Source organism: Gossypium arboreum, chromosome 11 (assembly GCF_025698485.1).
Source record: "Gossypium arboreum isolate Shixiya-1 chromosome 11, ASM2569848v2, whole genome shotgun sequence".
Lineage (NCBI taxonomy): Eukaryota > Viridiplantae > Streptophyta > Magnoliopsida > Malvales > Malvaceae > Gossypium > Gossypium arboreum.
In genome coordinates, this window is record NC_069080.1 from 12,392,005 (window position 1) to 12,462,700 (window position 70,696).

General features: G+C 32.6%; 7 protein-coding genes and 1 non-coding gene across 9 annotated transcripts; 4 read left to right on the forward strand and 4 right to left on the reverse strand.

Moving 5' to 3' along the window:
- The first annotated feature begins 445 nt into the window (after positions 1–445).
- On the forward strand, positions 446–6,256 carry LOC108471003 (poly [ADP-ribose] polymerase 2). The gene is made up of 18 exons (XM_017772552.2): positions 446–682; positions 764–1,046; positions 1,139–1,311; positions 1,445–1,526; positions 1,709–1,944; positions 2,176–2,302; positions 2,470–2,525; positions 2,989–3,062; positions 3,202–3,248; positions 3,327–3,376; positions 3,541–3,603; positions 4,156–4,236; positions 4,430–4,540; positions 4,639–4,714; positions 4,925–5,067; positions 5,445–5,518; positions 5,746–5,848; positions 5,946–6,256. The coding sequence occupies exons 1-18, from the start codon at positions 533–535 to the stop codon at positions 6,036–6,038; spliced, it is 2,022 nt and encodes a 673-aa protein (XP_017628041.2). The 5' UTR covers positions 446–532; the 3' UTR covers positions 6,039–6,256.
- Positions 6,257–10,923: 4,667 nt separating this feature from the next.
- On the forward strand, positions 10,924–17,340 carry LOC108474093 (gamma-tubulin complex component 4-like). The gene is made up of 16 exons (XM_017775995.2): positions 10,924–11,303; positions 11,406–11,697; positions 11,789–11,925; positions 12,339–12,437; positions 12,594–12,714; positions 13,222–13,494; positions 13,583–13,663; positions 13,735–13,818; positions 13,958–14,044; positions 14,193–14,248; positions 14,335–14,505; positions 14,673–14,898; positions 15,715–15,803; positions 16,142–16,295; positions 16,591–16,713; positions 16,796–17,340. Exons 1-16 carry the CDS (start codon positions 11,134–11,136, stop codon positions 16,862–16,864), a joined length of 2,232 nt encoding a protein of 743 aa, XP_017631484.1. The 5' UTR covers positions 10,924–11,133; the 3' UTR covers positions 16,865–17,340.
- A 1,459-nt stretch (positions 17,341–18,799) lies between these two features.
- On the forward strand, positions 18,800–21,387 carry LOC108473388 (blue-light photoreceptor PHR2). Its single transcript, XM_017774916.2, has 4 exons — positions 18,800–20,111; positions 20,412–20,641; positions 20,832–20,933; positions 21,043–21,387. Exons 1-4 carry the CDS (start codon positions 19,131–19,133, stop codon positions 21,116–21,118), a joined length of 1,389 nt encoding a protein of 462 aa, XP_017630405.1. The 5' UTR covers positions 18,800–19,130; the 3' UTR covers positions 21,119–21,387.
- On the reverse strand, positions 21,052–24,317 carry LOC108473389 (magnesium/proton exchanger). The gene is made up of 5 exons (XM_017774917.2): positions 23,953–24,317; positions 23,256–23,390; positions 22,613–22,829; positions 22,382–22,511; positions 21,052–22,183 (listed from the first exon to the last, which is right to left on the reverse strand). Exons 1-5 carry the CDS (start codon positions 24,046–24,048, stop codon positions 21,886–21,888), a joined length of 876 nt encoding a protein of 291 aa, XP_017630406.1. The 5' UTR covers positions 24,049–24,317; the 3' UTR covers positions 21,052–21,885.
- A 724-nt stretch (positions 24,318–25,041) lies between these two features.
- On the reverse strand, positions 25,042–26,342 carry LOC108473390 (60S ribosomal protein L22-2-like). Its single transcript, XM_017774918.2, has 3 exons — positions 26,193–26,342; positions 25,868–26,112; positions 25,042–25,347 (listed from the first exon to the last, which is right to left on the reverse strand). Exons 2-3 carry the CDS (start codon positions 26,095–26,097, stop codon positions 25,203–25,205), a joined length of 375 nt encoding a protein of 124 aa, XP_017630407.1. The 5' UTR covers positions 26,098–26,112; positions 26,193–26,342; the 3' UTR covers positions 25,042–25,202.
- LOC128284868 (small nucleolar RNA SNORD14) lies at positions 25,456–25,581 on the reverse strand. The gene has a single exon (XR_008275288.1). It is a non-coding gene; the product is annotated as a small nucleolar RNA SNORD14 (small nucleolar RNA).
- An 11,521-nt stretch (positions 26,343–37,863) lies between the features above and the next one.
- On the forward strand, positions 37,864–41,672 carry LOC108474265 (caffeoylshikimate esterase). Of its 2 annotated transcripts, none has more exons than XM_053022262.1 (8): positions 37,864–38,656; positions 38,766–38,966; positions 39,083–39,115; positions 40,233–40,379; positions 40,461–40,591; positions 40,681–40,818; positions 40,905–41,003; positions 41,071–41,672. In XM_053022262.1, exons 3-8 carry the CDS (start codon positions 39,091–39,093, stop codon positions 41,443–41,445), a joined length of 915 nt encoding a protein of 304 aa, XP_052878222.1. In that variant the 5' UTR covers positions 37,864–38,656; positions 38,766–38,966; positions 39,083–39,090; the 3' UTR covers positions 41,446–41,672. The 2 variants fall into 2 exon arrangements, with proteins under 2 accessions (XP_052878222.1, XP_052878221.1); XM_053022261.1 differs by having other exon boundaries at positions 38,766–38,856.
- Positions 41,673–43,442: 1,770 nt separating this feature from the next.
- LOC108473777 (UDP-glucuronic acid decarboxylase 2-like) lies at positions 43,443–47,190 on the reverse strand. The gene is made up of 7 exons (XM_053021649.1): positions 46,431–47,190; positions 46,158–46,304; positions 45,527–45,606; positions 45,279–45,362; positions 45,121–45,195; positions 44,108–44,200; positions 43,443–43,942 (listed from the first exon to the last, which is right to left on the reverse strand). Exons 1-7 carry the CDS (start codon positions 47,044–47,046, stop codon positions 43,709–43,711), a joined length of 1,329 nt encoding a protein of 442 aa, XP_052877609.1. The 5' UTR covers positions 47,047–47,190; the 3' UTR covers positions 43,443–43,708.
- Between the last annotated feature and the right edge of the window lie 23,506 nt (positions 47,191–70,696).

The window sequence follows — 70,696 nt, forward strand, 5'->3', positions numbered from 1 at the left end:
ATATTATTTAAAATTATTATTTTAAAATTTATTATTAAAATAAAATTGAAATATTAAACAATTTATTAAAATAATAAATTATATTTATTATATTAATAATTTATTATATGACTAAATATAAATAATTAAATACGAATGTTTAATAATATTAAAAAACATAATATTTTAAATATTTTTAAAAATAAAATAAAAATTATTATTAATATAATAATATTAAGCTTGATTTAAATTAATTTTTATATAAAAATAAAATTATATATAGATAAATTCTATTCCTGAAAATGACTTGCACTTTTTAAAAGAGTAAGTCATTTTAATCTTAACCTATAAGTTATTTTCTATTGATTAAACTATTTTTTATGAAACAAATATAAAAAATATAAAAAATATTTTCTGTAAAATATTTTTCATAAAACTTTATAGATAAATGGACCTAAGCGAAACAATTCCGGAAGAGGCTGCAATGGCAATATCGTGCTGGGAAAGCTACTAAAACGACAGCGTTTTGAAGCACATTTGTCACCGTATAAAAATGTATCCCTCCATTTCCTTCTTACATTCTCAAACGATTTCTCCCGCACTTTGCTCATCGAAGAACATGGCAAGTAAGCTGAAAGTAGGCCAGCTCCGAGACGAACTCGCCCAGCGTGGGCTTGACACAATCGGGACCAAGCCCTTACTGGTTGCCCAATCTGCTTTTTACTCTTTTTATCTGCCCCTTTGTTCTTTGTTCATTTTTATTGATATGAGTTGTTTATAACAGGTGCTGAGACTGGAGGATGCTTTGCTCAAGGAGAGGAAGAAAGAAGAGGAAAATGGAGGCAAGGCTAACAATGCAATCGGAAATAACAAGAGAAAAAGAGGGAGGGAGTCCGATGTCTGTAGTAACGAGGATTCGGACAAAGTCAATGCCGTTGAGGAGTTTCGACAAATGAATGTCAAGCAATTACGCGAACAAGCTACTCTTCGAGGCCTTTCCACTGTTGGCACCAAAAAGGAACTTCTCGAGCGGCTTTGTGAAGATGCCGACAAGAATCCTCTTCGTGGTAAGATGATTTTCAGTTTTATTGGTTCATTTTGTTGGTTAGTTCCATTTGTGAAAGACTGAAAGGGGTTTCTTTATTTGTTGCGTGGGTAGTTAAAGTAGAAGAAGAAGAAGAAGAAGAAGAAGAAGAAGAAGAAGAAGAAGAAGAAGAAGAGAAGGAAAGTAGGAAGGAGGAGAAAATCGTTACGGCCACAAAGAAAGGGGTGGCTGTTCTGGATCAAGGGATCCCAGATGAGATAAAGGCTCATTATCATGTTCTACAAAAGGCTAGTCTTTGTTGTTTGAATTCCATTTTTTGAGCCTGTCATTTTGAAAAATATTTTGCCTGCCTGCTTTATTCTTTGTTACAATATACATTTACAGAACAGAAGAATTAATATTTTAAGTTCTGTGATTCAGGGTGATCATATCTATGATGCCATGTTAAATCAGACGAATGTTGGGCAAAACAATAACAAGTTCTTTGTGATCCAGCTTCTAGGTTAGTTCTTCGTTATAATGTTATGCGTTTTCTCCCCACTGGTTTTCAAATTTATTGCTTTAAGTATCTTTCTCTTCCAATTTCATTTGTATGGACCTATGCACTTCCTTTTTGGGGAGTTTTTAGGGTGGGATATTTGCTAGTTCTACTTTGATAATGATTTCCTTATTATTTTCTCACAGAATCTGATGACTCAAAGACATACATGGTTCATAATAGATGGGGTAGAGTTGGTGTGAAGGGTCAAATTAAGTTACATGGCCCCTTTACTTCACGACAAGCTGCAATTGATGTGTTTCAAACCAAGTTCTTTAACAAGACCAAAAACTATTGGTACAACAGAAAAGACTTTGTTTGTCACCCAAAGTGCTACACCTTGCTGGAGATGGACTATGATGAAAAAGAAAAGGATTCTGATGTGAGTTATTTTAACACATAAACAGATGACTTACTGACTCCTCTACCTTCTCCCACTGCCCTCCTCTTTCTGATTTGCCTTAATGTTTATGAAGCACAATATTTGCTTGCCTAAAATCATGTTTAAGAAAATGAGAAGAATGGGAGAGAAGGAGCATCATATAATCTATGCTAGTCTTGGAGCTTTAATTGCCTGTTGAATTTCTTCTGACTTCTTAATTATTATATTCAGGTCAAAAGAAAGGCTAACTCTTCCATTGGTGCTCAATTGCGGGAGACAAAGCTTGAACAACGTGTTGCTAAGTTTATCTCTGTTATATGCAATATCAGCATGATGAAGCAACAAATGATGGAAATAGGTTAGTTAGCTTACAATTGTTACCTGAACTATTTATATACATGAGAGATGTCTGGTTCAATTTTTAAGCCATGTTTGCTTCATTTGGTTTTCTAAAGCCTTGTAAAATCCTTTTTATTTATATTCTTGCCTGCTAATATTTCCTATAAATGTTGTGGTTGTCTTTAGGATACAATGCTGACAAGTTGCCTCTTGGTAAGCTAAGCAAATCCACAATTTTAAAGGTGATTTTTCAAGACATGCACAAAACATTTCTTTTTGAAATCTTTTGTGGTTAGAAAATATAAGAGACTACAGAAGGTAAAAAAGTATTCCACTTTGGTGATTATTTACATGCTAGGTATACCTTTCTAAACTAATTTTAAATATTGAAGGTCTAGTCCGGTCATTGTGTCAGTGAGTGTAAGCAGCTTTGAACTTTTTGAGCGTTCAGATTACTTCTTTAATCTGCCCCTTAATCTACGTTTGGAGTTGAGTACCCCTTTTCCATCCATTATGGTCCCGAACTTCCTGCTATGCTTTGTCTTATGATGGTTTCTTGATATCGATCTTATTGCGGATGTCTTTGTTTCACAGTGCTTCTGCATGCTTGTTTTCTCAAGCCTGCAGTAACATTGGCATTACATTTGTTAGTTAGTATCTTTTTTTATTGAAAATAAAATATTAATTATGCTTGGATATGTTCAGGGGTATGATATCTTAAAGAAAATTGCTGATGTGATTGACCAGTCAAACAGGAGCAAGCTTGAGCAATTAAGTTCGTAAGAACTTTAAGTTTTTTCCAACTTTTGTTAGATATGCATAATAGTAAATGCTTTATGATATTGGGTTTATGTTTATTTTCCGTGAACTCTTCATGTTGAAATGTGAATATCATTCGTTTTATCTTTTCAATTACAGGGAATTTTACACCGTGATTCCACATGATTTTGGATTTAGAAAAATGCGTGAGTCTTCTTCTTCATCTCCTCCTCTAACCATACCCAATAACAATATTACAACTGACGCAGAACTATATGTGGCAGGTGATTTTGTCATCGACACACCTCAGAAGTTGAAAAAGAAGTTGGAAATGGTGATTTATACCTAACTACCCTCTATTGTTTTAACTATCTGCCCTTGCAGCTTTTAGTAACATCAAGTATTATTTTCATGCCTGAGCATTTTACAAGTTTGTGCCAACTTTTTTAGTTGTTTCCTTCAATAAGGGCAATCTCAGTTCCTCTTATGTAATTGAAGGTTGAAGCCCTGGGAGAAATAGAGGTCGCATCAAAATTATTAATGGATGACATTACGATGGAGGTATTTTACTCCTGTTCGGTGATGCTCTTTTCTACATTCTTCCCCCTTTTTAAATCTCCCATTTCAGTGAACCCTTTAAATAAGCTGAACCGTAAGTTGAGTTTTAAACTACTAAAAGTTTTTGCATGCCTAACAAGCATTGCATGCAGTTTTCTTCATATGCATCATACATAAATATTGTGGATAAAGTTGAGTTTGTTGTAGAGCTTATTTTTCATTTATGAGTGCTGTATTTGTATGACTTGTAAACCATATGGCCTGCAGGCTACAACTATGTTCTATCAACATTTGAACTGTTATAGTTCTTTCTTTTTTTAGTCAACTGCTAAAAAAATTATACAATCGTCGTATTATAGTGAGCTTAATTTGAGCATTAGTTAATTTTAGCACCCAAATTTCTTCTATCTCTAATTTCTTTTGTTATACTGATGTGTCCATATATGCATACATACACAAATATTGTTGAGATGTTTTTGTTTTTCCTGTTCTTTCTCATTAGGTTATGTATGCTCTAAAATTTTCCTCTAACTTAATTTTGTGCGGAATGTTTAGGAAGATCCTTTATATTATCGGTACCAGCAGCTTCACTGTGAACTGTTTCCTCTTGACAATGATACTGAGGAGTTCGCTATGGTATTTGTTCATCTTTGTAGCACTAGAAATTTGAATTTAACATAAAACTTAAGCAATTTGTAACTATCTGCTTTCTTTTTGGGGCCCTCTTCCAAATTTGAAAAAAAAATAAAATTTGCAGAATAGTTTAGCAATGCATTTTGGAAACTAGCTTGTTTACATTTTCTCTGTTCTTTTTTCTTCCCCGGATCAGATTGTAAAGTATATTCAGAATACTCATGCTCAGACACATTCAAATTATACAGTTGATGTTGTTCAAATATTCAAGGTGACAAGAGACGGTGAAAGTGAACGCTTTAAAAAGGTGCCTCTCATGAAATATTATTTCCATGTTAACTGTAGAATGTCCATTCTACCAAGTGATTAGTATTGGTCTAACTTTATGGCTTCTTACCTGAGCAGTTTTCTGGAACAAAAAATAGAATGCTGTTGTGGCATGGTTCTCGGCTTACTAACTGGACTGGCATTCTGTCCCAAGGTCTATCCTTTTCTCTTTTGTTTCTAAATGTTGTTATGTATGGAGATTTGTTTCCTATTTTCTCCCGTTTCTGGATCTTGCGATTGGCATTCTGTATCAAGGTCCTTCCTTTTCTCTGTTGTTTTGCATGTTGTCCAGGATGTTTGAGTGGGATGTGGAATGTGTTTGTCAATAACCACATCTAACTGTATCGTACTTATCATCCATCAGGTTTGCGCATTGCTCCACCTGAAGCGCCTGCCACGGGTTATATGTTTGGGAAGGGGGTTTACTTTGCTGATATGTTCTCCAAAAGTGCAAATTATTGCTATACTAATTCTGCCTTCACAACTGGGGTGTTGCTTCTATGTGAGGTAGTTCTTCAATCAGTTCAAATTATATTTTGGTAATAACCTGGAATATAATGATGGTTCCACCATAAACTGTGTTAAATTATTGTGTGAAGTTTATGCATTTTTATCAGAAATTACAATCCGAGAATTTCCTTATCACAGCGACTAGTTAACCAGATACTCTTTGTATCAGTGGTTCAAACTGATTCATTTTCACTCAGCGAAAATTAGTTTCCTATCATGATCTCATTATTTTGATGCTGTGCATTTGAATTTTCTTGGAATTCAGAAATTGACTGCTTGCTACCTGTTTCTGCACGTCTGCTTTCCCTTGTCCTTCTGTGTATTATAATCATTCCTTTGGCTTAGTATCTCATAAGACATATATCTCTTTTTAGGTTGCCCTGGGTGACATGGCTGAGCTTCTACAAGCTAAAAGCGATGCTGATAAGCTGCCGGATGGGAAGTTGAGGTTTGTAAATTTTAACTAAACAGATTGCTTATAAATAACTGGCATATATGTGTTTCTAATAACTTAGGACTTTCCAAATGCACAACTAAAAACCGTGAGGAGCTTTTTCCTGCGTTATGCGATTTAGAGTCTCCTGTTTATATTGTACCATTTGTGAGCAACATCAACATTAGTTCTGTCCTTCTCTTTTTAAAACATGTGAATATGACATTGATTATGTGTTGCAGCACAAAAGGTGTTGGTGCAACTGCACCGGATCCTTCTGAAGCCCAGTCACTTGATGATGGTGTTGTAGTTCCCCTAGGAAAACCGAAGGAGCAAAACCGGGAGGTAAGATTAAGAAATTTATTCATGGAAATCAATCATTTTTTCTGAAACTAATAAAATATCTTATGTTTGTTATATGCATTTGAAATTTCCTTTGCAGGGTGCTTTATTATACAATGAATATATAGTCTACAATGTCGACCAGATAAGGATGCGCTACTTGATTCAAGTTAGTTTCAAATATACAAAGTAGTTGTCCGCACATTTGTTGATTTACTGCCTGGTTTTGATAGAATTTTGATCTGTAATCTATATGTTGTAAATGTATGAAACATATTTGCATTTGCTCTGTAGCCCGTGTATGATACCAGGCAGGGGACTTGTTTCATACGTTTTAGACAAAATGAACCCCATTCCTTTTTCTTCTCTGAAATTCGAAATCCTATAGGCGTAGTCTTAGATTTGAATAAATTTGCTATTATCATTATCTTAGATTTAAATTATTTTGAAATAGTATTTTTAAATTAGTAACTCGTTTTATTTCTATAAATAGAGGTTCCTATCAACAATAAATTAAAGGCTTCCTTTGACTTCAATATAAACAACATTCTGTTTTGGTTTCACACTGTTATTAGATTGTTCAAATTCCATTCTTGGTGTGTTTTGGTTATATCGGTTGGTATAAGATTATAGTTTTAAATCAACATTTTCTTTTTATTTTTATTTAATTAATATATATAAAATAGAAAACATTTATGAGTACCAATTTCAAAACAAAACGACATAAAACATTTATGAGTACCAATTTCAAAACAAAACCACATACTCATTAGATTATTTATTAAGTTCTGATTTTTTTTCCAATGCTTTCAAAATATGTTTATATTTCATTTTAGGTGATGGCATAGCATGACCGATAGTCAAACTGAAATGATAGGGCTATACATACGTCGGCCGTTAGGTTTAATAGCTGTTTCTTTGTTGTTGGAAGCGAAGTCAAATATATGCATCAATCAAAGCATGGAGAACTTTTACTCATAGCTTGTTGGAAATTTTTTGAGTGTATGACCAATTAAGGCATTTACTACAATACCCACGACACAACACGCTAGCTAGCATTTATGTCTCTAAATTAGATTTTGATGATGGCTTCTGCTCAGAATCTATGTTCTTCCACTACACAAATTTGGTGTTATTAATGGGTGACACCACTGTCTGCAATTTATTTTAGATGGACTTTCAACTATGCTTGTGTGTACATATAGTTTTCTTAGATAAACAGAGCTTTTGAGCTTCAGTTTTAACTACTTTGTCTACTGAAAGTCGATTTTAAGTTAATTCAGGATATCGTATTAGTGATAAATTTTATTTATTTATTAAAAGGAAGGGGATGAAATAAGAGGTTTTTGAGAAGACATGCGACTTGGTGTTTTACTTGTTCAATATGCCATCAGTCTTACAACTCTGAGTATTTGGACACTTTTTGCTCCATTCTTTTGATGTTAGCACGATTTGGTAAATGATTATGATTTTCTTTCTCTTCTTTTTCAAACCTTGCGACCATAGCTTTGGTTTGCTTACATGCACTAAATCCCTGTCATGTATGACATAAGGCCATCAAAATTGCAGGGAATCCGGATTTAGTTTAAATGGTTGGTCGATATATATATATAAAAAAAGCTGGTGCCTACATTCACACAACAGTGAATCATATCAACCTAGGGAGGCCCCCTTCCTCACATGCTCATTGATACAAAACACTCGAAAGCTTGCACGTTTGAACCCAACACGCAAAGCCTACGTCTACTTCCACTGTTACGTTATTCTCTTCTGCTTCTTCCACCAACACAACACAACTGGTTGAGGTTCTTCAGCCTCAAGCAAGCACACATCATATAAAATAAATAAATAAATGGGCCCATACCTTATATGGCGGTGGGACCTGATTCGTGGCACGAGATTCTTGATCCAATGGTAGCCAGCCATTGAGGCAAAGCCTTGGTCTTCCTTAGATATCTCTACTTTTAATTTCTTCGCTTTGCGTACAACTACTATATATGATTGCATCGCATGCCTTTTGGCTTTTGGCTTTATTTTGTCAGAGATTTTTTTTCCTTTTTATTTTCTCACACATTGCTCCCCTTCTTTACCCGTTGCCCAATGGCCATTGCCTTTGGGCTCGTTACAAAATAAAAAAACTATAATTTAAAAAAGAAAAGGGACCGGCTCTGTCCCTCACCTCCATTTCATTCTCTCTTTGCACTTATATAAGTACTTGAGCTGCTTCAATTCATGCATCTCTTTCACAGCTTCTCAACGTATCTTTCCAACTCAATATGAGTGATGGATGTTGTGGCGGGTGCGAAGCTCCTTGTTGGAGAAGCAGGGCACGTGCAGAAAGTGCTTGAATTGGTGCCACATATATCATATGTATATATATCACCTTCTGCACGTGCTCCCTTTCTCCAACATGGGTTCCACACCTATTACTCTCTCTTTTGCAATTGCAAGCTCCTATTATTCATGAATTATTTGTAAGTAATGCAGTAGCAAATAAACATATTACCACTCCCCAATCCCCATTTACTCATCATATTTTTTCTACTAATTTCTTTTTTTAATTCGGTTAGTATATGTTGGAGACTTGGGACTTCATTCACTATTCTAAACGGTTGCTACATATGTAATGTGTATACACATAATCTTCTGGGCCATGCAGCGCATTGGATATACAGGAGGGAGATCAGCAATGTTGGTGCCCTGGGGTTTTAAGTCAAGTGTAACACTGGCCTTCTGATTTGTGCAGCATGCAATGCACGCATGGTACCGTTTGTGGGTGGAGATTATATATACATATGTGTGTGTCCATATCCATCCAAGTCCAGGAAACTCCATTACTATTATTTTAAAAATTGAGCGTACTTATAATAAATATCTACCTATTTTCGACTCCCACTCTCAGTCCAATTCAGGTAATGCAGAATATATTACCATAATTGATAATTTGATATATCAACAAACAAACTGTTGCTTTTTATTAACAAATGGATACTTATAAGTCAGATTAAGTTTGAGAATTTCAGTAACCAAAAGAAAAGTTGTTGTCTTGAATTCTTTTATCAAAATAAATGCTCCTCTCCTTAGACATCAATCAAGCAAAAGCGGTAAAACATATGCCTTACGTTGTAATAATTTAGAAGAGGTGCGCTCCAACGCATTTAAGTAGGCGATTGGCCCGTTTTAAGCCCAAATAGTATTTCCAGCTATTCGCCCTTATTTCAGCCGACTTAAGCGGTAGTTAGTTTGACCCATTAATTTTATAAAGGGCCTAGCTAACCCTCGTCGGATTCTCAGTTCACTCGCACCAATCCATTTCGTCGGCCTCAAATCCTGGTAAACCCACTTTCTCTTTCACTGTATTGCCCGTTAACAAATCTCATCTGACAGCAATCACGAGATTGAGTGTGGGTTTGGATAGGCGATACGATGGGTTTAGTTTACTTTTTGTCTCACGCTATACTATCATGACAATATTTAATCTCAATGCCATCATTGTCTTTACACTAACCATAAGTAAATGTACCACCATTCAAACCCACCCTAATTCGAATATTGGAAATAATATTTATGAGTACAAAGAAGTAGCACCCAAAGAAGAGCTCTGGAACAATTTTTATTTGGAATAATGACGTTTTTAGGAATAGTTATTCCTAGAACAACCATTGTTTAGAACAATTGTATTTTTTCAAAAGGGTCATTAATCGAAAGTTCTATCAAGAAAAATATCACCACAAAAATTCATGTTCAAAACAACTTCTAAATTGATAACAATTATATATAGAATAACTCAAGTTTGGAACAAGTTAAAATAATGATTATTTAGGAACTACTCTAGTTAAAAACAACCATGTCTTGTGTTTTAAGATATATTCCGTGAAAAATATTTCACATAGTACTCCTTCTTCATCAAATTAAAAGAAGTGAAAGTAACCTTAAAATGATATTGAATTAGCAAATGAAATATGAAAGATGGTTAAATATTTTTCTCTCATTTCAAAAATAAAGTGAATTCTTGCACATAATCAACAAAACTTTTCGCCATTCTTCTTAATCATTAATAGAATTGTAGCTAAAAATTAATTTTATTATTCGTGCTAATTACCTAGCTTTGTATTTCCTATTTTTAAAGATCCATAAATATAAACCCTTAACAATTAGTGATACCGAATTTGCTTCAATTTTTCCTTTTGCTTTTTCTAGGTACATCTCGTTTATTTGTTTGCTAACACTTCCTCATTCCATTAAAGACCTTTCTACACCGGTAAATATTTTGATAACTTTAGCAGTTATCACAAATCTCACAATCTCCTAACCTTTTGCAGGAAACCATCTTAGCTTGCACACTGTATCCTTGTTTACTTTTATTTGTTGTATGTTTAGTAGTAATTTTTTTCATCATGGAGAATGATTTTAATGTTGGTGGAAATAAGGGGAGTTGAAATGAAGATGTTGAAGGGAATGATGGGTTGAGGAGGTCGATGGTGAAAAGAAAAAAATATTCTAGGAAACATTCATGTGGGCACTGGGGAGTTACCTTTACGCTATTTAGTTGATGTAGTTATTTCTGTTGTTCTCCATCTGTTCTCTCTTCTCGATCAATTCTCCTTACCTCCCTTGTGTATTCGTTGCGCACACAATGACTCTTCTCATGTTTGAAATACCTGCTTGTGTTGGTGTAATCATAAAACTAATCAACATGAAAAAACCAGACGATCTTAAACAATGTGGACAAATAAAGGAGTCGCTGCTGGCAAGATGAAGGAGCAAAACGACACAGGGCAACTATTACTCATGCTATGTGCATTTTGTTTTGTCTTTGTAAACATCCGCTCCTCAAAGAAAAAAAAATGAGGAGTTCGATGCTGTTATTTGTAATTGCGGAGCTTAATGAGTGCATTAGAAGAAGTCATAAACTTGTTATATTTCATCCTCATTTGTTTATTGAATCAATGCTTGAAAGTTTGAAACTTGAAACCTTCCATCAATCTGTAATTAGTAGAATGACCGACACTAACCGGAATGGTACTATAATGGTGGTGTGCAGCATTTGGGCTCTTTATTAAGCAAGGCCCAATCCATTAATGTTGTCTAGTGCAGTAGTGGAGTGAGCCGGCAAGGTTATGACGACACCCGGCAATCGGCATTTTGGAGACTAGCTTTTAATTCAAAATTTTATATACTGCTACTAAAGTTTAATCAGCGGTTATTGGAGAGAATAGAACAGATAAGCCATGAATTCTCTCTGATTGTCTTTCATTTCACAAAAACGACTATAAAGAAGGGGGGAAATGTTGCACGAGCTTTTACTAGCACTTGTTGGTTACACAGGAGATCTAATAATCGACGAGCGAGAACATCATAAATCTCTCGGCATTTACTTATCCCCCAACGCTCCCATCTCCGAACAACGTTCCTTCAAGCTTGCTTCCGACATTTCCTTCATCGACCCCAGTGAAAGGTCTTAAGAAAGAAAATTTTAATTTTCATAAACATCCAAAAACCTCTCTCTCTCTCTCTCTCTCTCTTTCCTTAGGGTTTCATACGAATAATTTTCTCCCAGGGATCTTATCGAGAAGCTAATTACGTTAGGGTTTTACTACCGAGAGCTCGATCGCTTTGCCACGAAATCCCGGAATCTAAGCTGGATAAGAGCGGCTGATGTTTCTCCTTTGGACAGAGCCTCTGAGTTGTCAAATCCTAAAAGCGGGAAGCCAAGCGTTTATCGAAGAGCCATTGCTAATGGCCTGGTGGAGATACTCTCTGTCTACAAGTCTGCTGTTCTTCAACTCGAGCAGAAATTGTTGTCGGAAACCATGCCAATTTTGGCAAATGTCACTCAGGCCCTCAATAAGGTTTCTTGTTATTTTAAGCACGTCGTATCGCTGATTTAAATTTCCTAGTTGCTCTTTACTCTCGTTCTATAAGTTTATCATTTCGTTGCAGTTCTTTGTTATATTGCCGCCTTTGTACGAGCTTATTCTAGAGATTGAGCGTGATGATATACGTGGAGGACAGCTTCTTAACCTTTTACACAAACGCTGCCACTGTGGGGTGCCTGAATTGCAGGCCTGCATTCAAAGGTATTGAGTTTCCTTTTTTTTTTTGCTTTGCTTTTCTAATGCAAAAAATGCGACAAGTAGTCTCCATTTCTCCTATAAAAATGCCAGTTTGTTTTCTTAATAATAATACCACCCTTTTCTTATGCCTCTCTAGTGAAAATTTATACTGCAATTAAAATTCATATTTATTGCATTCTTCAATCTGCTATGATAATTAATTAAGATTAAATCAATGATTACAATCCAAACTTCTATATGCCTAATTTCAGTGTTCATGTAATTGCTTGTGAATGGCTGGGGAGCCTGAGACTATGTTTATGCTTGGTTATGAGTTAACTGTCTTCAAATGTAGTTTTAGGTTATAGCCATATGTTCATTGCTTAAAAATGTTAAGATTTTAATGATCAGCTTGTAGACTAATTCTTGAACCATAGGCTTCTTTGGCATGGTCATCAAGTGTTGTATAACCAACTTTCATCGTGGATGATTTATGGAATTCTACAAGACCAGCATGGAGAATTTTTCATTAGAAGGTAAGGATTAAAACAGTATGTATTTTCCCTTTTTAATTCATACAAGGATTTTTTTTTTTGGAACTTTAATGTCTTTTATTTCATAAGTCGCATGGACTTTCTCTTTGGTTTGTATCCTTACACATTGAACTAGTTTAATGATTCTATTATTTCCAGGCAAGAAGATCGGGATGTGGAATATGGCTCATCTATCTCGGATACATCAGAAAAATTGGCTCACTTGTCAACTGTGGATACATCTTTAACTGATTGGCACTTGGGCTTTCATATATTTCTGGTATTTTTGGAGCCATCTCCTAATTGTTTTAGTTTCTTTTTTTTTTTTTCATGACATTGTTGCAAACCTCTGTTCCTTGTTTTAGCTAAAATTAATTATTACATATAAACTTGTTGGAATGGGGAAACACTATTCTAAGGTTTGTGGTCAATTCCCATACTTCCAGTCACATTTGAGCATTTATTTAGCAAATTGTTATTAGGATAGCAGACATCACTCACTTCATCTGATTTATTGCTGTAGGCATTAGTTTCTATAGATGAATAAAATCGTCACTGTTTTCTTCATTAGCAGCAATTAAGAAACAAGGATTTGTGTGTGGGAATTGTTAGGTTAAATCTGCAAGTCAACAAACCAGTAATCTATGTTCTGCTACTGTGAACCTATAAGTTAAATGGAAAGAAACCTGGAAATGAATCTCAGATAAAAAGGATTTTGTGCATACTTCTTTCTGTGTTCTTAGTTTTGTTGTCGCGAGCTATTTATTCTTCGGCTGTTGTTTTGTAGGATATGCTCCCTGAGTATATCCATATGCGTGTAGCAGAGTCTATTCTTTTTGCTGGTAAAGCCATCAGGGTTCTCCGGAACCCAAGCCCTGCAATCCAATTTCAGGATGCTCTGTCTAATCAGCAGACAAAAAAAGGCTCTCAAAAGTTTCATGGATCAGCTGTGGGTGTTCCTTTCCAGAAGGAGGCTTTCCTGGATGTAAAAACAATTGGAGAAGAATTGCTCCCACAATCAGTGGCTGATAAGATTGAAACTATGCTTCTAGATCTAAAGGTTTTCTTCCACAGTTACATAGTATCATATCTACTTATGCCCTTAAATGGAATAAAGCTTTTGTTAATTGTGCATTTATTGTTTGTAGGAATCATCAGAATTTCACAAAAGATCATTTGAATGCTCAGTTGACTCTATCCGGGCTATCGCAGCTAGTCATCTTTGGCAGGTGCTTTGTGCGGAACTTGCTTCATGATGTATTTGAAGTCCGTATTTATTGAATTTGCTCTGATTCTGCAGCTTGTGGTTGTGCGTGCTGACTTGAATGGCCACTTAAAAGCTCTAAAGGACTATTTTCTTTTGGCAAAGGGAGACTTTTTCCAGGTAAAGAATGCACTGCATGTGAAAAGTTGCTTTAGGTTATGTGTTCTAGTCTTCTGACTTGATCAACCAGGTAAAATAATTTTAGTTATTTCCTTCTTGAAAATACGTAACATGTTAATAGATATTCATTATTCTCTAGTGCTTCCTGGAGGAGAGCCGGCAGTTAATGCGCCTACCGCCTCGCCAGTCAACTGCTGAAGCTGATCTTATGGTTCCATTTCAGTTGGTATGAGATTATTTCTATTAACTTGTTTGAGGCCAATATATATGAAAAATTTAGTTGTACTCGAATATGTACAAAGATAAGGGCTTCTTTTTCAGGTTTCAGATTGAAATAACTGTTTGTATGAATTCCTCGGCTCCTTGCTTTGCAGGCAGCCATAAAGACCATTGGGGAGGAAGACAAGTACTTTTCTAGAGTATCTTTGCTGTAAGAATCTAGTCGTTTTTCACTCAGTTATGCCGTATCTGGAAACTATAAGGAATGTGATCTTAATTGCCTTTCTCATCAATCAGGATGCCTTCATTTGGGATCACAGTGAAATCCTCTCAAAGAGATTTACCGAAGACAAAAACATACACTGATGGAAGTTCAGAGACCTCAGTTGGTGGTTGGGATGGTATTGCACTTGAATATTCTGTTGATTGGCCCTTACAGCTTTTCTTTACCCAAGAAGTGCTCTCCAAGTAAGATTCAATTGCTTTATAGGTCCCTTGAATCTTTCTTATTGCTAAATTTCCTTTGGGCAAGAAGCAGCCTTTGAAATAAGAAACGATAACTGTATAAACAATTGATAGGCTTAGCCTATATGATTAAAAGACTTCAAATATTTTTAATCAGTATTGTGTTCCAGGTATCGTAGAATTTTCCAATACCTGCTGAGGCTTAAACGAACACAAATGGAATTGGAAAAATCCTGGGCCTCTGTTATGCATCAGGAGCACACATATTTTGCCAAACACCGCAAGGACCAGATGAACTGCTCAATATCTCAGCCACCGCAGCAGTGTTTTAGACCAATGTGGCGTGTTAGAGAGCATATGGCATTTTTAATCAGAAATCTTCAATTTTATATTCAGGTCCTTTATACTATACAGTTCAAATAATGTGTCTGCAATGTTGGTCCCCCCCCCCCATCCCAACCCCCAAAAGAAACGAAGGGTTTTCATATCAGTTGTAGGCATTATTAATGAGTTTGTCCATTTATAGGCTTGGGTTAAACTATATCTTTGATACTTTGACTATTATCTGGGCTATGGTTACACTGGTAGCTGAAATAGTTTGATCATTTTGCATAGGTGTTAAATGGGCTGTGAATCATCCAAAGGGGTGCTCACCACTTGAAGTTTCTAGCTAGCAACAATTCTTGCAGTTATTTCAAATATTATGACAAAATACTGGCATAATCATGAAAGTCCCTTTAGGATCTATACGGTTAGTTCTTCGATGCATAATGATTGGCCGGTACTTTGGTGCAAGTTTGTGGCCTAGATTCAAATTGAACAGTTGGGAAGAGTATCATCTGATGCAAAGTCTTTTAATGACATCTTCTGTGTTGCATCATAGGTGGATGATTAACTTCTACTCTGATCAATTACTTAAAAACCCAACACCATGGATCCTGGTGGAAACAAGTCAAGAGAATAGTACTGGCAGCTGAAATCAGATATAGATTCCTATGTAGTTTAATAGACAAATTCTGATATAGATTCCTTTAGAATTAAGACGCTCTAAGATAAAATGACATTGAGAATTAAATAACCAAAATTCTTAAATTGTTATACCATTTTTGGTTTTTCTTGTTTGTTCAATGTAGATGTGTTCTTCCCTTTATGAATTTATATTTTGCTCATTTCATGAATCTTCATAATAGAGATTTTAACTTTTCTGTTTAGGTTGATGTGATAGAATCTCAATGGAATGTTTTGCAATCTCATATTCAAGATTCTCATGACTTCACTGAACTTGTGGGTTTCCATCAAGAGTAAGATGAGTTCCTTCTCAACTTTTGGATACCATGTCAGCCTAGTATCTGCTAACTTAAACGAAAAGGCAAACAACCTAAACATTGAATCATTTTTTCTTGTTACTATTAGTAAGGACTTGATTTAGGTGAATTTCTTACAAATAATCTTGAAGTATATTTTTGGCCTTCTGGGTCACTATTGTATATTTCGTAGAAGTCATTCCATAATCCATATATAATTTAAGTAGAAAGAATAATCCATATAAATTGATGTTTTCTCTTTTTATTCTTTTTGTTTGTCTTGCCAAACATTGATGATGTGGCTGAATGCTTACATGTTCTTAGCATCATTACAGGTATTTGTCAGCTTTAATCTCTCAGTCCTTCTTGGACATTGGCTCTGTGTCAAGGATATTGGACAGCATCATGACTCTTTGCCTGCAGTTTTGCTGGAACATTGAGCACCAAGAAAGTAGTCAAAATACATCTGAACTAGAGCGTATAACTGAGGTACCCATATCTAGCATCTTTTATTTGCTTATGCAGTTAACATGGCAAGAATAAGTATTTTGAGTTAGTGAATATGATGGATATGTGCCTTGAATTTCCAACATCATTTACAACTTGGCATTAGTTGGTTGTGACAATTTGCCTACCTTTTTAACGCTTGAGATAGATCAAATTTCCACAAAGGAAATAACAGATATCTGTTGTTTGATTAACTTGTTGTCAGGACTTTATTATTCATGTTACTATTTGCATGGTTGTGTATTTAAAAGATATTGATCCGAACATTTTTTTCCAGGAATTTAACAAGAAATCAAACTCCTTATACACTATATTGCGCAGTAGCAGGCTTGCTGGGAGTCAGCGAGCTCCATTTCTTAGACGTTTCCTTTTGCGAATGAATTTTAATTCATTCTTTGAGGTAGGGATAAATGCAGTCTTACATATACTAAAGAACTTAGATCCTGTACCATTCTTACACGCTGTTTTGTTTCTATGAACAGGCAACTGCAAGGGGTGTGCTGAATGTTGTTAGGCCACGTCCATCTCTTCCTGTGTTAAATCAGCAATAGCAAATTGAAGGTATGAAATCTCTGATGTAGCTTGTCCTGGTTCAGTGTTCACGTGCATTTGGTTGACTGGAGAAAATAGTGCTTTACTATACCCACTCTGGTTTCAACTTTCTGAATTCCCATTGACCGTCTCAATCAGTTGTTGCTTATAAGGTATGTGCCCACTACCTGTTGACAATTGAGTAACCATCTCTTGAGATTGAAAATTGAGATAATATTGTTGTGGGGTAGTTGCTCGAGGTTGAGGGTGAAGTTAATTGTATACTATTATTATCATCGGTGAGTAATAGGCCCGTAGAAAGCTAGAGTGTTGGTGAGTCGACTGGACTTCTCTTCTGTATGACATTTGGCATTGGCAGTTAGTTTCTTTTCTTTTGCATGTCATTCAGCAGCCATGACGCTGGCGTACATACAAATGAATCACGGTGCTTAAACTAAAAAAAATCAATTTTGATTTTTCTTTCAAGTATAGAAAACTTTTAATGGTGGATTATAGTTTTTTGTTACTTTTAATGCATGTACCCTTACAAGGTATAAAAAATTACCTCATTTGGAATTGGTGTTGATCTGATCCTTGTTACACAACCTTTTAAGAATGGGAGGTTGAAGGAGCATTTGTTTATTATGATTAACTTTACTTAATTACTTTAAATTTGCCTTTGGGTTTATAAATATGAATTAAAATTTTAGATTCTGAGCGTGCATAAACAAAAGTAATATTCATTATTTTGAGAGTGTCTTTTACATCTTTTGTATATAAAAAAAAAGTTAATGCATCTATCATCCCCAAACTGTGTCCTTTATTTTAAATTAGTCTCCAAATTTTAAAACATTTTAATTATATCTTTAAAATATCGATGTTATATTAATAAGGTCTTTTTATTATTAAAATCGTTAGTTCAACAATTAAATTAGACACATATTTCATGTGGCATAATTAAAATGAAAATTAAAAAAAATGAATATTGTGAAAATGGATGTTGTAAAAATCTCATTTTAAGGTTTTCAAAACTTTTACTGAAGGTAATGTCACGTCGTAGTAAACCTTTAAATTGCCTTAGGGGTGGGGAAAAAAGAGGATTGAGGATTTTTGATGGGAAAGTTTGAAAATCCTTCAAAAGCATCATTTCAAGCTTGAATCAGATCTATCTTTTCTCCTTTGAAAATGGCGGTGTTTTGAGCTTTCCGTATCTCCCAACAAATGTAATCAATGAGCTCGGGATCGAGCGAAGAATCTGAGGTAAGTATTCTTTGCACCAAAATTCAACATTGTGCAAAGGAATGAAATCCTACCGAATTTGAGTCGTAATGAAAGAGCGAAGTGTTCCATGTGGCTCAGGCAAGGGGCAAAAGAACATGATGTGCTTTAAGAATTTCGAATGATAATTGCATCTAAGACAAGAGGTAGTGCAGTTTTGATGTCTTCTGACGAGAGGGAAGATGAGGGAGAGGGAGAGATATTTGGATTTGACAATAAATAAGTCATTCTTGGTATGATGTCAAACAAATAAAGAGTCAATAAGGATTTTTATGATTGCTTCAATTTTATATTGGTAGAAAAGAAAAGGAAAAGTATCATAATTCCATTATTCTTTCCAGACGTTGGGAAGATGCTTTACCAAATGAAAACCATAGCCCAAGAGCCTGGAAAAGGTTACTTGAAAATTTGAAAGTGTCCCAACTGAAATAAGGTTTCCATTCCCCATATTCCAGCTTGAATGAGATCCCTTTTTTAAGGCTATTGCATGCCCAAGAGGGGTTACGAGTGATTGGAGCATTAAAAGAGGAGTATGAGTGGAAGTCAAGATTCTTGCCATCAAAGCTTGTTTCGCCAAGAGAGCTAATTTGCAATTTCGAAAGTATTTAAATTCCATATATTTTTTTCTCTTTTCGTGTTAATTTGAGCCAACTCATTCAAGAAGTCCATTTAGTGAACCTAATGTTTTTATTCTACCAACCCAACCCTAAACCCAAAAGGTCTGGTAAGGCTACAAAGTCCAAACTAGTGAGTGGTGTGGAACTTGAAAGGTTGGTGGAAAAAGGTTAGGTGTAGTGGGTGGTGGGAGGAGTGAAGCACAAATATAGAATCACCCAACAAAAACAAATTTGAAGACTAAATGCAAAGGGCAAAGGGCAAAGGGCAAAGGGCAAAGGGAAAAGGCGACAAGGAGTAGACTTGTTAGATATAACAAGATAACAAAACCTTCGAGTCACCACTCACCACCCCCCAGGCCCAGCTTTCTTATCTTTACCGGAAAACATCATCATGGATTCCAATCCCCAATCTTGTGAAAACCCTGAAATCAAATCGACCGAGGAGCAAACCCAAAACCAAAATCAAGTTTCTCAATCCCCATTTGCTACTGCATCTCTTTCTTTATCTTCCTTGCCCCCAACCCTACCTACTCAGTTCTTCATCCAACGCAAAATCTTATCTTTATTCTCTGCTCAATGTCCCTCCAAAGTTAAAGTTCCAACTCAAGCTTCCTCTCTTTCTCATCTCTCCCTTTCTTCAACTTCCCCTTCCCCTTCCAAACTTTCCTTCAAATCCACCTTTGCCAATAACCCTCTCCAGTCCCCTCTCTCCTTAGGTCCGGGCCGCCATCTCGACCCCTCCAATGGCGCCGCAATTCGTCGAGCTTCCATCGTTTGGTTCCGCAACGATTTACGGGTCCACGACAACGAGTGTCTCAACACCGCCAACAATGAGTCCATGTCGGTTTTGCCGGTTTACTGTTTTGACCCTCGAGATTACGGGAAATCCTCATCTGGGTTCGACAAAACCGGTCCTTACAGAGCCACATTCTTGATTGAATCGGTTTCGGATCTCCGGAAGAATCTGCAAGCACGAGGGTCGGATCTTGTAGTTCGGATTGGGAAGCCGGAGAGTGTTTTGGTTGAGTTAGCTAAAGCTATCGGGGCTGACGCTGTCTATGCTCATAGAGAAGTTTCTCATGATGAGGTTAAGGCTGAGGAAAAGATTGAGTCGGCCATGAAAGAAGAGGGTGTTGAAGTTAAGTACTTTTGGGGAAGTACTTTGTTCCATGTTGATGATTTGCCGTTTAAATTGGAAGATATGCCTTCCAATTATGGTGGATTTAGGGATAAAGTTAAGGGTTTGGAGATAAGGAAGACGATTGAATCATTGGACCAAATGAAAGGGATGCCTTCTAGAGGTGATGTGGAGACTGGAGATATTCCTTCATTGACGGATCTGGGACTTAACCCTGCTGCCACAATGGCTCAGGTTTGAGATTTAAACTTCTATATTTTCCGTAAGAATATTGGTTCACTTATCTTTGTATCTTGCTTCAAACTAGTAGTAGAAATATTAGGGTACTCACATCTAAAGTACTACTGGTTTGGATTGTGTAGTTTAATTATCAGCATCAGGGTTGTTTCAATTAGCAGTGCTGGCTATGTCTTAGGGTTGTTTCAATGAATGATTGATTGGGGGAGTCTACTTTTGGAAGCTTTACTTGGACTTATTTTCTTTTGATTTATGGTTTTTAAAGGCGTTGAGAAAGTATTGGTTGTTTACATGTAGGATGGCAGGCCATCTGTTAGTGCTTCTATGGCTGGTGGCGAGAATGAAGCATTGCAAAGGCTTAAAAAGTTTGCAGCTGAGTGTAAAGCACAGCCATACAAGGGGAGCAAGGATGGTAGCCAAGAAACCATATATGGTGCTAACTTTTCTTGCAAAATATCACCATGGCTAGCTATGGGATGCCTATCTCCCCGGTTCATGTTTGATGAACTAAAGAAAACTGCAAATAGGTATGGTGTCAAGTACCAGTTTTTTCCCTTGTACAAATAATGTCTAAATATGGAGCTTTATTTTTGGATATGTTTGAAAAACAAAGAGTAAAATGGTGCAATATGATCCTTATTACGAAACCCAATGTAGTGGGAGAAGGCTTGGTTATCAGATGTTTACTTATATTGAAGGCATTTATGTGATTGGCAGGACCGTTTCTGCTACCTCAAAGAAAAATGATGGGGGCAGTGGCTCACCTGATACTCAAATGAACTGGCTGATGTTCGAGTTGTTGTGGAGGGATTTCTTCAGGTAAATATGGCCTTGATTTACATTGACAGCAACAATTTTCTTTTCCTCCAAACCGATTAAGGGCTAAACATTTCATCACGCACGATCGTTTTTTTTTTTTTTTTGGTAGATTCATCACCAAGAAATACAGCAGTGCAAAAGTTGGAACTGCTCCTGCCACAGGTTGTACAGGTGCCCTTGCTTAAGCAAAGAATATGTGGTGGTTTTGAGGTTTGAGGATTGTTGTCAGTTCTTAAAAGAATGGAGTTTCAATTTGCATTGAGTAGCTGTTTGATGGTAGAATAGGTTGCTCAAAAGGCACTCACTCACTCCTTGTTGAGCTCTTGTTCTTGACGCCTAATAAATTTCTTTAATATCCTAAATTTGTCTTGGTTTTCCAGCTTTGTAACCGTTATGGCCGTTTCTCCATTGTTTAATGGAAATTAGCCAAGTTCGGGTTGGTTCTAGAAAAGAACTTGTAGAATTTTTATAGGTTCCATCCATTTTGGTTCATCGATTTTCAAGAATAATTCTTATATCCTATTTTTTTACTAGTTTAAACATAAAACATTTATACTATAAAAATTAAATAGAAAAACTAAAACTAAGTTTGATTCGGATATCCTTAAAAAGGGAAACAGAGAGGCTAGAAATTACAAGTACAATAATACTAGTAAGTGCTGGTTTAAAAATGAAGAAACTATTATAGGGTCTGAGTTCATTCTGGAGATAATATTATAGAGAAAGCACCCATGGATCTCCATGAAATGGACATGGGAATACAATACAAATAGCGGTATGAGTAGGGGCAAAACCAGTTTATAAAAATGCAAATAATTGGGGCCAAAACCCAAAAAAATCATGCTAAAAGGACCTAAGTAGAGGGGAAAAACATGCAAATTTCCAATAGGGCCCCATTTGGATTCGCCGGTGGATAGAGGGAAAAATTAAATCAAGTATGTATAAATAAATGTCATATTATATGATGCCAGAAACTGGAAGATAGCACCACAAATATAAGCCAAAGCAACATAAAGAAAACACTAGTAACCCAGGCCCAAAACCTAGGACCTCCAAGCTCTGCGCCCAGTATTAGACGCCTAACCACCAAAACCGAAATGCAACCCACAGAAGTTGAGAAGAACACCATCAAAGTGAACCCCAGTCCCTCCGCATTTTCTATCCTCAATGGTTCTCCATATGTAATGAAATTGTATGCAGTATTTATCAGCCATGGGATGCCAATGCCTACGTAAATGTTCACCGAGTTACTGCAACCACAACAAATTTCAGAAAATCAGCAGCAAGGCAACCTTCTTGCTCTTAAATTGAGGACTCCTATGGTACCAGCTTCATAGGATTTGGCCATTTGGTGTTTATACTAAATCAACTAATCTCTGTTACTATACGATACTCCTCTTTGAAAGATTATGAAGTATGGTTAAAAGATGAGATTCCATGAGATATACCTGCAAGTAATATTTGCAATAGCAGAGTCAGCCGTTAACTGACGTTCAGCAGCAATCTTACTTGCCACTAAATCCGGCCATGATGTTCCAGCAGCTAATGCTGTAAATGCTATGACATAAGCATTTATCACTGTAATAAAATATCAATGAGAAAAGGGATAATTTCACTTGATAAGCAATAGCAATAGCTATAATACTAGTAAAAATCAATTTTTGGCAAGGAGGGAAGACCTGTGACGCAGCTTATAATATCAGTCAGCTCTGTAACAGTGTAAGCTATCCCACTGATGAAAAGTAGAGAGCAAATGAAGGTAATCCATCCATGGGAAATTTGATAAGGAGGCACAAAGGCAAACAGTAGTCTCCATGGTACAATTAGTGACTGCCAAAGTATTCTTGCTATCCGAAGATGCGCATTGTTTAATTTCCTAGATTCAGGGCTTTCCAACTGTTTAAGAAATAAAGAATTATTCACAACCATCATTTATTGGATTATTGCTAATAAGCTTAGATCAAAGAAGTACAACGTCCAAATCTAATATGCATAAGCTCCAAGAAACTTAAAGTACTAATTCAAAGTTTCAAACTAAGCAAGATTTACTTAAAAAGGGAAACAATCAAGGGAGCTTCATGTAGAAATGTTACATTCCAACTTCTATAGAGAGAAGAGAGGCTGAAGTAGTCACTACAATAATGGATCGTTTCCTCTTCTTTTCTTTTTTTTCTTTTGAACTTTGCATTATCGTTTCCTCTTCTTTTCTTTTTTTTCTTTTGAACTTTGCATTTTGCAATGATTGATTGAAAAATAATTTACCATAAATTATAAGAGCAGAAGTTATAAAGGATTTTTATGTTACAGTGTAAAGATACATACTGTAAGTGCATCCACGAACTGTTTTTTCCAGAGTTGAAGCACATGAAGATCTTCTAAATTGATCTCCTTCTGAAAAGGGTCTGTTAGAGGATTCAAGTGAATCTTCCGCTGCAGGCACCTTTCGATAAATAGAGTCTGCAAGTAGTTGAATTTTTAAGAAAGTTCTGATCAATCCATCATCAGCATAAGCTACTGAAAATTAAAAGTAGTTATAGGCAACCTCTTAACCAAGTTACTTAGGACATAAGTGGGAACTAATTAGATCATCTAAAATAACTTATTTACATAAACTACAATTGAGCCCACAAAATACAACATTGAAGCATTTAACAATCATGACCTTTTCCGGCATTCTTATCCATGAATCATTGCTTACTAGGACCTCTCTTCATTTAGGTTTACCCAACCTACAGCTGAAAACTTTAATTTCCATGTCTTCCCTATGACTTCATCATTATTTCATTCTATTATGAACAGATATAGCATAAAGAAGAAAGCAAGTATGTATTGAATTATAGTTTTGATGAACTAATCTGTTTAAGCGTGTCCGAGTTCCATCATATGTAACATTAATTTTGTCGATTCAGTTTCACATCATATTAACTTTCCAAGGGAAAGACTGCTAGGATCATAGTCAATGATAACATGTGACCTCAAACAAAACAATGTCAACAAGAGTCGGACAGAGTGTTATTACCTTCTCGTTTTTCTGAATGAAAGGACAAAACATCAACAATTTCCTCATTTTTGTCTTCTTCAACTGCAAGTATCTCAGTGTACCCACCATAGACATCGTCCTCACAGCTAACTGAGATAAAAATAAATTTTTTATTAAAAATTTTAAACTAATTACACCTTAAACTAGAAAAAAAAATTATTCGACTGCAAGGTGACTATTTCATAACAAAACGATAATATAAGTAACTAAAGCGTAACATTTTAAACATAAATAATTTGAGGTAAATAAAATAATTATTTTATAAGTATAATAAAGATAAAATACAGAGCTTGACCCTAAACTGTGCTCATTTATAACGTGATACGTATAACGACAATATATTAGTCATCATTTCAGACCAATTTTCACTTTCTTAATTAATTTTAAGTCAAATATCTTTGTATTATTTAGTAAAACTTATTGCGGATATCTTCTAATAATTCTCCATTTTAAGAAATGATTAATTATTTAATCATTCTTTTTGAAGGAAATAATGTAATAAATGTCAAAGCCGAAATTTAACATTACGCACCCCAACTTTTCTTTCCTTCAAAAGAGCAGCATTTTTCTCTAGATTACAAATTTCAAATGATTTACTTTAAATTAAAAAGGTCAGAATTAGCCGCAATGTATAAAAAATATCTTATTTGGTATAAAAACATTTAAACACTTTTTTTCCACAAAAATTATATTCAAAATCCAAAAGATCAGATATTTTCTTTGTACAATTACCCCACTGCACAAACTTAAAATGGCTAACCATGACATCAACCTAAAAAAAAAAATAATTGAAGGGAATAAGACAGGCTAAGCTTAAACAAAACACACCATCTCCAATCTCTTCATAATCCCTCTCTGCCCTCTCAATCATCTTTCTCATCAATGATTAGTTTACATATCACTAGTACTCCTGATTTTACTACAATTCCATTTATCAATATCACACTTAAGACCTCACCCAAATTTTGTAAGAGAAAAACAAATTGCAATTAGGAAAAGAAAAACACATTCCCTCTTATTGATTCCATTAAGAGGGTCTTCCAAATCAACGCCTTTGAAAACATAATGTTTTACTATGAGCAACCAAAATTTCATTGAAAACAGACTAGGGTTCAAAAAACAACCAAATCAAGTCCAAAGATTCGACACCTGAAATTGATAAACTAGGTTCCTCATAACAAATAAACCAAACAAAGGGGTGATGAATAGAGAAAAAGCTGAACCGGTCTTCACTCTTCCTCCTCACCCTCATTCTCCGCAATGTTGAAGTATCGGAGCTCGTAAACGGTCCGATCCTTGTTGGAAGAAATCACTCGAAGCCAATCCCGAACATTGTGCTTCTTCAAGTACTTCTTAGTCAAGTACTTAAGATACCTGAAGCAAGCAGAAAGTGGATGAAACAGTCAACGAAAAACTCAATATTTTAAAATCTATGGTTTTTGCCCTTTTAAGAAACAACCTATAACTAGATTGAACTTGAAAGGTCTCAGACATCCAAGGAAGGATTAAAGCAGCATAAGCTCTCAAGCCCGGCGAAAGGCGAAAGCTCTCAAGCGGCCACTGCGAATGTTTTGAGAAACAAGCCTTAAGAGTTGTTCATCATTGACCTTATAATTAAAAAGTTACAATGGTTCTACCCATAACACTAAGCATATAAAGTGTTAAGTTAATTAACGTAATAAACAAAACCCATTGCCGAAAAGGATTCAATTCAAGTAATATACCAAGCAAAAAGCCATTTCTTCAAAAGATTCAGTTCCATTGGGGACAATAAAATGAAAAAGTTCAACCCTCCCAGCTTAATATTCAATACATTGTAAAGCTAAAAGTTCAGAGAAGTAATGCATACGGTTTCATAATGCAGTAAAAGATCAAAAGCCAAAAGGAAAAGTACCGCTTAGAGAAGTTGGAGTCGGAGGAGACAGTGATTTTGCTCTTGTCGCGGGTGACAGTGACGGAATCGCCGAGAGCACCGGCTTTGCCACCGACCTTGATCCTTTCCTGGAGGAACTTTTCTAGAGAGGCTATGTCCATGATCTTATCTTCAACCGGCTTAGAACAGTCGATGGTAAAGGAGGCCCCTTTCTTCTTCCCCTTGGGTCCCGCTGCTGCCCCACGACTCATCTTCGCACCAACTCACTGAGTTTTCACTGAGCCAAATCAACAAGAAAGAAAAGAAGGAGGAAAGACAACGAGGAACGCAGAGAGAGATGGGTTACCTTAGCTGCCTCTGTGTTGTGGAAGATATAGAACGGCCAAGTTACAAATAGCTTTGCCCTTCAGTAGAATGCCAGAGTGTTTAACAAATATATTGCTTGCTAGGGTTTTCAGAGATTGGGCTTTGATTGTCTATGTTTTGGGCGAAAAAGCCTTTGAATCTAAATCCACATCCAAACATTACGGATGGAAATGTATTTGATTAAAATACTAGAAAATTATATTTACATATTTTGCTTCACTAACCATTTTACTAAAATTTGTTAAGAAAAGTTAATTATAAATTAAGGTGAGGATGGTATTGCATCAAATCCAACTTAAACTCTCCTAGATTAAATTATTGCTCACTAATATTAATTTATATATTCTAAATGAAAATTAAACAACTTGTAACATCCCTAATCCGTATCCGCTGCCAGAACAGGGTTTCGAAGCATTACTACCATTTGCAGATCACTTAAAAAAATTAAAATACTTACCGATTCAATGCATCATATAAAATAAATATATTACCATTCAATCAACAGTTTGGCACTTGTATAAGCATTAAACAACAACATTGTTAGTATACTTGCACATATCTCATATAAATTCAACATTGATATATCTATTTTCTCGACATGTCGCACTTGAGTTTAATAATAGTCTCAATTACATAATTTTCTTGTATCAACATATCAAAGATAATCATATATGTGCATGTCATAAAACATATCATGCTCTTACCGCTTTCTTCACAAGCATATATCATTTATTTCATTATATCAATATTTTATGCTTCATCATTTCCATATATTTTATGTATATTTATTCGGTAATAGCTTATATCAAACTTAACATAAATTATATTCCATGTACTTATACTTATTTCGTTTATCCATTTTCATAATTATTTCATACAACGCTTTTGTACATATATTTCCATATGACCAGTTATTGTAAACATTTCACACAACCATTTCATATAACCATTCGTCATCTGATACATTTTACTTGAATATCAATTGTTCAACAGATATTATAGCGTCTCCCATCCACGGTCTTATTTATCTTTGACGTGATGCCATAGTGTCTTTCAACTATGGTCTTACTCATTTTCTTCATGTTGCCATGGTATCTTTCAACCATGGTCTTACACATCTCATATCAAGGTTGCCATGGTATCTTTCAACCATGATCTTACACATTTCATATCAGTTGCCATGGTATCTTTCAACCATGATCTTACACATTTCATATCAGTTGCCATGGTATCTTTCAACCATGGTCTTACACAAAGTTGCCATGGTATCTTTCAACCATGGTCTTACACATTTCATATCAGTTGCCATGGTATCTTTCAACCATGGTCTTACACTGAGGTTATCATGGTATCTTTCAACCATGGTCTTACACATTTCATATCGAGAGCACACTCCCTGAACCTCATCCTTACGGTGGGATTACCAAGACAAAGCTAAATCCTCAGAATATAAACTCATAGAGTATTGTCGGGATTACCACCAAAGCTAAATCCTCGCAACGACAATTACTCTAATGAGCTTGGATCTGAATTACCACCCAAAGCTAAATTCGACCCTAATTCAATTACCGTCCAAGCTAAATGCTTTTACACATATTCTTCGGAGGGCTATATCAGATAGGATCACCCGTCCAGGCTAGATCCTTTTTACCGTCAATTCCTTTTCAGAGATCCATCGAATTTTCCTTTCATTCAACCGGGATTTCTTCTCCTTTTGTAATGACCCAAAATTCACGGGCATCGGAAAAGTACATTAACAGGCTTCCGTCTTAGTAAATCGAGTTCGAAATAATTACTAGAAATATTTATGAGTTTAGCGATGTGTTTAATTAGGTTTAAATTAGGTGAATTTTAGCTTAATTAAGAGTAATTAGGAAAAATGACTAAATTGAATAAAGGATGAAAGTTAAATTGTAGATTTAAAGAAAATGAAGAGGACCAAAATGGCAATTATGCCATTTGTCCTAAGTGAGGCGGCATAAACATAAAAATCTGAGATTTTTATGTGTTAAAATATATATTAAATTATTATTATTAAAAGTAAAGTAAATAAAAAGGAAATAAAGGAAAGAAACAAAAGAATAAAAAGAAGGAAGGAATCAGAATAGCAGGAAACGAAACAGAGAAGAAAAAGGGGAGAAAGAAAGAAAGAAAAGAAAAAGGGAAAATAGGGTTTTTGAAGCTTGGAGTTTAATTGGTAAGTTAAATCATGTCCTTTTCTCTTAATTTTGATGTTCTAAAAGTATTAAAACAAGGTTTTGATAGAATTAAGTTAGTAGTTTAGAAGTTTTTAAGTTTTTAAACAAAGTTCATGTTGAACAAAATGATGAAATAGGGGTTTAATTGAATGAAATTAAGTTAGAATAGAGATTGAAATGTAAAGTAAACTATAAGTTATGTGTTTTAGGATTAAATGGAAATAAATTCGAAATTATGAAAATATGCTGGAAATTTAATAGTTAAGTATGAGTTTGGAAAAATTTGAATAGAAATAAAGTATGAATTAAGATAGAAAAGTAAGTGAATTTAGTTAGGATTAAATTGAAATTAAAGTAAATCAACATTTTGTACTAAGACTATTTTGGACAGCAGCAGTAGTCTAAGTTTGAAAAATCACCAAAATTTTAGAAATTAAATTATAGGATGAATAAAATATGGAATTAAATCTTATTGAGTCTAGTTTTTATAGAAGAAACGATATAAGCAATTGAATTGTAAATTAAGATATATAATGAATTTTGTGAGACAAGGTCAGAATAAATTCGGGTTCCCCTGTTCTAACTTTGAAAAATCATTAAAAATTGTATAAAACTAATTATAGGTTGGAATTTATATGTTTAAAATCGTTATTGAACCTATTTTCAAGATAATTAAACGGGAACATCGTTCGAATCTTTTACAAGGAGATAATAAATTTTTAGTGAAAAATGGTCAGAACTGTTTGACAGCAGAACAGGGGCAACTTTAAAGAATAAACTGTACTTATTGGCTTAACCAAAAATTCTAAAAATTTTATGGTAAGAAGATATGTGAGTCTAGTTTCAGGGAAAATTAGTGGATCTTAATTTGGAGTTTCCTAGCTCAAGATATAAATGATTTAGTATCAATGACTCAAGTAGACAGCTTTGAATGAACATATAAGTAAATAGTGGAATTATGTGTATAAAAATGGTTAAATTTGCATGTTTAGGCTCATGGGTTAAATTGAATTGTGTTATATTGATGATTATAAATTATTATTATTTTCGTAGTTAACAAAGAACCCAAGACATCGGCGCACAAAGGAAAGGAGAAAGCTATCGAGGATTAAAACGAGAAATTTACGGTTTGTATTACTATAATTCAAATTACTTTTTTTTAAATGTTTTATATCAATTCTATATTTAATAAGTGAATTATAAGGTAAGTATTGATATTTGAGTTGAATGAGAATTGAATTGAATGGTGATTGTGTATGTATAATTGAATTGTAAATTGAATTGAATGTGAAAATTTTAATTGAAAAGTAATCTTGGAATGGAAATGAAAGTGAATTGAGAATTGAAATACCCTATTAACTAGTCGGGCTAAGTCGGATATAATTGGCATGCCATAGGATCTGGAAGTGTACGGAATTTGCCACTTTCTCGATCGGGCACTTTATGTGTCGATTTCGTGCACCTCGTGTGTCGATCAGCACCTCGTGCCGCTTTTAGGCACTTTATGTGTCGATATCGATCAGTACTATGTACCGCTTTTAGGCACAATGTGCCGTCTGGTGTGTTGGGTTGGAACGTGTATCCGTCAAAGTCCGAATTTGTTAATAGGGTGAATATCTAAAATGAGAAATTAAAATAAATTGATTGATTATATTATTGAAATATTGAAAAAACGAAAAAGTTGAATAGTGGATTGAAATTGAGATTGAAAATGAAAGGCATGAACTTAATGTTCATGTAGTGATTGAAATTGTTACATGTAATATGTGATGGAAATCAAGAATAGATAAAAATTGTATTGTTATTATTAATTAATGAAAGTTTAAGAATGAATTGATATTTGTGAAATTAGATAGTTACATGTTTGGTAATTAAAATTCTTTATTGCTATTATAATTTGAATTATGGTAATACCACTGAGTACGGAATACTCAAATATGCGGTTGTTTCCGTGCATGCAGTTAATAGGAGTCTAGTACCCGGTCCAAAGATCCGAACGATCCCGACTCCAGCAAATTTTGGGTGATGTTTTCTTTCTTAATTGAAAGTGGCATGTACTAGGTGTTGTATAAGTTATATAGTTATACTTGTAAAGTTGGTTATAAGAATGGTATACCATATTTTGTTATTCGCTTGATAAAATGGTAAATATTATACTATATAATTTGGTATAAGTTGGAATGAAAATGAATGAAGTTATTAGTTAATTTGGATTAATATTATGAATGTTTAGTTATTAAATGACTATGTTAATGAATTGGTTTTGATTTAGATATATTTAGGTTTAAATTGTTTTGATTGTGCCATTGGTTTTGGATTAGTTGGTTTTGGTTTGAATTTGCGGGATTTTATGTAAAATTAAGAAGAAATGTGTCGAAATTTTTGTAAAAATAAAAAATAAAAAATAAAAAAATCTCGAATACTTGAACAAGTCCCGTTCCATTCCACTTTAATACTTGTGTTGGGCTTCGAAAGTCCATTATAGGGACATAATTCTTCAATTATACTATGAATGTTATAATAATTGTAAAATATCCATAAGTTGTCTGATATATCCGGTAATGCCTCGTAGCCCTGTTCCGGCGACGGTTTGGGGTTAGGGGGTGTTGCACCTTTTATCAAATTTATCAATGTTTCATAAATTTTCATACAATAAACATTCAAATCATATTCACATAAATAACATACAATCTCAAGCATTTAAGAATATAATTCAAGTTACACGAACTTACCTCATTGCTTGTTTGTGTTTATAATTTCATTAATCTGATATATTTTCTTTTCCACGATCAAGTCTCATATTTGAGTCGTCTGGATCTTTATAAATAAATTTGATCATCATTTTCATTCATTTCATATTCTAATGCATTTAATTAATGCTCTAGGCAAAATTACCATTTTGCCCCTAAACTTTAATTAATGACGATTTCATCCTTAGGGTCGGAAAATAAAATTCTTACAATTTAATCCTTATTTCCAGCTATTATTCTCATATATATTGATAACAATCCATGAATTCTATAAAATATCGAATTTTCATAATTTCAACACTTTTCAATTTAATCCCTAAAACATGTTTTTCCCCGATCTTGAACTAAATTAATAATTTCATTCAATTTTGTAATTTAAATAATAAAATAATCCATTTCATGCAATTTTGTCATTTCTGACATGTTTGCAAAATTGCCCATAAAATTTTACTTTTATTCAATTTAGTCCCTGAGCCTAAAATATGCAAATTAGCCATGCTAGATGAATATTCATACATATTTTTCCTCCTCCTCCTCCTCCTCCTCTCTATTCCACATCCTTAATGTAGATAACACACTTGTAAGTAACATTATCCATAATTTTTATTATTTACTTTTATGAATATTCAAGCTGTCTATCTGCATCATAGTCACTAAATTATTTATATCTGGATCTATAGAACTCCAAATTAATATCCGATAATTTTCCCTGAATCTAGACTCATATATATTCCTACCATAAAAATTTCAGAATTTTTGGTTCAGGCAATAAGTACATTTTATTCTTTAAAGTTACCCTTATTCTGCTGTCTGACAGTTCTGACCCCTCTTCACCAAAAATTAATTATCTCCTCATACAGGATTTAAATGATGTTCTTGTTTGTTTCTATTAAAAATATACTCATTCAGGATTTTATAAATATAAATTTAAGCCCATAATTATTTTTATTCAATTTTTTATGATTTTTAAAATTCAGAACAGGGGAACCCGAATTCATTCTGACCTTGTCTCAAAAAATTCATTATATTAATAATTTACAAATCCATTGCTTACACTATTTCTTCTATGAGAAACTATACTCAATAAGCTTTAATTCCATATTTTTTCATCTTCTAATTCGATTTTTACAATTTATGGTGATTTTTCAAAGTTAGTCTATGCTTGTCCAAACTGCTTTTGTGCAAGCTATTAATTACCATGTTATAACACCCTTATTTTCTTTTTCTACACCATTTCTCATCACTTTCTCTTATTTTCTCTTCACTAACATATCAAAAACATAGGACCTTATGTAAGAAAACTCTACCATAACATTATTTCCATGCTTTGTCAATAATAACAAACTTAAAAACATATTGAAATCTTGATATACTTACCTTGTTCTATTGATACTAATCTTTAACTTGATTTTCTCTCTCCTCCAACTTCTATTTATTGAATCCAACTTGATATTCTAACTCCCCATGCTCTCCTTAACATTTTTGTCTCTTGGTAGCTATGGAAATTTATTTAATTTTTGGGTGAAAATGGTGAATTTTTGGTAAAAGGACCAAATTGTAAAGAAAGCAAAACTTTCTTTCTTCCTCTCTTTCTCTCACGTTAGTGCATGGGAAAATATGGACGAGAATTTCTCATCTTTCTTTCTTTATATACTAATAAAATAATAATAAAATATCTTATTAAAGTATTAATAAAATAATATTTATCTAATTAAATAATTATAAAATATCAAAATATCTCTAGCATCATTATTACTTTCTAGATTTCTCTCTCTTCCAATTGACCATTTTTCCCTTCATTATCTTTTAAAATTTCATCCTTGAGTCATTATTTAATTTGGTAAAATTGCAATTTAGTCCCTCATAGTTCTTCATCTATTCAATTTGGTCCTAATTCATCCATTTTCCTTAGTTTCTAGATCATTCTACTCTTAAATTATTTACACTATTGGTCCTTCAACTTTTTTATATTTACACTTTAACCCCTCAAATTATGAATATTTACTATTGTGCAACAAAAATTTTCTCACTTTTACAATTTAGTCCTTTCTTGAATTAATATATCATAATATACTTCTCAATATTGACATAACTCAAAATTTCCCTTTTTGTCACTTTATTTCCTTATTTTACTGTATCAAGGACAATATCTTACTGTAAAAATTTTCAGGGTATTACACAACTCATCTTTCTGGGTAAATTTAAATTTAAAAATAATGCTACTTATGCATAATATAACATCTTTTATCTAATCATTCTTGCATATTTTAACAATTTTATCAACTTCCATCAAGTTTCTAGTTGTTTTATCATCATTTAAAATATATTTGTTTCAAAGATTTAAAGAAAATGTTTATATAAAAATACACTATCGTATCAATGGCTCTGTAAATGAATACATATCTATTGAGTAGGATGCATAGATGTCAACATATTACTTTTGAGATTTTGTTCTATTTGCTACACCGCTATTTATCTATTTAATCATCCTATTCAATTCAACTAAACAAGCTCAGTTTACATTCACATCTTATTATGCTAAACAATAAAAATATATTGCAATTTAAGTTGTTTGAATTATAGAAATACAAACGAATATCTTGAACTACTCATCCATTGTTTTAATTTTTTCTTTCTCTTTCGACGACACTAAGAATTAGCATAAACATATTACGCTGTCAATATTTAACCAAATCACAATTAATTATCAATTTATCCAAATTTTACAATTTATTCATTTCAGTCCCTACAACTGGGAATAACCCAACTTTTTATTTAAAGCTCCAAATTAAAGTTCAATTTCACTATTACTCATTAGGGACCTCCTATTTCTTATTTCTACAATCAATTTTACAATTTATCCAATTTAATTCCTAATGTGCAAAACTATCAATTAAGTTTTATAATTTAATTCTCTTTCACATCTAAGCTTAAAATCTATCAATCTAACATCTAAAATTTCAAAAATCATCAATGGTAACTTTCTAAAACTTTAACAATTTTACAAATTAATACATTAGCTAATTAAATCAAACTTTCATAACCTAAAAACATAAAAATTATATATAAAAAAAAGATTAAATTTAACATACTAATTAGGTCAAAAGTTCCCAAGCTTTTCCTATGTTTTTATTTGTTTTCGGTGATGAGATGAAAAGATGAGTTTCATCTTTCTCTTCCACAAGCTTTCTATATATACACATGTAATTAAGTTAATAAAACATGTTTTATTAATTAAATATTAATTTAATTTAAACCAATGGCATTTTAATCCATCCGTCCACTAGCACTAAATTTTACATGGTCTAATTGTCATTTTAGACCTTTGGTTAATTGCATCTTAAGTCCTCAACTCATTTTTATTTAAAATCTATAATGATTGGACTTTACAATTTAATCCCTAGACCTTAATTAAATACAGCTTTGAGTAAATTACTTATCTAAAATTTAATTCACTTATATAATAACTCTGTAAATATTTCTATTAAATATTTATAGGCTCAATTTACGTAAACAGGATCCCAATTTTGCATTTTTGGTACCATTGAATATGGGATAGTTACAAATATTATAATTCCATTTATTTAAATTAATATTGGAAAATTTTAAAATTTTAATTATTTGGCACTCTTAGTATTATTGCATGGAAACTATAACTTAAGTTATAATATGTTAAATTATTTATTACTTTTACTAACTTATTTATGAGATTTTGTTCAAAAGCAACATTATGAGTCTAATTTATAACGAAAATTGAACAATTTTGCAAAATAAATGAAAGTTTCCATAAACAATGTTTTTATTTTATTTTATTTTTCATTTTATGTTTAAAAACTTCCAAAGAAAAAGTTAAATGTTTTAACACATAAACAATGTTATTCAAAAAGAAAATAAATTTGTAGATTACTTTTACATATTTCCATAAACACTTTAATAAATTTGAAAATTAGAACTGTTTAAGAAAATGTTATTTTAACATTTTCAATATTTTAATTAATATTTTAAAATTTTAAATTAATTTATTGTTAAAAATGCTTTGTAAATAATTACAATAAATATGCTTTGTAAATAATTAACTTTTTGAAATTATTAGAAAAATTACTTAAATGTTTGAAATATGTTAAAACTTACTACAGTTTTTCAATTAAAATTCATAGAAATTTAAAACTATTAACATGTATTTTAAACTATTTATATTTATAAATATTTCCAAAAACTAATTTAAAATTTGAAATTTATATAAAATATTATACAAATAATTATATTTGAAATAAAGTTTAAGCAGTTTATATATTATCTATATAAACATTTTAATTATTTTTTTTTAAATGTAAACTAAAATCTATTTAAAACTAAAAATATTATTTTAATTGATACAATCGCATGGGTATCCAAAGTAATTATTAATTATATTAATTTATTAATATATTACTTATAAAAGAATAGGATCCTCACTTGAAGCAGGGTATCGTTCTAGTAAATTATTAATTTCTAACAAATTAAATAAGATGCGAGAATAGGGATCATGGTCAACTATATATCTTTTATTTATTTATTTCATTCTTTTTCCGGGTTTGAATACGGAAATATATCTTTTGTTACAAGTTACCTTATCAATAGTTCTTGACTTAGATTTTTTTCATTGCATATTTATTTACCATATTTGTTAAATTCAACTATTAGTGCAGCTACTTTACCATAGTTATGAATTTAATCATCGTATTTTAATTTGGTTAATTTTAGTTTTGTATTTTTGAATTGGTCAATTTTAGTTCCTATAGTTTTCAAAAATTTAAATTTGTAGTCCTGACCTAAATAGTAATAGTTAGATTCATCTGGTTAAATTCAATTTCTAGTTTTGAACAATGTGTAGAGTTGTAGGTTTGGTTTATATTCTTTAATTAGATTATTCTTAGTTCCTATACTTGTTCAAAATTTGAAATTTTAGTTTTGATACAAATGATAATCGTTAATCCTTCAACTAGATTTTAGTGAGTAATATGTAAAAATAACAAGTGGCATAGCATTACACATATAATAATATATTTGATGCATTAGATTTTGAAAATAATAGAACTTAACTTAATAAATTTAATAGTTATTGTTTGGTGAGTATTGTAATTTTAAATTTTTGAAAAGTGCATGAATTAAAAATGACATATGATAATATGATTGACGTATTAGATTTTAAAAACAACAGAACTTAACTTAATGAATTAAATAGTTATTGTTTAGCGAGGATTGTAATTTTAAAAAGGGTGAATTACACCAACAGCCTCTCAACTTTGATCTCAATGACAAAACAGTCACTCAACTTTCAAGAAATAACAAATCAGTTCTACTAACCATTTTTCGTTATAGAAGTAACGTAAAAGTGACACGACATTTAACCAGCTCCTTGTTGTCATTAATCGGCTAGTTGGAGGGTTAGTTGTCATTTAAACAACCCCATCTAAGAGCCCTAGTTAGGCAGTAGAAGAAGAAGAAGAAATGGAGATACCTTAGCTACGGTCGTTTTGTTCCTCCAAAGTGGAGCCACCACCCAGTTCGCTGTTGTCCCTTTGAATCTTTGTGCCTTAGGCGACTCTGTTAAATCTATGTCCCTTTTTTTCTTCTCCTCTATTTTTCTTTTTTTTTTCTTAACTCTAGTCATTGCCGTTTATGGCCTTCGGCCAGCCATCATCACTAAATGACTCATTTTTTCCTCTTCTCAAATCTCACTTCAGGTTTCCCAATAGGCCTTCTAAATCTCGAGATTAAGGTCTTAAAGCTTCAAACAAGGCTTCAACTGATCTCCGCTGTCCATCGTCGAATCACCACCATATTTCGGCCACAGCTTTTCTTCGACCAACCATGACTCTTGACCGCTCGGATCATCGAACTGGTGGCTCGAGTTCCCCAAGTCGTGAAACCCGAAATGGATGTCGGCTTTTTCTTTTTTGATTCACTTTCTTCTTCTTTTTTAGTTTTCTTTTTTGATACAAGCCAATTTGGGTTTTTTGTTTTTTGTTTTTTTTTTTGGTTTAATTTTGGATGCTTACTCTTTGGTATTTTTGCTTTTGGTTGGTATTTCATGATTCTAAAATGTTTAGGGGTTGAGATTTGATGGTTATGGTGGTGATGTCTTGTCAAATGAGTGATAGTGAGTAATGCTGGTGTGGTGATTAAATGAAGTGGGCTTATGGAGGTTGCCAACATCGAGGGTGATGGTGAGGGAGCCGTGAAGGATGAAGAAAATAAGTGAAAAAGCTCTTTTTCTCTTTCTGTTTTTGTTGTTTCATAGTGGCGTGTGAGAGGGATGATAGGAAAATGTCCAACGTGGCAAGTTAGCTAGCCACGTCAGCTAGTTGACTGTCACATCACCTGTCCCGTTAAATTTATAATGGAAAATGTTAATGAGTGACTGATTTGTCACTTTTTAATAACGTTAACAACGAATTTGTTATTTTTTGAAAGTTGAGTTGTTGTTTTGTCATTAAAATCAAAGTTGAATAATGATTATTGGTGTAATTTACCTTTTTAAATTTTAAAAAATACATAGATTACAAATGACTAAATTAAAATACAATGACAACACATAGACTAATGTTAGAATTTAACCTTTAACCTTTATTATTTTAAAATGATAATGTATTATCTATAATTTTATTTTATTTTATTTTATGCATCACAAGTTCACAATGTTTCTTTTTTGTTGTAAAACATAAATACATGCAAAACGGAAGGAAAAAGCTGTGTGAGAGTTATATAGGGATTAGTGAGAGATTGGAAATAGGGAAAAACAAGAGAGGAAAATGGTAGCTGAGGCGGTGGCTGTGTTTTGGAAAAAGGGGGGGGGGGGGGGGAGCAAGCGAACTAGTTACCCCTACTCGCAAGAAATTAGACATAAGCGAATAACCCTCCCTCCTCTCGGCTCCACTCCACCCGTCTGATATGGGCTCAGACTGAATATCCACAAAAGCTATCTCTTCCATATCACAACCTTTTTTTCCTCTTTTAAAACTTTCCTAATCAGAAAAAAGAAAAAAAGAAAAAAAAGAAGCTTTATATAGTCTCGAAACCAACAATAGATAAGTATAGTTGCCTCTACCCCCCACAACGCCCCCTTCCTTCTCCGCCTCTTTCTTATGATCTTTGCGTGTGCTTGCCCTCCTCCCTGTTGTCTTCTGCTTTCTCCTATTAATATCTACAAACAGAAACACGTCTTATTCAGTACCTCTCCAAACTCAGCTCTTTCTTCCTTGTTAACTTCTCCGTTCACCCATCTCTCTTCTTCTTCTTCTTCTTCTTCTTCTTCTTCTTCTTCTTCTTCTGTTGTCTTCTCTTTGTGAGTTTGTGTTGTTTTCAATGTTTTAATATCTTAGTGATACGTTAATTATTCAAAAAAAAAAAACATCTTTGTGAAGAAAAAGATAGATAGGAAAGAGTGGTAATATTCCGTTTCGTCTTTTTCTCCCCCTATTTTGATGAACAATATGACAGTTGAATATAAGGAGGTAAAAGGTTCTTCTTCATATTTATTTATTTTGCTGTTTATGAATGCTAAATATTTTGGTTAAGAAGGTTGAGATTGATTTAAACTGTTTACGAATGTGGTAAATGTAGGAGCAAATAAAGAACTCAAGAGGAGCTTTGCTTTTCACCTGCAGATGGTTACCTTTCTCTCCTACAAAGGCTCTTGTTTTCCTTTGCCATGGTACCCTCTCTCTCTCTCTTTCAATTACTAGGGTATGGAAACCAACAGCTTCCAAACCGCTCAAACTCTACAGAGGCGACTTCGTCTTTGAAAATTTAGTTTCAATGCGGGTAAATCAGTTTTTTCATTGAAATTTTCAGAATCGGGTTGGATGCTCCCCTTTTAATTTTATATTCTAAATTAAAGATTTATAAATAGATATGATTTTTATATATGTGAGTTGCAGGTTATGGCATGGAGTGCAGTGGATTCATGAAAGGTAATAAAAATAATGTCGAAAATGCCAACTTACTACCATCAAATTGGTTAGGGATTAAGTTACCCTTGTATTTGAACTTACGTTCCATAGTTTGATGGAGATGAGAACTTAAAACCAAACCAGGTTAGATGCTTACTCAGGTCCTCCAATATTATATCCTTGCACGCAAAATAAGAAAGAGAGATGATTTCATCAGTTATATATATTATTAATATTTGAGTTTAGGAATTATTGGGTTTAATGAGACAAAAGGGATAAGCTGGCCATTACGTATGGTCTGCCACTCATCTTCCTTTGTCACCATTCTAGCTCTATCTCTAACCTCAAGCACTGTCACAAACCCTTTTTTTATCTATCATATTCTCAAGTATTTCTTTTAATTACCCAAAGTCTAATAAACCCATTATTTTATCCTCTTCATATTACAATAACAAAGCAGCCCAATTTTTAATAAATATAGGTTAAAATATTATTAACATTTTTTTAATGCTTTATGTCTCTGTATTTTAATTTTTAATTTTTTTATTTTTAGATTTTAATATTATGTTCAATCTTTAATACCATATATTTTTAAATTAGAAAATGATTTTGTTGAACTTAAATTTAATAACAATTAAATAATATTAATAATTGGATATACATTTTAAATAAAAATAAATCTTAGATATAGGGACTTTAACAAAAATGATGCTATTTATTAGTGCATGATGGTTACAATTTTCTTTAAATATTGATGACTTGTGAAAGTTCCAAATGATCATCTATCACATCAAGACTTATTGTTTAATGAAATGTGACAAATTATCATATTTTTCCTAATTATATATAACAATTTATATTAAAATATATTGGGTTAAATGGTGGAGTGTATGATGTTACTTGAATTGAAAAAAACATTATTGGGGATAATTTTGTAGTTTTAAAATGTTTGAGCTGCTCAAAATTTAGTGGAAGCTCAAGTAAATTATGTTTGCTTTATTGCATGATTCCATTAGTTGGATAGGAAAGGAATCAGCGCAGCCATAATTTGATTGAATGCATTGAAGATATTAGTAAATGTTGTATTATATTTTCCAATTTGGAGTGGTGGGGTTGATTGAATGAATTTTAAGTACAGAATGTGGAACCAGGCTAGCCAATGCTGGATATGCGGTGTTTGGGATTGATTACGAAGGACATGGCAAGTCCAAGGGCGATCGATGTTATATTAAAAAGTTCGAAAACATTGTTAATGACTGCAGCGAATTTTTCAAATCTATCTGTGGTATGTACTATTTCCCACCACCAAATTAATCCTTAAATCGTTTTCATTCAACACCAAAAATCTGCCGCCATGGTTTTCCAGCTCAGGAAGAATACAGGGGAAAGAGCAGATTTTTATACGGAGAGTCAATGGGAGGTGCAGTGGCCCTACTGCTTCATAGAAAGGACCCTTCCTTTTGGAATGGTGCTGTTCTTGTTGCACCCATGTGTAAGGTAGCAGCTACTGTTAACCTTATTAAGAATCATGATATTTTGTTTATTTTTCGGCAGTTCTAATCGTACTTGGAAAAAATTCTTGATAGATATCAGAGAAACTGAAGCCACATCCGGTGGTGATAAATATATTGACTAAAATGGAACAAGTTATACCTAGATGGAAGATAGTACCCTCAAAAGATGTAATTGACTCAGCATTCAAAGATCCTGTTAAACGTGAAGCGGTGAGAGAGTATACTCAAGTTTATTTGTTGTTAAGCCTTGGAGTTGTCCTCTTGGGTTCATTTATATGTATGGTATATTGGTGCAGGTAAGGAACAATAAGCTGATATACCAAGACAAACCAAGACTGAAAACAGCATTGGAAGTGCTCAGAACCAGCATGAGCATTGAAAATGGTTTGAATGAGGTTAAAATCTTCCCCGATTATGTGCCTGAATTATGAAAGATCCATGTTCCTAATGGTTGGTTGGCAGGTGAGACTCCCCTTCTTTGTGTTGCATGGGGAAGCAGATACAGTGACAGACCCAGAAGTAAGCAAGGCACTGTACGAGAAAGCGAGAAGCACTGACAAAACCATAAAATTATATCCGGGGATGTGGCACGGCTTGACAGCCGGAGAGCCCGATGAGAACGTGGAAATGGTGTTCGCGGATATCATAGGTTGGCTTGACAAGCGCTGCAATGCTGTAACTTTAGACCAAAGTCTGGATCCTTTCGATCAAGGTTCGGAAGAATGCAGTGATAATATAGTGATTTCGATGGCAAAAGCCACTGGCGGAACACAAGCAAACGGGAGATATTTGTGTGGTTTGAAGGGACCATGCGCACGGCCGCACTCGGCAATGTAGGCTGATCGTATCAAGCTAACTAAACGTTGTCTCTGAATATTGCAAAATATTTGAAAGGGGGAATTAAAGGAATATTAAAAAAAGAAAGTTGTACAAGTTCTGATCATATTGCTATATTTAGAATTTAAATTATTTAATTCGGGCCAATTCCAATATAATTTAATTTAATGTATTACAACGTTAATGAATTCGGATATAATTTAAGTTAATTTATTTATTATTTACAACGGATAAATATTAAAATTTGTTTCAATGTGCAATTATTTTATGAAACTTTAGTTGTATGGTTTAAATATATACATTAAATCTTAATTTTGATTCAATTGTACACGCTTAAATAAATAAATCTATTTATTTTCATATTGAATTAATATAATCGTTTGTGTACATAGTATATAAACGTAAAATGATGCTAAGTTGAAATGTTGCTATTAGTTTGCAAGAATTGGATCAAAAAAATTTTATGTATAAAATTATACAAAATCAAAATTCATATATAGTATTGCACATCGAAAAAAAATTTATGTATAATTGTGATATTTATCCTTTACAACATCATACCTAAAATGAATTAATCCTAAAATTTCACAATATTTCTTTTATAACAATAGTAAGAGCTTGAAATGTTAAACAACACTAGTTTATAGCACTTTTCAGAAAAGTCAAATTCTACTATTAGACCCTGTACTTTGCGTAAGTTGTGAATTTAGTACATGTATTTTAATTTGGTCATTTTCGATCTTTGTACTTTTAGAATTTGTAAATTTTAGTCCTAACCAAATGATAACTATTAAATCAATTAAGTTTTGTTATTTTTAGAACTTGATGTGTCAAACAAGTTATCACATGTGTAATGCTATGTCTGTTATTTTCACATATTACTCACAAAAAATCAATTAATAGATTTAACGATTGTCGTTTGCATGAAAACTAAAATTTTGAAATTCAAAAAACATAGTCACTAAAAATGATCCAATTGGTAAGCATGGATTAAATCTATACGCATAGTTCAAATTTTCAAGATTAAAATTACAAAATTCAAAAAATACCAATACTATAATTGATCAAATTATAATAAAAATATTAAATTCACAATTTACAAAAAATATAAAGTCTAATAATAAAATTTTACCTTTCAAAAACATCTTTCCAATTCACTTTTCCAAACCACTACTAAAGCACCCTTAATTCATGAAATTTTTTGGGACAATTGTAGGGTGAAAAGAGAAGATTAAAACTACTAGTTGTAGACCCAAGTTTAATCTTGCGTCACAAATTGCGAATCAAAGCCCATATTGAATGCACACAAAGCGTTTTATAGATCACAATTGATTAAATGAGGTTCATTTAACTCACTTTAATTGACCCGATTCGTGAAACATATAGAGAAATCTTGGTGACCCAGTGACATACTTTAGTAAAATTAGAATTACCATGATGAATATTTGTAAATCCTAAAAGATAAGATTATATGAAATTTGAATCTTTTAAACTCTTATCTTGTAGATAAGTTTTGATCTCGAGCTCAGTTATAAATAGAAATGTTTCCCCTTATTTATAATTGTTTCATTCAAAGGTATTGGCTATATTTGAGATTGTGCTCAATTTTCTTCTGACTTTTCTATTTGATTTATTTTTTTATTGTATTTTGAGTTTTGCTGCTGCTTTATTTAGTGCCTTAAAAATTTCTCTCTTTCGACTAACTTAAATATATTTGAAGCGAAAGAATCTTAGGACAATTTTAGAGTGAAAAGAGAAGTACTTTGTTAACTCTAGCATTAGCCCAACAGAAGCACTTGCTTAGATCCACATAAACTCGTGTGGAAGGAAAATAGGAGACAAAAGCCAGAGTCGAAGTCCGGGTGATTTATTATTTCTTCATGATGGAAATTTGGGAAAGGATTAGACCTAAAATATTGTCAAGCAAATCATCTTCCATATTCATCTTCTTCCGGCTGATTCTAAACATAAGCAAGCATCTTGCACTAGCACTAAAATTGGGGAAAATATCAACCTTTTTTAGATCCGGAAAGCTCACAGTAAAACTACAACTCTTAAAAAGGGACAAGAAACATTGAAGCTACAAAGATGGCAAACAAATAAATGTCAAAAATAAAAAATAAAAAACTCCATCCCACATCTATCATAAAGATACACTACAATATTAATTGTTTCAATAGGGAAAAGACAACGGCAAGCTCTTTTCCTCTTAACCATTATATATTTTTATCGCTCTGTCTGTGAGAAGAGTATATAGGCCATCTTAAGATGATGAGTCGTTGGTGGTGGTGCTGCTGCTGCCGACCTTGTGATCACCAAAGATACGTTGTCGGAAGTCTGAAACCATTAGAGGGAGACCCTTTCGGAGGGAGACCTTGGGTTGCCAACCAAGCAACTCTTTGGCTCTTGAGATATCAGGCTTCCTCTTGTGCGGGTCATCTTCTGTGTTTGGCCTGAACTCTATCTTCGCATTCGGGTCTATTGTTTCTTGTACCACCTATAATGTAATACACATGGAGAATTCTCAGTACTGTATAACACAGTATTCATTTCATGCCACATTAAAGCTCGTAACTAAATATCCGACCATCGTCTTTATCAGCAACACATTTGTTATTAGTTTTTCCAAGTTTCCACAGAATATAGTGAATATTGTTCTTACCTCAGCAAGCTCAAGCATAGTGAATTCGCCCGGGTTTCCAAGATTAAAAGGTCCAACATGTTCTCCTTCCATTAAACGCATGAGACCCTCCACCTGTTTCAACCCAAATTATTTTTACAGACATGAAATTTCAAGTATCCAAAACAAGTACAAAAGCATGTGGCCATAAGTGTACAAAACAAGTTCTGGTCTAGCTTTCAAGCCGAAGTAAATTAAGTCCCAATTTTAACCAAATAATGCCGGACCCACAGCAGAGAAAAGTTCAGATCTTTAACCTATACCCCAGAGGGAGGACAGTGTTGATATTAGACAAAAAAAAAATAAATTTTGAGCATACACCCCCAGGCCCACATATACAGCTACACGAGGAAAAAGCCTACCCCAAATAAGATAACATAGTACACCCAAAATGCAAAGTTCTAACACCGAAGTTATTCTAAACTGCTGACCAAACATATAAAATAATGCAGTAAAGAAAATAAAAAAAAACTCAATATTGTCACTCAAGATGCCGTTAAAGGAAGCAGGGCGATACCAACATTTCATGCAAGTACGATTCGTTCAATATAGGCTCAAAAGAACTAAAAGTTCCATTGACAATGAAAAGACAATGAAGCATGCTTCAAACCAAACTGTGGAACAAATAAAATTTGCTGGTCCACAAGGGACTTGTATTTGGTACAAGTCACATGGTGTATATTTTCCTCAAATGGTTTTTACACTCCCTAAATGAAAAATTCAGGAACAAGGTAACCTTTTCCATCCTCAAATATCTTATCTTAAAATCTCCTTCTTTTTACCATGTAATGTCAACATGTACTTTTGAAACCATGTGCAGAGCCTAGTTTTCCAGTTTTTCACTTGAGATTGCAGATTTATACCAGCTAAGAAACATATAGGTTAAATAAATAAATACTAATATGAAAAAGTAAACTAGTGCCATGCCACCAACATTATAATATATAAAGAAGGCAAAATATTTCCAACCAAAACAATAATTAAACATCAATTACCAGATCAGAAACATATTGGAAACTCCTTGTCTGCTTCCCATCACCATACACAGTCAAAGGCTCCTTCCTTAAAGCCTGCATCCATTATTTAATTATCAACATAAACATCTTGATTCGACCAATCGAGCAATGTCTTTTCTAAAAAAACGAAAGAGTACCTGAGCAACAAAGTTGCTAACAACACGACCATCATCGATGCACATACGAGGTCCGTAAGTATTGAAAATTCTGGCTATCCTAACCTGAAACACCAAATATTATGAATTACTCCAATAATAGAGATCATGCAATTCACTAGTAATTTAAAAGTTTGGTGCTGTGTCGGAAAAAATAAATTATCTAATCTGTGAATTGTGAAGTAGTGAAGTAATTGCTCTTAATAAATGCAAAATGTAGGTTAGCTAACCTCAACTCCGGCCCCTCTGTGATAGTCCATTGTCAACGTCTCGGCAGTACGCTTTCCCTCATCGTAGCAGCTTCGGACACCTGTCGTCGTACATTCAAAAAATATTTATTTGGTGGGGATCCAAAAAAATAAACTCTAAAATGCAAATAATTCAAAAAAGCTTTTCCAGAATTTAAGCAGAGACAAACGCCAAAACAACAACAAACACAACACCAAACAAATCTAATTTGACACTAAACTCCAAACTCAGAATCCAAATTTACAGTCACAACCTCAGCACCACTCCCATGTTGTCGGTTTTCATTTCTCACCGATCCAAAAAGAAAGAGTTGCTTTTTTTTTTTCTCGCCGTTCCAAAACCCCCCAAAAATAAACATTTTTTTGTGTAAAGTGATGTGATATTAGATATGCAAAACGTGTAATTGTGTGGTAGGATAAAAAGTAAAATTTGTTGGGCATACTACCATTAATCACGGGTTTCGCGTGAAATGTTCGACAAGATCTAAAAAAAATTTTGCGCCGGTGCCCAAAAATATAAGACAACAAATGTGTATAGTAAACCCGACTCTCAGTTCCAACCCGACCGCAGATTTAATGATATTACAGTCAAAAAGGGATAAAAAAAACTAACCGATGGGATTAACGTTGCCCCAATAAGTTTCTTTCTGAGGATGTTGTAGAGGATCTCCATATACTTCACTGGTACTGGTTAATAAGAACCTGGCACCAACTCTTTTTGCCAGCCCTAACATGTTTAGTGTTCCCACCACATTTGTCTTGTAAAAATCACATTCGAATTAAGGGGAAAAAAACCCAAGTATAAACCATAAACAAATAATGCAAAAACATATAGGATTTTGTAAAGTAATAAATTATTGATTAAAATTAAATGATAAAAAGGATATGATAGTTTTGACGGGGTTAAATTTGTAATGGACTGGAGAAGCAGGACAAGCGAGATGGTAGATCTGGTCAACTTCCAAGAGTAAAGGTTCAACGACGTCGTGGCGGATAAGCTCGAAGTTGGGGTTCCCGAAATGGTGCATGACGTTCTCCTTCCTTCCGGTGAAGAAATTATCGACCACGATCACGCTGTCTCCTCTCGCTATCAGACGGTCCACGAGGTGCGACCCCACGAACCCAGCTCCACCCGTTACGACGATTCTCAACCCCTTCCGCTTCAGCCCCAACGGAATCTTACCGGTTGGATTGCCCGACCCGAACCCGAGCCGGTGTGCATAGGAGAACTTGTTTTGGGTCTCGATGGGGAAGTAGGGGATAGAATCAAGGAGCGGGGTGGTGGAGTGGAGGTGGGGGCCGTGCGCAGCACGCGAGGCCGGGAAGACGTTGAAGACCAGAGTGGCTATGGCAATGCCTACGAGCACAAAGAGGAGGCGCTGCTCCCGGAGCATGTACCGGACCACGCGCGTGACAGAGGCCCATGGTTTAACCGGTTTAGGTGAATAGGAATCTGAAGCAAGCTGAGTCTCATGGCCTCTGTATATTAGCTCCGATCCCATCCCTCTTCGGCTTCAAAAACTAAACAAAAAATTATAAGATCAATAAAAAGGAGAAATTCAAAAGAATTCTCTGAAACGCCGTGAGCCTGAGTCCCCAACGTGTTGGGGCAGAGGTGATGAGAGTGGAACGGGGCCGAGGGGAGGGGAGGGAAGGGGGGAGATGTAAGAATAAAAGGAGATTAAATATAAATAAAGGGATTGGGAAAAGTTGATATTACAAAAGTATCCCGTTGATGATTTTTTTTTTTTTTGAAAAGTAAATTATTATCATTGCGAGAATTTTCAAATAGGATGGAAAAATAAATTGAATTTCATGGGCTTTAATCCGACGCGAAATATTAAAATTGAATTTCTTTGATATATATATATATATATATATATTAAATTTTAAGAAAATATTTTTATTTACTTCGAAATAAAAAATAAAAGATATAATTTTATTTGTTTCAAAATAAAACAATAAAATTCACCCTAATCAAAGATTCCATTCATTATTTTATCCTAATCCAAGTATAAAGGAAATATGAAAAGGGTGTCTACAAAGTAAATGTCAGTGGATTGAAGCATAACATTTTTACCGTATTACTATATATAAAATTAAATATTAACATGTCACGTGGATTTAGCCTAAAATACTATGCATCATGTTACCTTACTTATGGGTTGACTCGGAAGTCTCTGAACGGTTGAATCACTTTTTCTATTTTATTTTTTCTAGATATATAGAATAATCAACAAAACTTCTCTCTAACGCTAACCCCCATTATAAAGGTTTCCGTAACTTCAGAATAAACTCGTTAGGAGGGTAAAATGCACTAGATTTGTATTTTCCATATTTTAGGAATATAGTAAAGGTTAGGAACCAATTATGAAAATAATTATTTATAAACAAATTAAAAACACTAAACTCGTATCTTAAATTAGAAAGTTATTAATTTTTATTTATAATAATTATAATTATTGTTTAATCATATTTAAATAAAATTATCAATATTTATTTATAATTTTTTGTTTTTATTTAATTTAATTATGATATGTTATATTATTTTTCATTAATGATGGACAATAAATCAAATATTATACCCTAAAATAAATATGTAAATGATTTTGATTTTGAACAAATTCATTTGTTTCATTAGCAAACCAAACCTGTTTCTATTGCCACACCCAAATCCGTAAAAGCCTTTTAAACTTTAAAGTGAAGTTAAAGCCTGGAATGGTTTACTTCGTAAATTCCCTAAACTCTTAGGTCCAAATGTTTTTTTTTTTTTTTTGTTAATTCAGATTATAACTTTCTTTTTCTAAATTAGTATTTTTTATTTTTATGATATATTATAAAAAAAAATTACATTGTTAGTTCATTTATGGAAATCTAATAAAAAACTTCCCCATTATATGCATATATTTCTAATATAGTAGAATATGCAAAAACACCGCAAGAGCTAATGAAGAAGACAATAAAAGCGCATAAATGCACTCAAAACCAAATTTGGTGGATCAAACTTTGAGTCATTTAGACGCTCTCCATTTTTCTTCCTAGATCTTTGATGGCTACTTACATTAGGCCAAGTCTATATATTTGCTTTTAATTTTTGCTCTCATCTTCATTTTTTTTTTTTTCCAAATCTGGTTATTTTAAGCGAAAATCACTTTACGAATATGAATAATTTTGATAAAGTTGTATATCTTCACTTCTTTTAGTTCTAACTGAATGAAATTTAAAATCTTCATTACGTAAACCTAGAAAGAAGGGTGGTAAATAATTTATGAGAAGTGGATTTTTAATTTAGTATTTTGACAATGTTACTGGTAGTTCCAGTCATTAATAATATATTTACATGCTAATTAAATTTTTAAAGTTGTTTAGAAAATAAAGGGACTAAAACCAAAATTACTTTATTTTTCCTTTTCTTTCGGTTCGGCTGGCGCTTGAAATGCAAGGATAAACTGTGAACCCCTCTTATTTACTTTGTACCCAAAGAAAAGAGTACGAGAAAAAACCCTGAGTGAGGGTTGGACCAATACAAACAAGAAATAGGGTGAGCAAGTGTGGGACCCAGAAAGCAGGACTTGAATTGCACGTCGTCTCGTTGGAGCATTCCATCTTAAGCAACGTGTTGGGCAGTAGCCGGCTCTCAAGGATTTCATTTTTCCACGTTTTATCCACTGCCTTTTTTTATTTTTGCCTGGTCAATCCCCCCAAATCGCCCCCATCTAATTTCCACCCACCCTCAGCGCCTTAATCCTCGACACTAATATTTTTCCTAATGGTTTTTTACTTTGAGTTGAACCAACATTATTTCTGCTTGGAATTTTTTTTTTCTGTCTAATTGTTAATTTTCTCTCTTAAAAAGTAAGTTGTATCTTAATTTGACAGATATATTTTGTAAAATTGTAAATTTAATTTTATTGGTAAGTTAAATAGTTTAGTCCAAAATTTACAATTTATTAACAAATTATATAAAAATAGTAAAACCAATAATTTATATAGAATAAATTCGAAAAAAATCAACATTTCAAGTTTACCTGTTTACCAACATTTAGAGTAACTTATTTATTTATTTTTAAATTATGACTTGTTTGAAAAAAATATGTAACAAATTTACTTATAAAATAAATGAAAAAGATAATTCAAATAATGAAATAGAGATTTTCAAATTTATTTTGTCTCGGTCATGTATTTATTTTTAAAATTTAATTTAAGAATATAAGAAAAGACAAACATCTCCATAATAATAATAAAATTAAATTATAATAACTTAAAAAACTAATTTCGTAATTTTTATAAGAAAAGAGAAATTGAGAAGAAAAAAAATCCCTAAGATATACTGTTAGTTGATATTATGATTGCGATAAAGAAGTTCGGGCGGCGCTACCAAAAAAAAGCATGCATTATTAAATGCAAAACAGCTGTGGATTAGAACACATGAAATAAATCAACCGGGGGAGATTTATTAATAAGATGGCATCAAATCAAATATGATAGGGATGGTTAGTTGATACTAATTTGTAAATGACTTATTGAGAATCTTTTAGCAGGTTAAATACATGTATCATGTTGTTAGAAGCTTGACAGTAATGTTTCATTTTCTTTTTTCAATTAAACAAATATTTAGATAGGTCAGCGACTCATGGAACAAAAGTTAAACCCCATTTATATAAATTAACTATTTTTTTTTATCTATGCGATCCACGGGTTAATTTTACAAATTAATTAAAATATATTAAATTTTTTAATTGAAGAGTTTTGTTTAAAAATTTTATGGAACTACATAAATTGTTTTTCTAGTAAATAAAAAACAGCAACAGCAAAACAAAAATTAAATCTAATTCAAACTAGAGAGATTAAACTCCACCATAAGTTGTTCCCTAATTGACAGCGACAGATTTTCCATCAAATCAAATCTCATCAACTCTGAATTTATAGAATTTGTCAATTGATCTATCATAATATTCTGGACTCAAAAAATATGTCTTACATGAACTTCTTAATGACGAATAAACATACTATGTAACATCCTTAGTTACGTCATCCTGCTATCCATGGCACTTCAGTAAAAATGGTCTCAACCAATAAGCCATTGTCACACTCCAATTTCAACTTCTAGAACCCTTTATTGCATAGAAATACGTAAATTGTTTGTTTCATTAGCTTGAATATATAATATTAAAATGATTTTTAAATAAAATATAAATTCATATGTTCATAAAAAAATCATAAGTATAATTGCAACATTAAATGGATAAAAAGTTTATAAATAAAATTGATTTATTTATTTTGATTAAAATAAATATGAAAATGAATTACAAGCAAATATATATTAAATAATTAAATTTCATTAAAATAAATATTAAAAAAGATATTAAACTTCGAATTGGTTTTACCTAATTTGAGTTAATTTTAAAACACTTTTATTTAATCTTATTTATAGAAAATAAATAACAATATAAACTTATATATTTTATTATTTTGACATTGTAAATTATTAAAATGGAATAGAGATGCTACAAATTCTATTTTTACTAAAGATTACACCGTTATATTTTTCTTAGTTAAAATGAGATAAAATAATATATTTACTTGTTTAAAAAAATGTCAATGGTAATACACATTATACACTTAAGGGGAGATACAATTTCGAACCTTGGAAACAATAGGGTTAAAAGGGCAATCACGAACCCTGAACATGAACTATAAAATAGACATGAAAAATAAAAAAAATAAAAACTAATATTTATCTTATAGATTGTTATTTGATAAACTGACAATGAAATTTTTTAACTCTACAAGCAAACTTAAGAAACCGCCAAATGTAATTAATTGATATTTACAAAAAAAAAAAAGACACATGACGATTTCTTAAATCGACTTATTTAATTAAAAACTTCATAATTAGTGCATCAAATAATAATTTTTATTTTATTGTATTTTATAATTAATATAATTTATTATAAAATCAATTCAAAAATGAGATCCACTTTAACTATAACTAAAAAAGTGTTTTGTAACTCAAAAATAACCTAGAACTTTTAATGTTTCCATATCCATATTTTTGTTCCTTCTTTATATTGTGTATATAAATTAAAAAAGAGACCTACTTAATTATATTTAAAATTCGCTTACTTTTAATGTAATTAAAATTTATTTTGAAACTCAAAAATTAACCCAAATATAATTTTATTTCTTCTTTTATATACTGCATGCGATGCATGAATTTAATTATGTGTATCAAATAAGAAACATTAAATTATTTTATAATTTATAAAACCATTCAATCGGTTGGTAATGAATTGTGTATTACCAAACACCGTAAAAAAAAAAGACTACCGTGGCTCAACGGTAAAATTAGGAAGTGAAGTAGAATTGTCACCAATTATTGAGAACGATGAAAACAAAATTGTGTTAAACACCAAGCTTTGATACCATGACAAAAACAGGACAACTGTTTCAATATTGTTGATAGACCTCAAGAATATACATAATATTTATACAATAATAATCACGAGGAATAAGAAATATGTATAATATATTCCTAAAAGATAATATTCCATCATAATAATATCTTAATAAAAATTATTTTTCAAAATGTTTACTTTAATGAGATTTAATTGCTTGCTGATATAAATAAATTATATTAAAATATATACCAAATATCTGCAAATTAAAATGAAAGGTTTTGAAAACATTTTATTCTATATTTAGAATTTAATAAAATATTGACCAATTAAATATCACATGAAACAAAATTTGCAAGTTCAATATTAATTTAAGTAAATAATTAATATCGAATCTTTTTAAAATAAATTAGTGGTATGTGAATATTAAATTTGATTTGATAATTTTAATATAAAATATGGATTAAATTTGTTTATATATTATTATTAAGGGTAAGAAATTCATATTTAAAATTTAATTTAAAATATATTCAATTTAAATATAATTAAAATTATTTTTAAATTAGTTGATTGAGTCTTAGTTCGATTGACATGAATATTGTTACAGTATATATAAGAAAATGTGGGTTCGAGTGAAAATGAACAGACATAATTAGAACTTATAATAAAATTATTAAAATATATATTTTAAACTAAAATTTAAAATTTTGGTGTTTTATATATATAGTATATGATAATTCATTAAATAAATAGTTAGAAGAAAAGTATATAATTTGTATTAAAGTAGCAATGGCAATGTAAAAAAATCTGTAACTTATAAATTGAGGCATTTTAATATATAACTTCAATCATTGTTTACAACTAACACAGTGAGTTTTACACACATAAATGTTAATAATTAATGTAATAGAAACAAAATTGCTTAGTTGGTCCGCACTATTATAATGAAAATTTTAAAACATTAATTTTATTAAATTTAATAACTGATGGCGTTAATTTTATTTTACGCATCATCTTTAACTCGGGCCTAGTATACAGGGTGAAATGTGATGAGTCATTTACCTAAAAGGATACCATGCATGTTATTCCATTAATTAGGCCTAAAATTAATCCGTCCGAAAATGACATGCACCAAAAATCAGTCACTCATATCTTTCCTTGAGTTGAGGCAGCGACACTTGTTGTGGGTAATTTCCATTCATTCTTATCCTCACTTTTCTACTCGATTCAGAAAATCGATATCCCCACTACCTTGTTCACAACGTTAAATCAAACCATCAAAGCAGTTTTGTTGGAATATATTGAGTCAAGTTGGAACAGCGTTCAAATTTCAATCACAATTTGTATTTTGCTGCTTCCTGTTTTTGAATTATGATGTCTTATACCATCAACATTTGTATGACGAAAGGCAATAACATAATTCCCTCAATTATTGTTCTCCTACAAACCATACCGGGCAATGGACAATCATGGGAAACAATCGTAAACAACCAAGGACTGCATCAATAGTCTTATGAAATTTAATAAATTAAGCTGCTCTAATCAGCCATATAGAGAGCTGTAGTGGTTGGAAGTTCATGGCGGGTGGAACTGAGCTTTAATATTCTCTAATAATTAATATATCACGTCAATTAACGTGGAATTAGGTACCATCTTTGTTTATATATCTATATGTTTTGCAAGTGGTTCCATTCTGTACTATGATTTTAGTAGCTAACATAAAAAATATATATATATATATATCGTTTATTGTTCGCCTTCCCTATAAATATAACATTATTTTCAGTACTTTACCTTGTCAAATGATTGAGGCAGCGATGGGCATAGAAGGTTCCCTCTCAATTATATATTGTTTGCCCACTCATCTGTCCACTGGATTCTATCTAACACACGTTGACGTCTCCAACAATTAAATAACTTCAAATACCATGAACCAGAAAAAATTGTTATTAATATTATTTTTATAATATAAATTTACAAAAGATGTTGAAATGTACAGGTAGTGCACGGTTTTTTGGGGCAATGTCCGGATTGTGGGGAATTATATTGAAGAATAATTGGTTCTTGTAGCGACAAAAAATTTGTTGGTTGAAGAAGGAAAGAGGGTTTGATTCTTATTCTTTCCACCTTGATTAAATCATGCAACAAATGCTTACTTGGTTTTTCATTTTTAGCTTTCTGTTTTGTTCTAATTAATGCTTGCACTGAACCTACCTTTCTGCATGAGTACTCAAAATGCGGCCATTGTATTTGTTTGCTTTGAACAAAAACTATGTATAGGCTTTGCCTTTATCTTACCTCTCTCTGCACTTTGCAGAAACTAAATGAGTGGCACATGGGTTGGCCTAATTGCGTGCATCGCTTTCTTCTTCTAATAATATCTTTTCCGCTGGAAGGAAAGTCTAAACTCGTAACCGTAGCTTTCTGAGAACGTCGTCGTCTTCATAGAAATTTTGTTTTTGGTCATTGTCTTTCATAGAGTTTTGAAGTTGGGAAAAAGGGACATGTGTTGGATTGTTGGGTATTGAAGTTGAACTATAACAAGTTGACGGTCTAAACTTGAGCAGTTGCTAAAGTCAAGCTGCTTTATGATTTAACGCGCTCTTATTCTTCCTTCCATTGAATGGTGACGAAATTGTAGTGTTCAGAGTTAATGTTTGTCGGAACCCACATCTTGTTATTTGCTTGTAATTTTAATCTAACGATTAACACGGGTAGGACAAATAATCAATATGGTTAGTGTTTAATTTCAATAAATTGAAAAGTCGGGCTAAAACCTTTGTGAAAAATTATACTAGGTAAGGGAATGGTGGTTGAACACTGAATAGAGCCGCTAGTAATTTTGTTCGGGCAACTCTATTACATGTTAATTACTTTGTATTGAATGAGATTTTTAGTTGTGTTTCAGATATTATTAATTTGGATAATTTTTGAATGATTTCAAACGAATCAAATAAACTTAAAAGTAAGTTTATGGAGTGAGCTCGCTAACTCGAGTTAGTAGTCCTGGCTTTTGATTGGTCCATTGAGTTCTGTGTGTCTAGTTTTATATTTCTTTAATCTTATGAATCCTTCTTTTTAAAAAAATCTGAAAAGTGAAAGAATTTTAAGCGTGAAAGCACATGATCTAGTTTTGTCCAACAATGATATGCTTGGACTTCATGAAACCTCTTCAATGTTATGTTGCATAAAGTTGAATTGTCACTTTGGGCCTACTTATGATTTGTCGAGCCTGTGATTGGGCCGACAACAGAATTTCTTTAGCCTTTGTCGGTTGGTGCCTGGCCTTTTCTTTCATCACATTCCGATTGAACTTGTTTTTTGGATTAGATAATAGTGTCGTTATTGGGGGAGAAAATGGTAGCCATGCAACAAAAAATTCCTACAAGCTAGCTTGTTTGACTTTGATATAGATGATTTAACATGTTTTTTTTTTTTAATCAATGAGAGATCCGCATGTTGATACATAGGAGTGTTCAAATTTTAGTTAATCGATCTAACTTGATTGGAGGTTGGTTAACATTTTTTAAAAAGTTCGATTATCGATTAATAGGTAATTATCTGAATTAAACAAACATAATAATTAACAATACAAATTATATGTAGTTTTAATTCAGTCAAACTAACATTATCAATTTTTTTATATGTTTTATACTTATTTTAACAATAAAATAAAAAATATAAATTTCGATTAATTCAATTAATTGACCAAAATAACTGAAATATTTTAGTTCGGTTATTTTTTTTTTGAAAAATTTTAGTTCAATTAACATTTAAATGATTAAAAAGTTCGGTTAATTCAATTGATGCTAATTCAGTTCGACTAACTGATTGGTTAATCATTTGAACACCCATATGGTATGATAGGCTCATAAATTACTGTTTTTTAATTAGCTGCAATTACTTTTAATAGCCATAACTTCAACAACAAACTATTTTACTACAATGATTCACTCAAATCAATTATGCATTTCAAATATCCGCCCCTCTAATATAGTAATATTTTTTATATGATGTATAAACTATGATCAGCCTATTGTCAGAGAATATGTCTTTTTATTTATAAGAAAATTTTATTCATCTAAAAAAATGATGTAAATTTTGTCACACCCTGATTTTAATAGTTATGTTATGTAAGTTTAATAAATAAAATGAGTTACTGGTTTAATAGTTAAGAGTTAGTGAAATTGTCATTGAAATTTGAGTTTGAACCCTTTTCCCTTGTATATGTTTTATGTTCTACATTTTTGCCCAAAACTCTAGTTGCGTCGTCCCTTGCTTTTTAACCTAGGTATAAAACATATTTTTTATTTGTTGTTCAGCTCTTTTACCATTTTCTGCTTACTGTTGTCGTCCCTTTTTTTTTTCTCTCATCTTTTACTATTTTCTTTTCTTTTTCATTGTTGCCGCCTCTTGCCCCTAAACCCTAATTTTCTCTCATTTTCTTCTCTATTGTTGTAACAACCCAATTTCAGTGAAATCAGAATAGTGGTTTCGAGACTAAAAATCCCAGTCCAAAAAATGAAATTATTTAAATTTCATAAAATGATAGGTATTATGATAGAAATATTGCATGAAATTTTTTATCGAAAAATTTTATCAATTATTTGTCTAATTGCAAAAAGGACTAAATTGAATAAAATGTCAAAGTTGAATTCTAGTAGTTATAAGGATTAAATAGCTATAGAATTAAAAGTGAGAAGTCCTTATATGGCAATTAGGCCATTGATGAAAAATTGAATTAAATATAGTATGATAAATGATTAAATAGAATTAAACCCATTTTATATCATCTTCTTCTTCATAAAATACATGGAAACCCTAAGAGAGAGAAAAGAAATTTCTCAAGCTTGATTTGGTAAGTTCTATGTCCCGTGTTTAGTGATTTTTATATTTTTGAAACCGGGAAAACTTAATTTCTTTATTTGGGTGATTAAATTGAAAGAAAATCAAAGTTTAGAAAATTACCTATGGATGAATATGCTGTAGGGACTAAATTGCAAAGTAGTGAAATTCTTAGGAAAATTCTAAAATTTATGAAATACATGTGCTGTAAAAGTTATATTGGAATTTTGAATAATCTTGGAATAATAAGTAAATTGCATGAATTTTAATTTTCGAGCCTAACGATAAAATTAGAATTAATTAAAAGTTTAAGGGCAAAATGGTACTTTTGCCTAAAATGTGAAATGAGCTTGATTGAATGTAAAAAATCATAGAATTGATGATTAAATTTATTTATATAGATCCAGAAGTGTCGAACAAAGAAAAAGATCGAAGGAAAGTAAAAGTTTCGAATTAGTAAATACGATCAATTGTCGAGGTAAGTTCGTATAACTAAATTAAGCATGTAAATGTGTTGAATTGATTGTTGAATTATGTGTATCATGATTTATAATTGGCATGTACATGAAATAAACCAATATTGATTTGTGATTTACATGTAAATGATGAAATATTACATGAATCTGTTTGAATATTGATTTTCGATTGGATAGGTGATTACCGTGTATATGAGATCCTGCATATGTTGCAGTAGAGGTTGTTCCGAAAGGGATAATCTTTTGATCTCATAATAAAAAGGAATGTAACCCGAAAGTGTAATACTTGAAAAGGATTTGTGTACCCAAATCGTACAATTTGAAAAGGTTAGGTATACTTTGTGTATACCATAAGAAAAGGAAATGTATACTTTGTGTATACCACTTGAAAAGGAAAGGTACACTACATGTGTACACTTGAAAAGGTTATGTGCACTTTGTGTATACAAATTGAAAAGGGTATGTACACTTCGTGTGTACCACTTGAAAAGGGAATGTGCACCTCGGGTGTACAACTAGAAAAAGAAAGGTCCATCGAAAATTCAAAGATTCAACGGAAATGTATTAACAAATGAAATAAGAAGAAATGACATGATGAGCTCATCTATGCAAAATAATGTTTTTGTACTAACCAATTTGGTTGAATGATTGTGTATAGGCCATATTTGCTAGTTTTCCAAAATTGATGGATAAATTGCCTTATGTGTGATTTACTTGTTATATATGAATGGTAAGTGTAGTTTGGTTATATGAACTTATTAAACATTAATGCTTACTAGGTTTATATTTTTCCTGTTTTATAGTGCTTAAAGCTCGTGAAGGTTGGAATTAGGTCGAAACTATCATCACACTATCAATCCCTTCATTTTGGTAAAAATTATAAATCTATTTTGTTATAATGGCATGTATAAGCTTTTGAGGCCAAATGATGAAGTAATATGTTTGTTTACAACCTAGCCATTGGAATGGCTAGTAATATGTATTTTGAGGTAATACGGTATGTTCATGTTCAATAAAATACAAATCACCTTTCATAAAACATGATTTACAAACCAATGTAAAGGTATGCTTTAAGGTATGTTTAAAAGTTGGAAATGTTAGATTGAATGATGGAAATTAGTTAAATTGGTTGGTATATATTTGTAAGCTTTCATACAGGAAAATGGTTAAGTTTGGGTGAGAAATAAGGCTAGGAAATTACCTTATTTCGTCCACACAGGTAAGACATAGGGCGTGTGTCTAGGCCGTGTGTGACACACGAACAGCCCACGGGCGTATGTGTAACACCTCTTACCCATACCCAAGACCGAGATAAGGTACGAGGCATTACCGGACGAACATACAAACATCCAACAAAAATGTGGGTTATAAAATCTCAATTCCACCATTTTGTCCCTTATATCGGCTTACGAGACCCGAAGCATACTTTTGAAGTGGTCCGCGACTGAACCGAGAACGTATGAAAAACTTAAGAAAATTTTTATGCTCTGGCCTCACACGTCCGTGTAGAGGCACACCACACGCCTGTGTGCTTGGGACACGCCCGTGCCCCTAGCCCATGTAGGATCTTGAAATTTATTTAATTCAGTTCAAGGTGCAGTGGTTTTCACATGGCCTAGACACACGCCCGTGTCCTCGACCCGTGTTCCTTACACGACCTAGACACGCCCATGTTGTCAGCCGTGTTCACAAAACTTGGACATTCTGTTTATGACGTCATCATTCATTTAGGGACACACGGCCAAAGCACATGCTCGTGTGGTCTGCCCGTGTGTCACACACGAGTAAGACACACTGTAACACCCCTTAACCCTAAACTGTCACCGGATCAGGGTTACGGAACATTATCGGACATATTGGACAACTTAGAAATAATTCATAAATAAATAATATTCATAGCATAGTTTAACTTTTAAGTCTTTATGATAGACCCTCGAGGCCCAAAATACGTATTAGGAGTGGAACGAAAATTTTTTTTTTCAAAGTTTCGGCAGCATTTCTGCTTATTTTGTATAAAACCCCCTGCAAGTTCAAACCAAAATAACCAATACCATATATACTATATAAACTTTTGTACCATTTCATTAGTATAAACATTAAAATACTAATTACCATTTTTATTTACAACAAAAGTCTTGTAACATTCTGATGTGATCAAAATAACAGCTATTTACATGCCACTTTTAATTCAAAATATGGTACCTACTTATGAAGCTCTTGAGGATGTGATGAGATAAGAGATCTTCTAGCCAACTCTACCTTTTCGAGTCTAACTGTACCTACGCGTTAAAATTAAATGCGTTAAGCCGGTGAAGACTTAGTAAGCACTACAAGAATAAATAGGCAAATAAATCCTATTAAAATATTATAATCCCATTTGATCAATATATATTTATATGCATATAAGTTTCTTTAGCTGTATCTTATATTAACAAAATTTAATTTATTATTATATAAGTTATAAAACTTACCTTAGTACATTGATAATTCGCTTTGGTTCACAACTTATAACTTTAGCCTAAAGTAGACTTTATAGAACACACTGGATATACGGAACAAGTACAGAAGTGCATTATTATGCATAAACGAACAGAGAGCACTAAAGTGCTATACAAAGAGTACAGACGTGCTATACAGAGAGCACTTAACGTGCTAATAATAGAATGAAGAGCACTAATGTGCTAATAATCAGAGAGCGCTAGATTTCCTTAATGGTATGCCACTAATATCCTAGTAGTTCTAAACTCATCTACTTGGGCATTAAAACTAGATTTCATACATTTAAATACTTTACATAAATATCTCAAATAACTTCTTATATTCTCCAATTATAATTTTCTTTTCAAATTTCATAATTTCATAATCTACTATTATTATAATTTATTTACTTATAAATTTAAATATATACATATATGTTATATTTTATTTCTAAATAATTCTATACTACAATATAAACATCTAAATAAAATTAATTTAAAAAAATCTTGTAGTACTTACAATAAAAAGATTGAGATGATCTTCCTTCTATCCTTAGCCTTCTCTTTTCTTTTTTTTCAATTAGGTCCTCTCCTTTCTTTTCTTTCTCTTCAATTTCATATAAAACATATAAAATTTATATGTTAGAGAAAAATAATTAAATGACTTTCCTATGCTATTAAAAAAATAAACATGTATGATATAATAAATTCATCATTTCTTACATTAGCTTACATTTCAATTTATTCCATAACTAAAATTATTTCTAATTCTATTACAATCTATACTTTATTTTTATTTAAACTCTACTTATAACTTAGTTTAACTCCCAAATTTTCACTAATAAACCCCAATTTCAAACTTCTTATAATTTACTCCTTATTGCAATCTATTTCACAATTCAATCTTTTTTTCAATTCTAATTTGAATTTTTCATAAGTTCAATCTCTAATTTATCCATAAATTCAACATAAACTATATAAAAAATCTACTAACTCTCAAAATTTCAACATATACCTAATAGTATTTTGTTCTAGGATCATAAAACTCAATAATTACAAGAAAATGAATTAAATTGACTTACCAAATTGAATTTGAACCCTTGAAATTTCAAATTTTCTTTTTCTTTTCTTTCTCCCTTTTCTCTATTTCGTCCCTACTATTCTGTTTTGTTTCTTCTTTTTATTCTGTTTCTTTACTTTACTTATGTTTTATATATGATATTATATATAATATAATAATATAATATATTATATATTAATACTTAAATATTAAGTTAATATAATATATAATATATATTTTTATATAAAAATATCTTGATTTTTTTCAACATTAAACCGCCTCATTTTATAATAATGGCATATTTACCTATTTAGTCCTTTTTATTTTTTTAATCTATAATTAAACTTTCACACTTATTTTAACCTAATATTTTTCCTAATTACTTCTAATTAAGTCTAATTCACCCAATCAAAACCTAATTAGACACACAAATAGCTTCGTAAATATTTATAATAAATATTTACGAATCCGATTTATCAGAACGGAGTCTCGAGAATGCAATTTTTTTCTTTCTTTTCTATTTTTATCAATTTAACTATATAATCAATAAAATTTTCCTATCAAATTTTTCATGCAATATTCCTATCGTAATATAGACTATGCCACAATATTAAAATAAATTTTCTTTCTAGATCAGATTTGTGGTCACGAAACCACTATTCTGATTTTACTGAAAATGGGCCATTACACATACAGCCGTGTCTTCAACCCGTGTGGTTACTACAAATCATGCAACATGAAAATTTTGGAGTGTAGGGGACACATGGCTGAACGACACGCCCGTGTGTTACACACGGTTTAGACAACTATTCATGTGTCTATTCATATGGACCATTTGGAGGCTATCTTCCAAGCCATTGGTCACCCAAGAACCCTCATATACTCCAACATGCTTAACATCCTACTATCTAGCATAGACCACAATCATATACATAATTTGGCATGCAATCAAGAGATAATTATAAGAAAACACTCCAATTAACTATATAGACCAATTCACTTGGCCATATACAAAATAATTATACCAATTAGGGAACCATTACTTTGGGCTAGCCACATGACATGACACATATACAAAATAACAATCACCTATACATGCCATGACTCAAAATAATCAAGTGTATTATACCCAAAGTTTAGTTGATAATGTGACCCGAGCTCTGACGTTCTCTATCCTTTGAGCTAGCTTGACGAATCTAAAAGAAATAGAAAATGGAGGAGTAAGCCATGAAGCTTAGTAAGTACACATACAAAATAAAATAAATTTTAATTAAACCATAGAATATTATTTACACCTTTGTCACTTTTTCATACCTTTCATCAAACATGTGAACTAAACTTTCTTTATGAGCATAATACATAAAAGAAATATATTGCCATGGATGATCATAGTCGTAGAAGTACATAGATTAAACACATACCTTTTCTCCCTTGTACACATATGCATTTTACTTAGTTTACGTTCAAACCTCGTATATATTACCCGCTAAATATTTGGAATAACGGATAAGATACTCGGATATAAACGCACCGAAGTGCCATAATCATGAAATAGCACGCCTCTCAACAGGGCTACATATGAGCATCCGGACCTAGCATGCATCACATTACCACACCTCTCAACAGGGCTACATAAGCTCTCGGACCTAGCGTGTACCACATAATTACATGCCTCTCAACGGGGCTACACAAGCTCCCGGACCTAGCATGTATCATGTCATCAAACGAGCTAATACATACATAGCTATCCTAGTGACGTGTCACTTGTATCCTTACCTATTCCTAAGTTCAAACGGGATTTTTAGACTTACGTCTCTTTGTCGAACATTCTCGGAATGTTAGCCTTATAACATATGACCTTATCATATACAATGCTAATATGACAACACTTGTAACATAAGAATAAAACATCAAAACATATTATAGCAACAAGGTAACCAAATAATATATTAATTATCCATATGTTATTTAAACATTTAAAACATTAATTAAGGTATTTATTTGTACATGTACTTACCTCAGTACAAAATATTCGAAATAGTGCCCATGCCTCGTACCTTTGTTCTTGCCTTTATCAAGACTCGGTTCTCGTATTTCTTGGTCTATCATAGAAAATTTAGCTCATTAGCTTCATACATTACTCAAATCGACCCTAAATTCATATTTTGATAAAATTACCCTTTTTACCCCTAAACTTTCACTTATTCACAAATTAGTCTTTAGGCTCGTATGAAGAAATACAGGTGATTTTTCGGTTACCCAAGCCTAGCCGGATACCTCTTGTACTTAAAGCAGCCCATACTTTCCTTCATTTCACATTTTTCTACCCATTTTCATAACTTTTATAAATAAGTCCTTTTTAGGGTTTCCATGCAAAATCTCTTAACAAAAGTTGTTCTCCATACCTTAAACTATTATATTCTTCCATAATCCACCAAAATACATCTAACTTGTGCATGGGTAATTTTCTAAAAATAAACCCTAGCATGAAATATGGGTAGAAATGAATAGAGCAAGTTGCAAGGATGTCAAAAATAAAAAGAACATTAAAAACGGGGCTAAGATTGACTTACTATCAAGCTTGAAAGTTGAAAAAACCCTAGTTATGGTACCTTTGAATTTTCGGCAACAACATGAGAAAGATGAGCTGATTTTTAGCTCTTTTCCCCTTTTTAATTCATTTAATATCAAAATGACCAAAATGCCCTTACTCACTAAACTTACAAAAATTTCCATAGATATCCATATTTGTCCAAAAATTTAGAAATTGAGTAATTTCTCTTTAGGACCTTCTAATTCATATTTCAAAACAATTTCTCACAAATTGCACCTAAAATCCAAGTTTTGCATCTTATTCAGTTTAGTCCTTATTTTGTAATTGGACACTTTATTCTTAAAATTTCCTCATGAAACTTTACCACATGCATAATCTTACATTCTAAATCTCATAATGATCAAAATCTAAATATTTTAATGTTAGATTTATGGTTTTGAAACCATTATTCAGACTAGACCATATTTCGGGATGTTACAATGTGAAATGACCGTGTGTCCCCTGCATCCTTAAATATGATGTCAGGATAGTACACGGGTAAAAGACATGGCCGTGTGTCTTGGCCGTGTGAAGAACATGGGTTTCAAGCATGGTCGTGTGTCAAAATCAAGTGAAAATGGCTTAAAATGGTGAAAAATCAATTTACCACATGGCCTAGCCACATGGGCGTGTGCCCAGGCCGTGTGCCCCTTTGATACTTAAGAAATTTCAAGACAAAATTCCACATAGGCTGGCCACACAGCCATGGGATCCCCACGGGCTGGCCACACGGCCATATCCCAAGCCACATGGACGTGTGCCCCTATCTTCAAGGATAAATTTCCAAAGTTGTCAGTATAGTCCCGAACCATTTCTAAAGCATGTATTGGGTCTCGTAGGCTCATATTAGGGACTTTTTGATGAAATTTGAAAAGTTTTGATTTGAAATGCCAATTTATAACTCGTTTTTGTAAAAATGCTAATGTATAAGTTCGGTAATGCCTCGTAACCCTATTCTGGTGACAGATACGGGTTAGAGGTGTAATAATTGTGTTGTTCCTCTTTTCTCATTTCCTCTCTTCCTTGTTTTGTCTTTGTGGCTGGTTCTCTTTTGGTTTTCTTTTTCCTTTATTGTTGTCGCTTCGTTTCTACCGAATATTTTTTCTTCTTATTCTTCTTCTATTTTGGATTTGTACAAGTGTAAGTTATCAATATCTGACTCTATTTTTGAATGCACAACAAAGTGTAGGATCATTCTTTTTCTGATGTGTGTTCAAATCTCACAAATTGTTCCAGCTGATTCTAATGTGTTTTTTTTTAATGGAAGGTCCATATTTGAACGTCGGATTATCAGTGACATCATAAGAGATCGATCGCATCTTCTGTTTAATCAGTTGAAGTGTAAGTGAACTCCAAAAATCAGATCCAAATGGTCATTCTTTTTCTTTAATTTGGTCGAACCTTATAAGGTGATTAGTACTAATTTCTAACAATTATTTTTTTGTGTTAGGTACAGATCGGAAACATAGAAGCATGTGTGCTATTGTTGAGTGTCTACTAAGTGATGTATGTATTATTTTGGCATTGGTCAAATGGTCTTATGCCACCCATGATGTAACACCCTTAACTTATATCCGTTGCTGGAATAGGGTTACAGAACATTACCGAATAAACGTAACCTAAATCATTCAACATTACAATAAACATAACATAATCCATCATTAAGCATGCATATTGTCATTTATTCAAGCCCTCGAGGCCTTAAAATTACTTTAAAATCAAATTGGAACTAAATCGTGAACATTTGAAAATTTGAAGAAAAAGTTTGGGGTCACACGGTTGAAACACATGCTCGTGTCTTAGGCCGTGTAACTTTCGAAATAGAGACACTCAGCTGTGTCTCAGCCCGTGTAACTCTCTGACTTGGGTAACAAGGCCAAGCCACACGCCCATGTACTAGGCAGTGTAACTCTCGAAATGGCCTCACATGCCCTTGTGCCAGCCGTGAGCACGCCCATATGTCTAGCCATGTGGACCTAAAATGCACATTAAACAACAACTTTACCATTTCCTACTTGCTTCGGCATTAAGAAACTCAAAATCCATTCGTTTAACCTATACAAAACACGATCAAACATACTTAAAAACATGTCAAAACAATCATCCTAGGTGCCTAACCAATGTATCTTCATAGGTACTTTAACACCCCTAACCCCATATCCGTCGCCAAAATAGGGTTACGGAGCATTATCAGAGTTTACAGATCAATTACAGAAAAATTCATATAATTTACTATTCATATCCGAAATCAATCATATTATCCCTTAAATGGGCCATTGAAGCCCAAAATATGCATTTAGATCTCAGGACTAAATCGAGAACTCAGAGAATTTTTCGCGAAATTTTAAAATTTTTCTTTGGTACAGGGAACACACGTTCGTGTGGCTAGGCCGTGTGGCTCACACAGCCAAGTGACACGCCCGTGTCCTACACCGTGTGGGAATTCGATGTGAAATACATGGATGTGTTACGGCTCGTGTCCAAATTAGGTTACATACTGACTTAGTCACACGGCTGAGCCACACGCTCATGTGCTAGGCCGTGTAAGCATACTGACTTGCATAATTAAGGTGCAAAGTTCACACAGCCAAGTCACATGCCTGTGTGCCAATCGTGTACATGGGTGTATACTTTGGCCGTGTGTCCCCTGCATCTTAAAATTTCAAAACAGAATACTCAGGTATTTTCACACGGACAGAAACATGGGCGTGTGTCTCAGTCGTGTGTGTCAGGTACCACATTTATAACATCAAAATGTATATCATCAATGCATCATTCAAATCAAGATTTTAAGCATACCAATTAATTCACTTAAATTTAACTTCTAACTACCTAAAATATCAAGCTTAAGTTCACACAAGCAATGGTTCCAAAATAACATGCCAATTTATGGCTTCAAACACAAACATATATTTATATCTCCATTTACAAATCCATCCATAAAATAGCTATCAACTAAGACATCCTAGGTACATGCCATCACAAAAGGTAAACTTCACCACATTTGAGATCGAGATCGTTGTTAGATGTTGAGTCGGCGATCAAAAGATAAGTACCTAACCTACGTACAGAAAACATAACTGTACGCTGAATAAAACTCTGTGATATTTCTATAATCCTAACAATTAAAGACATAATGATATAATAATGCATAATTTGAATTATACGAACATACTATTGTCTAAGCTTACAATTGCCATATATCATCATTTCAATTTAATGCCTATTACCATATCGTTTCATACCATATTCAATTTTCACATGCTATCATATTTGATTTGTTTAACAAATATCTCAATTCACTCACTTGCTATATAAATAGCTTTTCACATATCAATCCACATTTCATTTAAACAATGGCATGATCCATTCCATAATCAATTCATGAGTACATACCTCATATATTCCATTTGTTCACAATATATTTCATATTTCATTTTCAATCTACTATCTCATTTCCATTTCACATACCATGCCATTTTAATATCAATTATAAAACTTTATTATTTATTTACTCCTATTAACACGATTCGAACTCGGACAGATATACGAATCCAACCAACACACCAGTTTGTCATCTAGTGCCTCATCGGATAAATCCGAAGCAATAACTACGCCAAGTGCTATATAAATTGACACTCAGTGTCTCATCGGTTAAACTTGTAACATCCCGAAATAGGGCCTAAATGGAACAGTGGTTGCGAAACCACAAATCCGAGGTAGAATGTAACTACCTAATTTTCAAGTGGTGTCAAAATGGTGATTTCAGATCACTAAATCGGACAAATAAGATTGAACAAGATAGTAACTTAATATTTATGAGTCAAGTAAGAATTTAGAAGAATTTGTGAAATGGTGAAATTAGTGAATTAAAATAATTTATTAGGTCAGACGGGTCAAAAACGAGGTATCGAGACCTCGAATTTGAAAATCGAGCTATAAATATTTTTATAAATATTTATGAAGTGTCATTGAGTTAGTATTAAAGTTTCGTTAGAAAATTTTGATGTTTGGATAGCTAATTAATTAAAAAGGACTAATCGAAAATAACTCAAAATTTATTAAATTGTGAGTAAATAGCTTAAGTATTTAAAAAGATGGATTTAAAGAGCAATTAGACCCAAAGGTTAATGGCTGGACGGTTTGGGTATGAAATAAGCAAGAAAACAATGTGAACAAGGGACAAAATTGGAATTAGCATAAAAGTTAATAGTTAAAAAATGATGTGATTGAAAATCTAGACATTTCTTCATCTTTCTCAGCCGAAACACCGTAATAGGTCTCCTATGCTGGTTTTTCATATTTTTGCACCATGTAAGTTCAATTTTACTATTTCTTAGTAATTTTTATGTTTTGTGACTTTTACAATTAGGTCCAATCATCTAATTCATTAGTTTTTGATTTGGTGGGTGAAATTGGAAGTTACCCTGGCTGAGTAAGGGTAGTTTATGATGAATTATTATGAAATTGAAGTTCTAATTTCATATTAAGATTGTTTTATTAAGTCATTTTGATAGAAAATGGTATTTAGGACCTAATTGTGAGCAAAATTGTGAATTAGATGTTGGTGTTGAAATTCAGAATATCAAAGGCTGTGAAATAGTTTATAATGATAAAATAAAAGTGTTAATTTAGAAAAATTAGTTTAATTGATGGGTGAATTGAGTAGGGACTAAATTGTAAAAACTGTAAATTTTGGGGTAAAAGTGCAATTTCAAATTTTGAACAGCATAAATTGTGAAGTGAAATAGAAATCAAATAAATGCTAATGGGTAGAAATATTTTATATTATAGATCAAGAATCCAAAGAAGAACGAGGAAAAGAAAAGTAAAGGACTAAAGTGTAAGGTTTAGTCACATTTTGTATCAAGGTAAGTTTACAGTAAATAAATGCAATATTCTTTTATTTTACATTATTATTGTCAATTTCAGCATTTATATATTTATGTTATGAAAATATTTAAAGTCGAATTTAAGGTGAAGTGAGAGGAAAACTGTTAGAAAGCCGGTTGAACCCTAGGAATGTTAGGATATTAGGGTTGATGATGACGTAATGTAAATGAGCCATGTAAGTCCATATTAGAAATATGGCTTTGGAGACAGGATTGAGCCATGTAAGTCCATATTATATATGGCATTGGAGACAGGAATAATTCATGTAAGTCCATGTCAAAGACATGGCATTGGCGAGATATTGATAGACAGAACTACCCTAGTATCCTTAGTATTCCGAGTGGTTCAACGGGTCAGGATACGAGTTAAATTACAGTGAATTAACAGCAAAGGAAAAGTAGATTATACTTATGAAAAGGAAAGGTCGTAAGAAAGAAGGTAAGGGAATAAAGAATAAGATAGAAATTGAGAAGTAAAGAAATTTATGATGTTAGATGATATTATGCATAATTATCCATTATGTTGAATGTTGTGATTTATTTGCTTGTAAGCTTACTAAGCCTAGTGCTTAATCTCTTTATTTTCTTCTTCTTATAGTACTTATCTAGTCACTCGGGATCGAAGGAAATGTCGGAGGCCGATCACACTATCAAAGAAATAACTCAGTATAACTAGTCGTTTTGTTTTGGGTATGGCATGTATAGAAACTTAGCTACTTTTGGTATAATATGAATAATGAATGATGTGTAAATACTTGCTAGTGATTAGCTAAGAAAATAGCTGATGATATACATGTTTATTAATATGTATGATTGAATGATGATTATCACATGAAAATTATGAAAATGTGAAAGTAACCTAAAAACAGATTCAAGTAATGTAAATGATGTAACTTTGAAAAATCACTAAAATTGTAAAAACATAGTTTGAAGATGAATAATATAAGAAATTAAAGCTTATTATGTATATTTTCTTATGGAATAAGCAAAACAGTAAAAGTATTATATTTTATGATATATCTGAGTTTTAGTGAAACAGGTCGAGCGATTTCTGGATCCCCTGTTTCAACTTTGGAAATTCACCATAAATTGTACAAAACTAATTAGAAGGTATAATTTATATGGTTAGAATGCTTGTTGAATCTAGTTTTGAGAGAAACAAACGACTTAGTCATATGAATTTTGTACAGGAAGAAAATGGTTCGAAATAAGAAGAGGTCAGTGCAATCGAGTTTTGAAACAGGAAAAATTTAACTAATAAACTGTACTAATTGGCTAAGTCAAAATTCTAGAAAAAATTAGTAGATATATATATGAGTCTAGTTTCATGAAAAATTTACGGATCTTAATTTGAGTTTTGAAACTCGAGAAATGAATTTTAAGTAACCATGATGCGAAAAACAGTTTATTCGAAAATTAAAATAAGTGATTTAGAGTTGTTTAAAAGGTAAGATAAGTTTAGTAACACCTCAAGCTTGACTCGGTGACGGTTTCAAGCGTGGGGCGTTACATTTATTGGTATCGAGCAGGTTTAGTCGGTTCTCGGAACAGCTAGTGTGAGAAAAGTCTAGCTATACATGCCATACTTGTATTTTGATAGTGTGACGACTCGGCGATTTTTAAATATTTTGTTTTATTGTAATGGATCCCGAGTGAGCTGGTGATGATGATGTAGAAAGTAATGCTTTGCTCCCGTAGAAGGGTAGCGCCATCCGAGAATAGGCCAAGAATGATTAATCGGGGAGGAGTGACTGAGAAGCTCTCTTCCAAGCTTTGAATGATTTGTTTGCCGAGTTCGCTCGCATTTAATCCGGTAGTTAGACCTCCACCCCTCATGATTCTCGGGCTACCCATGTAGCTCAAGCTCCCCAATCACAGTGCAGTGATAAGAGAAAAGCCACCATTGATAGAATCAGAAACAAAGGGCGTAAGAGTTTCGAGCAACAAAAGATGATGATGCGAAGAAGCGAATTTTGGTTAGAAAATACTATCAGAGTCTTTGATGAGTTATCTTGTACACCCGACGAATGTATGGAATGTGTAGTATCACTTCTTAGAGACTCAGCCTACTACTGGTGGAAGACACTTGTATCAGTTGTACCAAAGGAGAGGGTCACTTGGGATTTCTTTCAGAGGAATTTCGTAAAAAGTACATCAGTCAGAGGTTTATTGACCAGAAGAGAAAGGAATTCCTGGAATTGAAACAAGGTAATATGACGGATCGATGAGATTCTGCTTAAATTATCGGCAACTTAACAAGGTAACAGTAAAGAACAAGTATCAATTGCCTAGAATTGATGATCTGTTTGATCAATTGAAGGAGCTCTTGTGTTTTTCAAGATAGATTTGAGATTCGGATATTATCGGTTGTGAGTTAAAGAGTCGATGTCTTGAAGATCGCTTTCGACTTG

What these genes read in the sequence shown, in the direction of transcription:
- LOC108471003 (XM_017772552.2), top strand. Translation starts at nt 533, where the DNA reads ATGTATCCCTCCATTTCCTTCTTACATTCTCAAACGATTTCTCCCGCA. An exon ending in CTTTGTGATCCAGCTTCTAG is followed by an intron (nt 1,527 to 1,708) that starts GTTAGTTCTTCG and finishes ATTTTCTCACAG; the next exon opens with AATCTGATGACTCAAAGACA. An exon ending in AAAGTGAACGCTTTAAAAAG is followed by an intron (nt 4,541 to 4,638) that starts GTGCCTCTCATG and finishes TTACCTGAGCAG; the next exon opens with TTTTCTGGAACAAAAAATAG.
- LOC108474093 (XM_017775995.2), top strand. Translation starts at nt 11,134, where the DNA reads ATGTTGCACGAGCTTTTACTAGCACTTGTTGGTTACACAGGAGATCTA. An exon ending in TTTTCTAGAGTATCTTTGCT is followed by an intron (nt 14,249 to 14,334) that starts GTAAGAATCTAG and finishes CTCATCAATCAG; the next exon opens with GATGCCTTCATTTGGGATCA. An exon ending in ACCCAAGAAGTGCTCTCCAA is followed by an intron (nt 14,506 to 14,672) that starts GTAAGATTCAAT and finishes ATTGTGTTCCAG; the next exon opens with GTATCGTAGAATTTTCCAAT.
- LOC108473388 (XM_017774916.2), top strand. Translation starts at nt 19,131, where the DNA reads ATGGATTCCAATCCCCAATCTTGTGAAAACCCTGAAATCAAATCGACC. An exon ending in CTAAAGAAAACTGCAAATAG is followed by an intron (nt 20,642 to 20,831) that starts GTATGGTGTCAA and finishes TGTGATTGGCAG; the next exon opens with GACCGTTTCTGCTACCTCAA. An exon ending in TTGTGGAGGGATTTCTTCAG is followed by an intron (nt 20,934 to 21,042) that starts GTAAATATGGCC and finishes TTTTTTTGGTAG; the next exon opens with ATTCATCACCAAGAAATACA.
- LOC108473389 (XM_017774917.2), bottom strand. Translation starts at nt 24,048, where the DNA reads ATGTCTATGGTGGGTACACTGAGATACTTGCAGTTGAAGAAGACAAAA. An exon ending in AGTTCGTGGATGCACTTACA is followed by an intron (nt 22,830 to 23,255) that starts GTATGTATCTTT and finishes TTTCTTAAACAG; the next exon opens with TTGGAAAGCCCTGAATCTAG. An exon ending in TATTATAAGCTGCGTCACAG is followed by an intron (nt 22,512 to 22,612) that starts GTCTTCCCTCCT and finishes ATTTTATTACAG; the next exon opens with TGATAAATGCTTATGTCATA.
- LOC108473390 (XM_017774918.2), bottom strand. Translation starts at nt 26,097, where the DNA reads ATGAGTCGTGGGGCAGCAGCGGGACCCAAGGGGAAGAAGAAAGGGGCC. An exon ending in GACTCCAACTTCTCTAAGCG is followed by an intron (nt 25,348 to 25,867) that starts GTACTTTTCCTT and finishes TGCTTGCTTCAG; the next exon opens with GTATCTTAAGTACTTGACTA.
- LOC108474265 (XM_053022261.1), top strand. Translation starts at nt 38,627, where the DNA reads ATGAACAATATGACAGTTGAATATAAGGAG. An exon ending in ATTTTTCAAATCTATCTGTG is followed by an intron (nt 40,380 to 40,460) that starts GTATGTACTATT and finishes ATGGTTTTCCAG; the next exon opens with CTCAGGAAGAATACAGGGGA. An exon ending in TTGAAAATGGTTTGAATGAG is followed by an intron (nt 41,004 to 41,070) that starts GTTAAAATCTTC and finishes GTTGGTTGGCAG; the next exon opens with GTGAGACTCCCCTTCTTTGT.
- LOC108473777 (XM_053021649.1), bottom strand. Translation starts at nt 47,046, where the DNA reads ATGGGATCGGAGCTAATATACAGAGGCCATGAGACTCAGCTTGCTTCA. An exon ending in TTAGCAACTTTGTTGCTCAG is followed by an intron (nt 45,196 to 45,278) that starts GTACTCTTTCGT and finishes TAATGGATGCAG; the next exon opens with GCTTTAAGGAAGGAGCCTTT. An exon ending in CTATGCTTGAGCTTGCTGAG is followed by an intron (nt 43,943 to 44,107) that starts GTAAGAACAATA and finishes ATTACATTATAG; the next exon opens with GTGGTACAAGAAACAATAGA.